Consider the following 63,376-nt stretch of genomic DNA (forward strand, 5'->3'; position numbering starts at 1 on the left):
GTCCCATTTGAGGAGAGTTGATTATAGTTGCTAGTTTAAAAATGGCAAATAATACAGCTGTTGTATCTTTCAGATGTGAATGAATGTGCCACGAAGCCATGCAACAACGGAGGGGTGTGTCGGGATCTGGATGGCGACTACACCTGCCAGTGTTCTTCGCCGTACGTTGGGAAACAGTGTCAGCAGCGTAAGTTCAGCATCATTTCAGTTCGCAGTTCTGTTATTAGGGCTGCTGCTCAAACAATATCTGGTTCTGCATTCTGCCTTTTCTTAATGCTGGGCATTAATCTTTATCCCAGGATGCACCTCTCTGCTGGGCATGGAGGGTGGCGCAATCGTGGAGTCTCAAATTTCAGCATCCTCCGTACACTACAGTATTCTTGGCCTTCAGCGTTGGGGCCCCGATCTGGCGCGACTCAATAACCAGGGCATCGTCAATGCGTGGACATCAGCCAGCCATGACAGGAACCCTTGGATTGAGGTCAGAATAAGTGGTCACTCTGAAGCAATGTTCCCTCTAAGCTGCGCGCTTGCGCAATCGCGCACTGCTTGCACTTGGGCACAAGAAAATCTATGCAGCGCACAAAATAAAATTCAACAGAAACGTATTAATTAATATCTAATTTTAGAACTGATATAATCTGGTTAAGTAGACCAGTAATATTGTTTTCTTTACCATTTCGTAACTCAATGAGCGACAGGTGTCCAGCCAATAATCCGATACAGTTCATTTACGTTACACAGCCAATCAGCATTGACAGTGTTTGCGTATGTGCCCCGCCTTTACTCGCCGTGCACGTTAGCTAGCTAACAGCAGTGCAGCGGATCTAAGAGATGCAAATGCTAATCCCTTATCATGGCGAAACGAACGGGCAGAGACACATCCACTCATCAAGCCAAAGTAAAAAAGAAATGCGGTTCTTTTAAGATGGAATGGCTGTCGGAGTATGTGCAAATAGAAGAACAAGCGGTGAAACTGAGTGACTCTTCCTATGGTTAAAGCAGGACTCTCACATATAACATAGTGCACATCTCATGAACAACAAGATTTTTGTCTTTTTCGTTTTATGTGCTGCTGTCATTTGATTCTTTTAATAAGCCACGTAACTTGCTATGATCCGAGGTTTTGAACAAGGGTGATACTGGTGCGTACCCATCTGATGTTGCGCACAGTGGTCCTCGGTGTGCTCGGGGAGCTTGTGTGTCTGCTCAGACACATGAAAAATTAGAGGGAACATTGCTCTGAAGGCAGCGGGCGGAACGACCTCAGCTGTAAACGGTACTTACTGACTGTGATTTTGGAAACGACAGATTAACCTGCAGAAGAAGATGCGACTGACGGGCATCATCACTCAGGGCGCCAGCCGCATGGGAACAGCTGAGTACATCAAGGCGTATAAGGTGGCGAGCAGCTTGGATGGGAATACATATGCTACCCTTAAAGTTCAAGGCCAATGGAGGGACAAGGTCAAAGAGGAGGCAGCTTTTGGAATCTTATGAAATAAAAAAAAAACTACATTTATATGTCAGCTTACTTTGTTTCCGTGCCACAGGTCTTTGTTGGTAACACAGATAACGACAGCACAAAGACAAACCTATTTGACCCTTCGATTGTGGCCCAATACATCCGGATCATTCCCGTCGTTTGCCGCAAAGCATGCACGCTGCGCATGGAGCTGGTGGGCTGTGAACTAAATGGTAAGCAAATTAAGGCAGCGAGTTGAGCATTTAGAAGGTTCGACTGAGTGGTGAAAAGCACGGGAAGTCACACAGCACTATTGCCTCACAGCAAGAAGGTTGTGGGTACGATCCCGAGTTAGTATACTCTTTGTGTGGGTTTTCTCTGGAGCATGCGGGTCAGGTTAATGCACAGCTGAATCTGCAGCGGCTCAGCGCTAACCCTCCACTAGGCCATGACATTTTGTAGTACAATTATATAATGACAAATATAGCATGTTCTACTCTATACTGATAGCATACAGCTAACTGTATGGGTGGAAAATGTCACTTCTTATCAGTTTCCTGCTGAAATATTGAAGGGAAACTGGAGGAATTGTTTGGTTTGCTTGTTTTCCATGTAGCTCTATGCACTTCTCTTCTTCTCCACTTTACTCTGAACGTATGTTAAAATGTTTTGTCGTCCATGCAGCATGATGGATCATTACCTTGACTGGATGACGGGTGAAGGTCATGTTCTTTCTGTGGGTGTGTTCACTTACCCCCACTCTTCCTCTTTCTCCTGCTTTGCCTCTCCCTCTCTCCGTCTGCTCAAAATTCACAGTTTATTCAAACACGGCAGGTTGCTCAGAGCCTCTGGGAATGAAGTCCCGGCTCATCTCAGACGCACAGATTTCAGCCTCCAGCTCTTTCCGCACGTGGGGCATTGACAGCTTCACGTGGCACCCTCAGTTTGCCCGTCTGGACAAACACGGGAAGACAAACGCTTGGTCTCCCGTGCACAACAACCGCTCCGAGTGGATCCAAGTGAGTCTAAACCTGGCACTAGGATATCGTGGATTTAAAAAAGGATTTTATTTGAACCTTTTCCTGTTGCCCAGGTTGATCTGGAGAAGACGAAGCGCATCAGCGGCATCATCACTCAGGGGGCCAAAGACTTCGGCGTGGTGCAGTTCGTGTCTGTTTTCAAAGTTATGTACAGTAATGATGGGGAGTCGTGGAATACGGTGAAGGAGGAGAACGTCGGCAACGATAAGGTCAGCTTTCTGGACATTCAGCTAAAATAAACGTCTTCTCCTGCTGGGTTTTTTTTTTTTCTCAGAACCTCAACATCCTGAGCACCAACCTCCTATAAGAGGACATGCTATATATGCTATATATTTTCTTTTCACACGCCCCTTTAAGATGATTTACCTGTGCTCATTTTGGCCAAAAGACATGTTTAGAATTCATCGACAGGAATGAACCGATACGTAATTTAAGGGCACATTAATCAGCCGGAGTTTATCCGTCACAGAAGGACTGATTAGTGGCAGAGGCTGAAAGTGTCTGTTAAGCATGAAATGCTGCGTGCCTCAGGCTGATGGGTTAATGTCAGTTTGGATCTGGGCCCCAAACACAAGTCAATCAAATTGACAGTCTTTGAAGATCAATCATGCTTGTGATATCTTCAGCAAGAAAACAGGGGGTCAGGCCCTGTGGGAAGAATATAGGAGTGGTTCTTTAGGGCCTCCACCCTTCTTATCACCTGCTTCATCTCCTGTGCTCTTGCTCCCAGGCAGGGGAGTCAAACTTAAATCAAAGCAGCTCAAATTAAAACAAAATATTCTCACCTACAGATGTAAATACCGGTAGGTTGCCCAACTTAAAAGCTAACTTAATCTTTAATTTGCAGCTTTTCCAGGGCAACATTGACAACAACAGCCACAAGAAGAATGTGTTTGAGCCCCCTTTCTACGCCCGATATGTGCGAGTGGTCCCCTGGGAGTGGCACGAGCGGATCACCCTGCGCATGGAGCTGCTGGGCTGCGACGACTGAGAACAACCAACATTTATTTGACACAGAAATGTTGTTTGACTCTGGCTGGACAACCTGGTGCCTGCTGGGACTGTAGCACCTTCTCAACAGACACTTTTCCAATGTTTTAATTTATAATAGAACATTTTGAAGTGACTTCTGACGATACGTTAGACTTAGGCTTAGTTAGACTTTTGGTAAAAGAAATGTTAGCGTAGCTTGAGCTCACCCTCGCTGTTATTTGCTTCATAGAGGATCTAACTTACACTTCTGGTCATGCTTAAAGCTAAATTTAACATTTACGTTTTTTTCTTTTAGCCTCTCCTTTGTAGTCAGGCATCAGTTACCCTTCCTGCTGTTTTTGTAGCTCCAACAGTTGCCAGCGGATAAACATCCTTACCAGCTTCATATTCCAGTACAAACCTACTGGGCCTGTGCAATATAGAGCTACTGTACTGGGTAGACCTAATAATCAAGTGTAGAAAAAGGCACTAAGATTTTTTTGTCAAGTTCTGTCTTTTTTTCGTGCATTCTCATATGAATTTAATGTCATTTTTACGGCAAATGTGAATCTATGTTGAAAGATGTGTAGAAATTTTCATTAACTTTTTTTATTCATTGTTGGTCTTCAGATGAGATCAAATATTAAAGATTTCAAGAAATCCCCGTGCGTGTGTGTGAAATCACTGGTTTTCTGTGCAATGTGGAATGAAGAAGCGCTCCTCTAATGCATCACTGTGAAGGTGGCACCCAGTGAAGATGAAGCAGAAATAATCCCATACAAACACGTCGTTATTATCAGTTCTTGTCCAAATTAACCCTAAAACAACCTGGTCTTCCTGTTGTCCTGCTGTTTAAAAGCCTAATTACACACTTTTAGTCACTCATCAATCCAGCTCCTGGTATGTTTGGCTCCTGGCAACAGCTTTGCAACACCATAAATTCTATCTGTGCTTTAAAACAACCAATCACTGCACGTGAAGAAGGGGAATATATATTTTATATATTTTGTCATAAAACGCCTTGAAAGTGGAATGCAAACATTGTTCATTTTACAGATTTTAAAGTGACGCGGGGGTTGACACTGAGGACCTATCTCTGGCCCCAACCCTCGCACACGCACATTCACACGCACCCACAGGTGAGTTTTCAGGCACCCACAGTTGTTCCACATCGGCGAAGCGCGTCACACACGTCGGACTCAAAGTTGCGCATTTTCGGTTTATGTTTTTCATAACAATTGTCGAGATTGAACTGAGATTGAACTGCTCAGTGGAAAACAGCTGCGAGGAGGCGCCGAATTCTTACAAAAAAAGTCTTTTGTTCCTCGTCACCAGACCTGAAAGAACAGCGGTGAGTAGTAATAAAATATATATACACTCACGCATATATATATATATATATATATATACACACACAGAGAGACACACACATATATACACACACATACACACATATATATACATATATATGTATTTTTTTTTAAAAGATTAAAACTGTGCAAGATGTCAAACAGCATTTGCTAAATTGTGTATTTGCCTGCCTGTAAAAGTCCTTTGAACTCCTTTTACATTCACCATTTTACTCTTTAAATGTATATGAATGTATACAGAAACGTAAAAAGTAAAAGAGTTTGTGGTTCTACACATATGAAATCAAGATTTTGAAATATGAATATCATATTTTTATGTACACAGTAAGATTTAGAACTCTTCTGCCCTCTAGTGGTACGATCCTGTTGCTTCTAAAGATGTGGAAATTTACATAATTAAATTATTGGATTTTCTACACAGATCTGAGAATTGTCAGAAAACCTGGACTTGTGGATACAAATAGGATGACATTCAGTAATTTCCATCAATCTCTGCTGTTGCTGGGAGCTCAGCTGGTTCTGTCAGGCTGGGTCCTGACCGCCCCGAACGAATTCTTCTATCACAATTACCAGAAAGGAAATGGCAATAAAGAAAGTATGATTTACAAAACAACTAATCTCCTGAAAGCTCTATTCATTAGAAGCATTGTTCACATATCTCACAGTTCATTTCAGTGGCTTGAAGCTTTATGTGGACTTCTCTGCCGGCTCATCATTGGTCATGTTCGGAGGGCACAACGCCACCATACCCTGCAGGTTTAGGTATGAGCCTAAGCTCAATACACCCAGAGAAGCCCGTGTCAAGTGGACCTGGCAGCCTGCAGGGGGCCGTGAGACGGAAGTGCTGGTGGCTGCTGGATCAAACACTCGAAGTTCTGAAAAATTCAGGTGGGTGAGAACGTGTGTTTTTGGTGGCTGCATGATTCACTTCTAAACTCACCTTGCTCCATGTTGTGTTTTGGTCAGGGGACGGGTGCATCTCAGACAGGATTTTCCAGGAGACGCTGCACTCGTTATAGCAGAGGTCACACTGAGTGACATGGGACGTTATCGCTGTGAGGTGGTGGACGGAGTGGAGGACAAGAGTGTATCTGTCGACCTGGAGTTGTATGGTGATTGGTTTGCACCATTATTGTGCTTTTTTATTGCAGGTTTTTTTTTACACATCCTGCTGTTAATAGGAGTGTAAGATCTCCATAAATCGGCAATTGCAGATACCAGTCAAACTTGAAGTAATTTTCCACCCAGGTGTGGTGTTTCCTTACCAGCACCCTCGTGGTCGTTACCGTTTGAACTTCCTGGGAGCCCAGCAAGCATGTGAGGAACAGGGTGCCACCCTGGCCACCCTCACACAGCTCTTCCAGTCTTGGAAGGAAGGCTTAAACTGGTGCAATGCAGGATGGCTAGCAGATGGGACCGTGCACTACCCCATCACCAAGCCCAGGGTGCCATGTGGGGGTCTCCGTCTCCCTCCAGGGGTCCGTAGCTACGGAAGACGTCATCTGCACCTCCATCGATATGATGTCTTCTGCTTCTCCCCTTCACTCAGAGGTGAGGCGGCCATAGGAGACACATGAAACCAGCAGTTAGTGTCTGTCTCATTAAATGGGGCAGTAAATACTTTACTGTGATCATTGGGGGCTTTTCAAAGGTTTTTATTTGTTTATGCAAATGACTCGTGCATGATCAATGTATGTACACATTAAAATAAATGTTTTCTCAGTAGGAAAAGTCTTCTTCCTTCAGCAATCTGAGGGGATGAACCTGACAGAGGCTCAGCAGGCGTGTCAGGAGAACAGCGCCGAGGTGGCCAGGGTGGGACAGCTCTACGCCGCCTGGAAGTTCACGGGCCTGGACCACTGTGAAGCAGGCTGGTTGGCTGACGGAAGCGTGCGGTATCCCATCACCACCCCGCGACCTAACTGTGGCCCCTCTGAACCAGGAGTACGTAGCTTTGGCTTCCCGCCTCCTCAGCTCAAGTATGGAGTCTACTGCTACAAGACAGATGAGGAAGTGCTGTAGTTCAGAGAGGAGAGGCTGATAAACTATCACCACTCCACATTTAATGTTTAATCATTTAGTATGTTGTTTTAAAATGTCATCTCTGTTTTCATAGTCTAAAGGGATGTGATGTGATGTACTTACTGTTGTGTAACAGCTGGACCATATAGGGGCGGGCCTTTGGATGGCGTACGTCGCTCTCATTGTGATGTTACTCCCCTCCGCGCTCTCTCTAGTTTTTCAGCGGTGCACATGTCTTGCAGTAGAGATATGCAAATGTTGTTGACTCTTTTTTTCTCCTTTTATTCAAGTTAATTAGTGACAGTTTTCATGTTGTGTATTTCGTTAAGAATGAGCGTTCACTAGTACGTGTTTGAGTTATTCTCATTAAACAGATCTTAAGAAGACCCCAGTGCAATTGCGGGTGTGTTTTTGGATCTTTTTTCGACCTACACACAACCATAAACTGTTACAGTTGGCTCTTCCATGACAAGGAGAGAACTCTGGTAGTAATGCAGTATGAACTTGTTTTTACATACATGTAAATTTAATTTAATGTTTCTATTAACATCTAGAGTTATATCTTGTTTCTGGAAGTCTTGAACACATCACATAAATTAGGCACAATCCACATTACCTTTTTCTTATTACAGAAACAATATGGTATTTGGAAAATGTACTTGATGGATAATCAATACAAAAATGTATCTTTGTTTTAGGTTTCAGCAGATTTTTTTGTATATACACGGGCAATTTTAGATGTCAGAAAGATCCTGAGTCAAATGGACACTTTGTACAAAGAGACTAACTCAAAACACACAAAATACTTAGATTTTTTACAATGTGACAATTTCCCCATTATTAGTTTACATTTTATCTGGACCTCAGCCAAAAAGTGTCCTGTGTGCCTGTTGGGACTTTTGAACATACTACATCATGTAATGACTTCAAATTACCGCTGCTGAGTTAAGTACGCAATAAAGATAGAGTGGTGCATTTTTGAAACTGTCCCTTGAGTTTAAATTCATTCTCCTTCCTCCGCTGATGTAGAAGGACAGAAAGAGCTGAAAAGAGGGCAAAAGCTGAATCAGCAGGATGAGAAGCCAGCTCTGAAGTCATGACATCCATGGCAGACGGCTGTGGACTAACATTCACTTCAGCTTCCCCTCCCTGAAGAAATAATTGCATCATTTGACAGAGCAATTCTGCAGCATTTTCTGCTCTTTAAAAGGTTTAAAATGGATGTAGGTATGGTCAGCACTATGATTACCATGAAATAGAATGTATTTCATTTTTAAGAATGGCCTCTTTGAGCAATGAGAAACTAGAAGAAGGATCATGTGACCGTTGAGACATTCCAAAGTGTAGCTTAATTTGGGCTTTCACAAAGGGTCCTGTGATAAAACCTTTGTTACGATGTTTTGACAACTGGCTCTAAATGGCACCATTGTTTAGACGCTGAGCAGAGCCTGAGGTGACGCACAAGGTCAAGATAAAAGCTCCACGGCTGCAGCACCTTGACACAGTCTCAAACAGACTGCAGGACGCTCTGTTTGACCAGTGTCTTTGAGATCTCCAATCAAATACCGGTACTCATATTCTTGTTTCTCTTTGATTTAAATCATCTTTATTTCACTCTCACTGGACAAACAGGAAAAAATCTACAAGTATTTCAAATTTGTAACTCTTTATCTACTGTAGCAGCAATCTTTTTTTAAGTGATGACTATTAGCCTTTAGATTATTTCAGATGTATCACATAGCTAGAATGTACTATTATATATTCCTTTCTCACTGTCATGCTGTTAGTTTGTGCAGGTGTTTGTGCAGGTGGCTCAATTTACCCACTTAGTTACATCAACTTACCTGTAAGGTGAGGGAAGTTGAGACGCACCACCTTTTTAGTTTTTTTTTTACGTTGACTTTTTGTCATAGACCCATACCCATTTTTCTATTGACACGAGACATCCTGGACTAAAGGTTGATATTTTATTTTTTATATTGTAACATTTGTCCTTGCCATGAAAATAGCATCGGTAAGAATCTGTTTTCTACTGCAACTTGGATTATTGTTTGCAAGTACAGTTCTGTTATACAGACAGGTAAAAGTGGTTTTAGTTATAAATGAAGTTACAGCAAATTCTGACAGTTTCAATTCTGTCTCTGTGTACATGTGAAAGAGTCAGCAGGATTCTGCAAAACAATGATTAAAGTATGAGTATGAATGACTGGATGGACAATGTGTCACAAACATTTACTGTTAAAAACAAAACATCAGTGCCATAAAGCACTACCAATAATTAAAACTATCCAGTGAAACATCTTCTTCTTCTGGTTTTATGGATGTTTGTAACTAACTTGTAGGTGCATTACCGCCACCTGCTGGACAGGAGTGTGGAGCAGAACGCCCTGAGATAAAACCTCCGCTACTGATCCCTTTTACATCTAAAAACAGTACTTTATTTCTTTCAAGCGTTTCTTTTAGTGTGACTGTGCCTGGTACCTCGGACACTGGAAGGACATGTTTCACCGTTTCAACCCACACTGGTCACAATTCCCCGCATCATATTTCTGTGTCATAAAAAGGGTGCTGTTTATTCCCGTGTGCCCAGATCTCATTCGTGACATGACGTTTTCCTCTTTTACTCATCTGACTTGACTATACGTTTAATCTGTGCCTTATTATGTTACATGCATTGTTATTTGCTCGCCTCCTTCGTTACTCCCACCTATTGGCCACGGATTGGAAGGGTAATAAACTATTACCCATTGAACTACTTTAAACTTGCCCGTTTGCCCAAAACCTTAACAAAAAAATAAATAAATCCAGTACAATGTTTAAAATCATCCGCTTTCTAATCAATATCCAGTGTGGTAAAAATGGCGTTTCAAACAGTCAACAATTAAACATTGAATGAAGCCAATTCAACGATATTTTCATAAATAAACATTTTTGGAAAAGTGGTTAATGTTGGACAGCAGAATTGTACATTATAATCCCATGTATGATAAGTACTGTACGGTTTTGCGGATGTGAGCCTCCTTTGTTTTTTTTACCCTGAAGGCTGTTATCAGCAGCAGACATTCATTTATTGAAGTCAAACACACCCAAAGACAAGGCGGAGTACAAATATTAGGGAAATAAAAGTCAGGACTCTCTTTGAACCAAAAAATTGAAAAACAGAGAAACGATTGACTACATGGTGTTGAGGTGTTGTATGCAAATAGCATCACTGGCCCATGGTGCATGTAATAGAAATATATCATTCATCATTCCATTTTCCCCAACCAACCAGAATGAATCCAGCTGTCTCTTCACCAATGCTCCAGGAAGCAGACCCTGAAATGAATTATATCCAAGATAATCTGTGAAAGTGTGTGCATGACATTATTTTGGTAGTTCACCATAAAGACATGTGGTATATTTCCTCTTTCTGACACTTTTGCTTAAGAAAGTCAAGAATCTAATTTCCCACCTGCTATCTTTAGAAATATTTAATTTATCTTTCAAATTTTTGAACATAACCCTAAGGCTTTTATTTAACTCTGGGCTTTAATCTAGGAAAAATGTTAGTTTTGAGTATCTATGAAAATCTCAATGTGTCTTGTGGACCTTACAGGTCTGCATGAATCCGCCCCGTTTGGATGAAGTTCTGCAGAAATTAGAATAAAACATTTTTGAAGATTTTTCACAACTTGAACTTGAATTTTTCACTTCGGTTGACTTTTTTAGTTTTGATATTTGGTTTCAAGAGTATTCTAAGGATTCATTCTATCAATGCATTCTGACTGAAACATGGATGTTACATAACTGTTATCATTCAGTCCTGTGACAACAACACCAGACCACATGGAAGAAACTCCCATTTCTGTTTGAATATTCTATCTCTATATCTTTATTTATTCCATTTTAAATTTCATATCATTTAGCAACCCAGAAGAATAAACTTAAAATGAAAACATTTTATATTTTAACAACAGTCTCACTTGAATTTGTGTTAACGGATTATTGAAACAAGTCAGCGTAAGTAAAAAAACTATACCAACCAGCAGATGGCAGTGAGGTTTCTGGATCTGCTGTAAGCAGGAAATTACACAAAACCAGACACTTTTATTAAATAAATACAATCCATGAAAAAGATTAGAACTTTTGTTCTAATTCGGTGTAAACGAACTCCTGTCATGCATTAAATGTGACATTTGTGGAAACAGAAAGATAAGTTGTAAAGAATGCATGATGATAGAAATGTGACATCTGTAAAATTTAGGTGGAACACAAGATCAGAATGAGGATAAGAAGAAAAGCACATGGTGAAAGGAGTATTAATGAAATGAAATCTTGTGAGCACACGGCTGGTCACCTGCAGGCTGTACTTACAAAAAAGAATTGTCCTGTTAAAGGTCAATGTAAAATTGATTGATGATGATGATGACCATGAATTATGCCATTTGTTGAAAGGAGTCACATTCTGATTTACCCTTGACCATGAAACAATATTTCCAAGAGCAGACACGCACATGTGAGGATTCCTGGAAAGTCACAAACGGCAGTATCAAGAAGAGAAAAATGCATAGTCGTTTTAGAAAATGTTTAATAATCATCTGAACAAAATGAAAAAAGTATAAAACAAGGATTGTTTCCAGTTTACTGTGACTTCTTAAGTAGGAAACACATCTACATAAATTACTGTATTACAGTAGCAGTATTACACACTATTCCCCCCCCCCCTTTTTTTTTTTTTTTGCACAGAATGGCATTTTAAATATTATGTAATACACAGTTTACCCTGTATTAGATCTTAAGGATTTTTGTGACTTTCTGAGAGAAAATGATAGGGGTAAAATTCAAATCATATTGCTGGAATGAAAGCAGCAATTGGATGAATAAAGCAGAATCTAGCAGACTGGAAGAGTGAAATAGGCTATTTAAAGGAATGGTGTACAACATTTTGCAACAGGTGTGAAAATAATTCAATATAAACACTCCAGAAAATGGACAGAGTGAGTTATGAATAAAACTATTCCAAGCCAACCCGCCCTGCACATGTTGCTGCTTCCTACTCATAGCTGAGGTTTTGGAGGGTTGCTTAGGTAATGTTTTGGTTTAACCTCAGGAAACTCTGTCACTTTTTAAGAGGTTTCTAGTCAAAATAGTGAGACGGATTTAGGGCTGTCACATTAAACAATGCAGCGACATCTTCACGAAGATGTGCTCTCTTTTCTGCTAACTCGCGGTCATAGATTAATGTGTTTTCTATGGATTAGTTAAAGTAGCTGCAGACAAAAGCAGAAATGTGCTGCAAAAAATAAAGTGGGCGGGGGGGATTCATGTTGTCTTAACATGTGAGTAGTAGACCCTAATCAAAGCAATAAAGAGGGTCTTTCTTCCTAAAGATTAGATAAGCTACCAGCGGTAGAAAAAAATATTAATAAACAGTGAATCACTCATTTTATGTTTTTTTTAAAATCTTATCTTCCCCGTGTTTTAACACTTTCAAACCATCAAAAGTTGACGATGTGAGGGGAAAGCGTAAATTTGAGATGTTACTTTACAGTATGATTTCTTTAGTATTTCTAGCAAATAAAGAGCCGGGTTGAATAAAGTAGTATACGTATAGTAACGGGTGTTATAACGTTTGATCATGGTTATACACATATAATCACGGTTTTGTTAGGTAATGTTATTAACTAATCACACATACTTTATGATCCCCGAATTGAACTACTTGTTTTTTTTCCATTAGTATAGTATAGCTTTCCGAAATTATAACAGTGCATAAAATGGCTGTAGTATGTGCTCGATGACGTTTATAGCGTCAAAACTAACATATTTTGGAGGGTGGGCGGGAGCTGCGGTTTTGGTCGCTCCTGATTGGTCAATCTGGCATGTGCGTGTCGCGCGAGGTGTTTAAATAGCCAATCGCGCCGCTGTCTCCAGTATGTGTAGAAGTTGCTCGAGGCTCCACTTCCTCTCTCGGTGGAAGACTGCGTCCAGGTGACAGCTCGTCTCTGCTCTTACTCACCGAACACAAGTGCCATGGAGGCGACAAGTAGTTGACGTTTCCTGCTGCAACCTTCTCTTTTGAAGCTTTATTCCCGTCCGATCACTGGGTTGCTGGTTTATTGACGTTTTGAAATTTCCAAACTTTATTTTTTTTACGATCTTCGACCATCTCCAAACATGAAGTACATCATCGGCATCGGCGGGTAAGTGGCTGCCGTATGAATGGGCGGAAGCTAAAACAGGCTAAGCTAAGTTAGCTGCTAGGCCCTGCACAGCTCGGCACACGTGGAGTGGCTGGCCGCAACATGCGCTCATTTAGTGCTTCGTATTTTTGGTCGAAAGCCCTCCGCTGGCGTTGAAAATATATCAAGAATCGCATTGACATAGTGTCAACGACTTTGCCTTGTTGTCAGCGAAAGCAATAATTATTACGGCGTAATAGACGTGGCTTTGCTGCTAATAAATATTCACTCAAGTCCCAACAAATTTTGCTATTATTATTATAATCATTAATATATATATTTGTTTCTGTTCATAAAACTGCAGTCAAGTAGATGCAATATATATGAAACTAGGAATGTTTATCCCTATAAATGCATAATTACGCATCTAATATGGTTGTTTTTTTTAATTAAACAAATGTAAATTATTCAGCTTGCTCTGATTTTTACTCTTCCGGGCGAGTGGTGTCATCCATAAGTCAGTCCTTTCATGCTTTGTTCCTTGCAGCGTTACCAATGGAGGGAAAACCACCCTCACCAACAGACTCATCAAGAACCTGCCCAACTGTTGTGTGGTTCACCAGGATGACTTCTTCAAGGTGAGTCACAACTTGTGCTTCATTAAACTCGGGAGACAGCTGACAAAAAGGGATTCCCTTCTAGTGCAGATCAGGAGGTTAACAGCAATGCTTGTTTTTACTAGATGCAGGAAATCTAGTGTGTTAAAACAAACAAGCGAGGAAAAAAGAGAGAGGGGGAAAAATGCTCTCAGAGCATGAATGGAATGTACACAGGTACATCTCATCAATGTATGTTTCAGCCACAAGATCAGATTGAAGTTGGTGAAGATGGCTTTAAGCAGTACGATGGTAAGCCTGGGTTTTTATGAAAGGGTTTGTGAGTATGTGTGCTTTATTTTGTTGTCTGTCTGTTCCTGCTGGAATGTAATCATTTGTATTCTGCATGCAGTACCGTTAAATCTAAACGCTAAACATGTTTATTTGCTCCCTCCGATTTTCTACATTTTTTTCTCCTTTCCATCCTCCTCCCTCCGGCGCTGCGCTTCAGTCATCACGGCTTTGGACATGGACGCCATGATGAGTACGATCTACGCATGGTTGGAGAACCCAGTGAAGTTTGAGAAGTCTCACGGCGTTAATAACACCCTGGAGATCATGCCAAAGTCTGACCATAAGGATGATGAGGAAACTCATATCCTTATTGTGGAAGGCTTCCTGCTTTACACCTACAGGTAAGATTGTGTGGTCTTTACATTTCACTGTAGCGTCAAAGAAGACAGCACCAAGTTAGTTTGTCTGTCCCCTGCAGGCCTTTGATCGACGTGTTGAATCAGCGCTACTTCATTTCCATCCCATATGAAGAATGCAAAAAGAGGAGGAGGTAATTTCCCTATTCGTACACAGTGTTTCCGCAGTAGTCTGCTGATTCAGCCTTAAATATATTTAAGTTCCGCTGTTGCGCCTCTTTGCAGCTCAAGAAACTACACAGTTCCAGACCCGCCCGGCCTGTTCGATGGCCACGTCTGGCCTATGTACCTGAAACACAAGGACATCATGGAGGAATCAGATGTAGATGTCTGTAAGTCAGCATCAATATTTGCATTCAAATGTCATATTTAATTCCTTCCCTAATTAAAACCCTTTTTGTGCTTTTATAGTGCAGCTAGATGGAACCAAGTCAAAGGAGCAGCTGTTCAACTTTGTCTATAGTGACGTCCTGAACAACATCCAGAAGTCTCTATAGGTACACCAAACACCGGAGCGCCTCATTGACAAATGTTCCTTTACAAATGCGAGTTTCTGAATTAGTTTCTTCTTTTCATTTCAGATGATTGAATTGGATCAGAGGAAGATATACTCAGCTTGCAAGCAGACAAATGCCTTGCCTTAAGTTTCTACCTGGCAGCTCATTTACCAAACTGCTATGATATTTATGAAAATTCTGGCATCCAATGCTGGCATGATTTTTATATCAACCATATTTATTGCTTTGTTACGGCCCACACTCCAAAGAGAATCAAAGGATGTGTTCAGAAAACAACTGCACTTAGATGCTTGTGTCAATAAATGATCTCCTCCATCCAGATCTTGCTTATGTGATTATTCACACGCTGCTGCCTCCTCCAGCATTTACACTGAGATGTGGGGAAAAAACCCTCAGAAATGTCCCAAAAGGTCCACATTGGGAGTATATTTAGCCCTCTACACACATAGCTGCCCAGACACCTGCTAAGTGAAGCAGCTTTCACTATCTTTCCTCTGAGGCAACAGTGTTGCTGATAAAAAGGTGCAACTTTATGACGACCTTTATAGTTGCAGTCAGGTGTAATTTTTCCCGCCGCCTGTTTGATAAAACTAGACCCTTGCGAAGCACACTCGGTTGAACACACCTGTTCTGAGCATTAATGCTTATTTTTTGTTAAATAAGCTGCAGAAACACATGGAAATGAGTAATCTCGTGACGCAGAGCTCGGTTGCTCAGCTTTCTGGCTCAGTGAACAAAAAGACTTTTCTGTGTGTGTACTTTTCTGTGTTCATCGGCCCACATTCACTTGAGCTGCCTTTACAAACAAACGGCGATATTTATTTTCAGAGGTGCACCATTCGGATGGTTTAAACGGCTCTCCCAAAGCTGAATTTCTGTCTTGTGGATGAAACAAAACACAAGTGTTGATGTGACGCTGCACGCAGGACAGATGGACGTCAGGGCGAGAGCACATGTTGGAACATATAAAGTGCAAACTGGCCCGTAATGCATGACTACCGACACGCATGCAGAACATCTGACTCATAAACTTTCACCCACTCTTTTTTTACCACACGCTCACAAAATACGTTGCAGTTTAAGGCTGAAGTTTAATGGCCTCCAGTTACTTTTTGACATAAATTTCCACTGAATTACAACAAACTTCCCGTGTACTCACGGTCGTTATTGTTTGGTTGATGTTTAATTTGACTGAGAACACCAGCAGAGCTGCGAAGAAGAGCGTTCAATAGGTAAAGACTCTGTTTTTTTGTCCACTTGTATCGACCTTACTGCCTTATTAAGCACCAGAAATCCACCAATATTTCAGCACTTTAGTAGGTTTTGGTGCTCAAAAACAGGTCATCTGTGCTGAGATCTGAATGAATATTTATGTGTTTCTACAGTAGACTGGGAACTTAAATGTCTGTGGATGTCACACATTAGCTATATATGTATTGCTTTTGCCACCTCACTAAAAATAAACTGGCATTTGCCTCCAGAATGCTGCGGGGGTTTTAAAAACGCAGACTCCCCAAATTGTGCTTAACAACAGCACTCGGCTAAATTACTCATATATCTTGGTTGCGTGTGTTTGACTGAGCCGTACCTCTACATCTGGGCAGGAATGTGACAGAGGAGTTGTGGACAGCATGGAATGTGAAAGATTCTTGATGAAAACATTTTCTTTCTTTGGGGATAGGCACGATAAGGTAAACTCAGTGACTTCAGATGATCGTGGATGGATAGATATGGATGGATATTTGGGGGCAACGTCTTCTGATATGACCTTTGCAGCAATCCTGCAGCTTTATTTTCACACATGACATGATGAGTGTGTGTGCACAGCTGTGTTTTCTTATTTACATCACTGTGCAGCACCTCGTCCAAGTGCATCCAAAAGCAGCTGCTTTGGTCGCTTCCAAGTCAACAAGTCCATAAATCCTCCGTTCAGACCTCTAAATTCATAGAGTTAAGGTCTGGTTTATCACATCTCCATCCCCACTAACCCTTGGGCAAGTGACTGTGATTTTGTGGCCACTTGTCTGGAACCAGTTTCCTTGTCTCGCTCGTGTGTCTTTTAATATATTTACTCCTGTTTTCTTTTTCTAACTAGCCAACCAAAACAAAAAAGGAGCCAGGGCACATTCTCTTAATCAAATCTTCATTTCCCTTCCCCACAGCTTCAAAGTTTCTATAGTTACACCCTTTATTGGAGTCTAAGAGCAGTCGTTTGCACTATAAACCCTTTTATGACATTTTCTTCCAACGTACGCGTGGGTCTTGCTTGAGAATCCTCAGGATGTGACAGCAATGAGTGGCGCCGCTAATGCCACACTTTTGACGTTGCCATGAGTGGAACCGCGCAGACACAACACCAACACGTACATTCCGTTCGTGAATGGTTTCAGGCACGTAAAAATCCACAGCTGTTGCTGCAACACAAGAAGCATCTGGATCATTTAAATGAGGAAAAGTATCATTTAAAAAAAACAAACAGTTTTGATTACATATTTAATACCGTTTAACAGTGATCTGCTCATAAGGTTTAACAAGCGAGTTCTGTTTTAATGACTTAGGAAACTGAATTTGTACCAATCTATATCCAATCAGTCAAATAGCTTTCTGTTGGAACTGACCTCCTGACCTTTACATCCTCAGGCTACCTTTGAGGTCATACAAAAATAAATAACTTAAAATCAGTTTTGTGTTCCACCAATGAACTTAACGTACATGTTTCCTGACAGCTGTGGTCAGTCATAACCAATATATACTAATAAAAACTATCCAAGCCCCGGAAACACCTACAGATGCTGTGGAAAAATCCATTTTGTCTGCCGTCCAGACACTGTTGTCTTCACCGACATTCCCACAGACGTAGCCATCACCGCGGCCATCACCTGTTTACAAAAACATCATCTAGTTTTGTCTCTCATCACATTTCTGATGTCCTCATGTTTGTTAGAGGGTGTACTGAGACAAATCTGATGTTTCAGAAGGACAGGGAGTTTCTTTCCCATGAAGCCGAACAATTGTTTTTGTTCTTTGAATCCTCTTGTAATCTCTTGGTGGCCAAATGATGGAGCGCAAAAAGGTTGGGAATCATCTTCAGTAGAACGTGTTCACTTAATCGCTCCTTTGCAGTACAAAATAAAAGCACTTGCACTCGTAATTTGCATGTCCACATTCCTGTGCAGAGCATAAAAACTGTACTTTTGAAGCCCACAGAGTTCACACCAGAGTTCAAGGAGGGCCAAATGTTTATCTGCTCTGTGGTAGCCAGCAGGGAAGTCCAGACACGCCAAAATAGTTCCAACTGCCTCAGGTGATGGCAGCCAGACAACCTAATAACACCTAAATACACAGTTCTCAAATAGATGCTAATGAGCTAGAAATGCTGTAAAATGAAAGTATATTTAAAGATGCCCAAGTGTGTACAATGTTGAAATTTAAAACTATTGTTTTGAGAATATGTGGTGGTTACTCTGTAAACTGTTATGTTCAGTTACTCTGCTGCTGAGTCACAGAAACCTAATTACAAATGTTCTCCATGTCCACTTATTCAGACATATAAAGCGTATGAAGTTACATAATACTGGATGGGAAGGAAAAATAAGGCCAGTCACTGGTCAAATTGCCACATAGATCTGTTGAGCAGACCCTCCAGTCCAGCCCTTCGTATGGATCTAATGTGCAGGAATAACACCGCAGGGGCCAAACAGCCAAACCTGACAGAAATAATAACATGATGCAACTGTCATCGGTGTGGGCCTGAGGGCCATATCCTGTTATGGTGCGTCTGGGAGCGGCCATGGCCGTGCCAGGCAGGAACAGACCGCAGCCTCCCACTCTTCACCCGTCTGAATCACTATTTACTCAGACAGGAAGGCCACATGCAAGACAGCTTCATCTGCAGGTCTCGCTCCGTGTCTGCCACTCACTTGTGGCTTTGGCACACAGGCTTTCTGTTTTTCCCTCAGGGCCAAGTTTCTAAAAGTGGACACAAACTAAAAAACCAAACGCTCGGAGGAACAGGCCCAGCCTCGGAAACTGCTGCTTCTCTGAGCTGTCTGGATGCCCCGGCGCCCTCTCCTCCTGGAGAGAAATGATATCATTCCACCCAAATGCTCATGAAGAGCAGATTCATTTGGTGAGAGATGACAGAACATAAATGCATGAATAATTTAAGTAATAAAACAAATAAATTATTTGAAGGACTTTTTAGAGTATCTGAAGTGACTTTAGTCACCTACATGATTTAAATAAATACCTGAATTTGAAGTTTTTTAAACTGTGCTAAAGAATCTAGTATTGAAGTATTTTTATGAATGGAAATATGTGCAAATAATTCAGACAGGGAATGTACTGACCCAGTTTTAGAGAAATCAACAAAACTAACAACAATTACTGTTGCAAAAGTTTTAAACATAGAACTCCTTCATTTAGATGTTCAGCAAAAGCCAGAATCAAGGCCCTCATCTGGCCCCACTGCCTCAGTGAGGACCCCTCCATGACCACACTGTGGTGCAGCTTCCTCCCTTTAGAGAGACTGGGTGGGAGTGGGCCAAGCCCTTTTGGTTTTCTGACTGTGTTTGTAGCTGTTGTTGAAGCTATAAAATTAGAATTTTATATGAATTTGATGGGGGTGGAGCTGGCACATGTTTGTGTTGGTAGAGCGAGGAATGTAACCCAGATTGTCAACAGATTCCTGATTCCTGGGCTGTGGATGTGACAATGGCCTGTGAAATGTGCTAGACAAGGCACAATCGAAGGCATCTGTCCAATGTTTACCAAGTCTGTGGTAATTTAAGGTCTAATGGGAGTTACGAGGAAACGAGGTCAAAGGTCAGAATATATATGTGCACCATGATGAACAATACAGCAGGGATCCAGGTGATCTGTCAGAGATTATGATGTAAAGAAACACGATCTAACCTGCATTTTCTCTCATATTTGTAAAATCTCCAATCACATGGATATAACATGTTCAATATTTGTCTTCTTTTTTCCTTTTGCATATTTGACACAATGACTTGTTGTCTGGAAGCACTAACCACATTTGCAGCATCACCTAATGAATGAAATAACGCGCACATGAGCTTCAGCTCTGACATTGAGGTGACCTGTAAACCTGGTCTCTGCTGACACCTGGTGGACAGAGACGTTTAACGACGGTCCAGACTCCAGTGTTTGTTGCAACACAGGAGAAGAGGAGACTTGATGAAGATGATGACGAGGATACGACGCCGACCGCTGACTGAGTGTTTCAAAAAATATTAAATCTCATCTTCTTTATCCCTTTCAGTGTTAGGAGGAGAGTGCACATACAGACAGGGCTCTATGTGAGCATTTGTGGGTTTGGAATCTTGCTTAAGGGTACCTCAGCAGTGCTCTGAAGCTTCTGGGACCTTGACCTACTACCACAACAAATTCCATGTTTTTTCCACACTGGAGCTTGAACTGAGAACCCTTTGCTTCGCAGCTTGGCCCCCAACAGACTGAGCTTGCACCACCCTACAAAAAGAATCACATTTCCATCTTTTATACCTGAGTTTTTAACTCACTCAGAATGACTAAAGCTCTTGAAATGAGCAAATTGAATATATGGACACATCCTCATATATATATATGAGGGGGTCGTCTAATCGTTAGGTCACATCTTAGTTATGCTGTTATAGGCCAAGGCTGCCGGGGTCCGGAAACATGATCACCTGACAGGCCTCTGTCACTCCACTGGGTTATGGTTTCCTCTCCTCTCCTCTCCTTTCCTCTCCTCATCAAGCAGACTAGTTATGCTGATTCTTGTGTAGTTTTTCTGCTTCCCCCCCCCCCCCCCCCCTTCTATTTATTTACAGGTATCGCCGCCCTCGGAGCTGCATAATGACCTCCGGCCCCGCTGAAGTGATTGTATATCATATTTTTTGTGTGTGTTTCTGTGCTCTGTGCCTCTTTTCTCCTCTCCTCTCCTCTCCCTCTCCTCTCCTCTCCTCTCCTCTCCTCTCCTCTCCTCTCCTCTCCTCTCCTCTCCTCTCCTCTCCTCTCCTCTCCTCTCCTCTCCCCCTCCTTTTCCTCTCCCTCTCCCTCTCCCTCTCCTCTCCTTTCCTCTCCTCTTTACCCTCCTCCTCCTTCGCCTTCTCCTCTCCTCTACCTCCCCTTCACTCTACTTCTCCTCTCCTCTACCCCTCTCCTCTCCTCTCCTCTCCTCTCCTCTCCTATCCTCTACCTATCCTCCCCCTTCTCCTCTCTCTTTACCCAGCCGGCCATCAGCAGGAGGGTCCCCCTACATGAGCCTGGTCCTGCTCAAGGTTTCTTCCTGTTAAAGGGGAGTTTTTCCTTGCCACTGTTGCTTGTCTGGGGTCAGGCCCTGGGATTCTGGAAAGCGCCTTGAAACAATTTTGATTGTATAAGACGCTATATAAATAAAGATTGATTGATTGATTGATTGATTGAAGGAGGAGATGGAGAGAATGTGGGGGATGAAGGCAACAGTGGTGATCGGGACACTAGGGGCAGTAACACCCAACCTGAGTAGATGGCTCCAACAGATACCAGGAACCACACCAGAGATCTCTGTCCAGAAGAGCGCAGTCCTAGGAACAGCTAAGATCCTGCGCAGAACCCTCAGACTCCCAGGCCTCTGGTAGAGGACCCGAGTCTGAAGGAAGGAGGCACCGCCCAGGAGGGCGAGGAAGAGATTTTTTTTTTTAATATATAAATCTATATATATGAGAAACCATTTGACACCATTTATTGAGTGTTTAGCATGACAACCTTAAAGAATCAACTTTGTACTGTAAAGCAACAAAGATCTTCAATCATATCTAACTTGCTGTTTATCTTCTGCTGTCCCTGCAACGCCCTGACCTAAATCTGCTTATGGTTCATTATGAAAGTTCATGTCTGAAGGTTTGTTCCAAAACGTGAATGTTTGAATCAGGTCACACGATTGTGTCATGAATCATTAAAGTTGGCATTTCACAGAAGCTTGCAAGAGCATACAGGCTACATAATCTGACTTTATGCAAACTACAATTAACATAAGAATGTTTCAAAAAGCACCGTGTCTCCCTCATCATGAATCCTTCGTAGACAATGTTAAAAATAAGTCATTTTACCGGTAAAGGTTTAATGGTGCTAGAAGCCTCTCAGTCGGACAATGTGACAAATTCACAGTTGCTGACGTAGGTAGAGTTGGAGACACGTGCACTCTCCACACTAACAGTCAGATCATAAATGTGATTTTCAAACCAAATGCCGTTTTTATTACATTCAACACTAGCAGGGCACGGAGCCCAGAAAGATATACACAGATTACACTTCAGTTCAAAAAGACAGCAGGTACATTGTTCCTCAGCTCTGTTGGCAATAAAATGATTTTATGTCTTCATTCATCAGGCACGTGCTCGACTGTTTGTTTTTTTTGTTTGAGGCTGACAATTAAAAGATAACAGTATTTTATGATTTAGTGCATCTTTAGTTCATCAATAATTGAGTCTTATTATAGGTCTGATCACTCTGTAGCCCAAGGTGAACAGGTAATTAAGTGTTTGTAAATAAAATGCTGTGTGGAAGTGGAAACAAAAGTTACCATTTACTTGTTTTTGTCTTGCCAATATAACGTTTTGTATGTTGTTGAAAATGTGACATTTAATGATGTTAACTGGTAGTAAACCAAGAGCAAAGTTCAAAAGTTCAATGGAACGTTGCTGGTCATATAAAAACAAGGTCAAACACAAAGCCAGCTGATGCAGACGGCAAAGCATTCATTAAAAAAAAACAATAGAGAGAAATCAAAGTTAATCATCTGTGGTGCAATCACTCTGTCCTTGTGATTGTAAAATATCGCAAAACAAATGAAAGCAGACAAAACTACTCAACAGATCAATGCAAAAGATCAATAATGATAAATAACTTCCAGGAATGTGCTCAGACCGGATTGTACTGATATGATCAAAGTTTGCTGCGTCATGGGCTGCATGTGCTCTGGCCTGGGAAAATGGCTGCATCTGCCCTTCGAATTCGAAACGGTATTCATACAAATAAAGGCAGGAGGCCCCAAACATTATCAAAAATTGACACGTCTGTAGCAATGTATGTAATAAACAGGCTAAAACATGCAAAACCACGTGTTTGTTCATTAGACCAGTGAATAAGGGGGGTGTGCTAGTTTCGTTTTGCAGGTTTGGCGATAAGCTGTCGTTCTCTCTCCAGCTCCTTCTCACGTTGCTGCTCCTTCTCCAGAAACTCCTTCTGCTTCTGATGCTGTAGTTTCAAGGCTCTTTTCTTGGGAAAACAGTCACAATAGTTTAAAAACGGAATTCAGTGACAAACTCCTGAGCTAATGATACATCAAAATGTCTGAGATACCTTTAGTTTAGTTGTTTTTTCATGGATGGTGATCATCTCTTTTCTTATGTTGACCAGTTTATTGTGGTACACCTTTGCTTCTGTGAACTATATGCAACACAACCAATTAGAAACCCTGCTAGTTGCTTCTATAATAAGTACAAATGGGAGTCCCACATACCAGTGAATTGAGGTCCAGTAAGGCATTAAACTCTCTGAATTTGGTGACTTCTTGGTCCAGAGTGTCTAACAAGATAAGCTGATTTTGTCTGGTTGAGTCAGAAACGTAAAATTAATACAGACTGAAACCGTCCGTGTCAAAATACATTTTATTTCCCTATGGGAGTTTAAGCATTCAAGAAGTGGCATTCAATCATGCACACCCGTTGAGCCAACACCCCTGTAAAATAAACATCTTCTTTTGACTGGCTCTGATCTACCTGTTGACCTTGCGTCCAAATAAAAAACAGACTTAAATGATTCAGTTTAATCATATAAATGAACACAATGACCACTTATTTTATTCAGACACAGAAGGTTAAAAAGCAAACCTTAATCAATACAACCCTGATAAAACAGTAATTATACTGTTAGGAAACTACTTAGTCACTGTATGATGGCTGTGCACCAGGCAGGACTCACGTGAGCTCATGGAGGGTTCCTTTGGACTGCTGTAGGTCAGGTAGATAGTGAGCAAGTAAGCCTTCAGTCAGTTTGGCCACGGTCTCCTTATCCACACACACATCCTCTGCACAAGTTGTTTCTTCCTGCTGCTGCACGTCCGGCTGGCTTAACTGCAAATCTGTCAAGCCATATTTGCTATATTCTATATTTATTTAGCCAAAGAGTACTTATTTAGCCAAAAGAGATTTATTTATTTTTTAAAAAAAGGTGGAACATACAAGCAAATGCAAGAAGCACATTTGTGCTCCTGACACAAAGCTGTTGCATCACTGAAACAGTTGTGATATTCAGTAGCATTAACTTTGAATACACAACCACACATGCACAGAATCGCTTATTCAGGAAATGTTGCAACATACTACTTGGAGTGGTTACATTCAAATTGAACTGAAGGGGCCTTTTGGATGGGGGGGTGTCTTCATACAAAAGATTAGGGTTAGGATTTATTGGTTTTGGTGGTGTGCTTTTGTAGTATGATGTTGATTTATTCCTATTTAGTTATGCATTTATTCTTTAAGAGCCGCTGGGCAAGTTTAGAACATATGTGAAGATGTAGCCGAGTAAACATCTTATTCTTAGCAGACATACCTTCAATGTGTGGCATTTCACTCTGGGACGAAGGTGGACATTCCATCCCCTCGACCTCCATGTGCACAACTTCCGTCTCACCCCAAACTGTGTTTCCCAAAACATTAAACGATGCAACAACCAAACGATGGAAATGGTCAGTCATTCACAAAAAAATGAAATAAAAAAAAAATTCACATTATACACAGACAAAAGATAAGTTCTTGATAGAATTAGCTGGGCAAACATTGAGGAAGTGTGTTGCTAACTTGATGTACCACTTGATTTGCATCTGACATATTAGCAGCTGCAGCTCCGCGTACTTTGTACGATTTGCTTCAGTCAAAGCGATCTTACCTGTTCGTAGTTTAAATGCCGACGTGAGTACTTGAAATATGTTTGATGAAAATGTCAAAGGAGGCAACAGTTAAAACGTTGAGATTTGTTGTTGCGTCTGAGGAAAACAGGTCATGTGATTCCTCGTGTGTAAGCACGTGACTGCGACCGGACCCAAGCGTCGCAGTACAACTTCCGGGGTGCAGTGAGGAGGGTTATGGGTCTAACCCCTTATTTTACCATGACAGCCCTGATGATAAAACGTTTAAAGTTTGGGACGCATTAGACAACTATTGAGAGGTATGTTGACATCATGTTCAAAACATTTGCCACGCTTAAAGTTTTTATTCTGTTGTCGCGTGCTGACATGTCGCGAAAGCTAACCTTTGCATGCTAGCACGAATCTGTCAGGAACTCAAACTTTATCAGGTCATGTGGGAGTGTTTTTGACCTGCGTTCATCGTATAAAGGCACGGACGGCCGGGTGACATTGTTAGGTGTGTTTGGGCTTAGTTTACATCGTTGTTCTCACACTTTTCCCTGTTACTGTCCTCCAGGTCCTGAATGAAAAAAAAAAATCCAACTTTCCAAACCAGCACTTCTTCAACAATGCGAACCATCATCTCAGGAGATTTTAAGCTTTAACTCCAGACTGAAAGTCAGTGGATATAACATTTCCCTCGCCGTTATTTAAGATGTCAGCTGCGAACCTTTTCAACAAAGTGCGGTCCACCTTCAGGAGGGATCCAGCCGGCCTGGACCTTAATGACACGACTCCAATTGATTTCTCCGACGAACTGGTGGAGGATGAACCTCCCAGATTTAACCACCTTAAGGTGGTTGTGTCTGGAGAGACATCAGGCTTTGCTGCCGGAGCATCGGCCAACGGGGTGGCGGTGAACACGCTGGTAGTGACCGATGATGATGATTCCCTGATCGAGTCTTCCAGTATGGGCAGCAGTTCTGGGTTAAATACGCACCCTTGCGACAACTGTACCAAGAAGAGGGAGATGATGAAAAACAAAAAGGTCATGAAGAAGCTTGTGATTGCAGCTGTGCTGTATTTGCTTTTCATGACGGCGGAAATTATAGGTAGGTACATGAAGAATGAGCATCTTGATGATATGTGTACGCTGGTACAACGACTGACCTAATCAGAAAACCTTAGGACCAATTTCCCCCGGAGACGGTGAGGGCTTCAAAACTGTTTGAACTGTGCATTTAAGTTTAAAAGGAATAGATAATAAAGCATCGGCATTCGGCAGGTTTTCCTGCAGTTTTACACCTCGAACAGGAAACAATAGTGCTCATTTAACCCAGTTGATCCCAGGATTAGATTAATATATTTGAATACAACCTACGCAGACGCTGCCAAAGTAAAGAGTGTTTTCAGCCTGGTTTAAATGACACCTTTAGGAACTCTGATGATGATGTGGTTTTATTATGTCTATCAATTTTCATTCCAGAAACGTTTTCTTCATCATCCATGTTTTGTTTTGCTTACAGGTGGTTATGTGTCAAACAGCTTGGCTATTATGACTGATGCTGTGCACATGCTAACGGATGTGGTGGGAATTTTGTTTTCTCTGTTGGCCCTTTGGCTCTCCAACAAACCACCGACCAAGAGATTCACTTTTGGACTGCATCGCCTCGGTAAGTCCCTGGTTTCAGGGGCCTTTACACACCCCCTCATTGACCCAGTTTTCCTTTACTGAAATGATAGTTAATGCATGTGTTATTTCACTCATATTTTCATTATTTAAACTGTAAATTTGCTGTTTGTGCCAGTAAAGATGTCTATAGAACCATAAACTGCTGCCTGATTATTAACTGCATTGATATTACTGAAAACTACAAAAACACATATCAGATGCTATTTTCCATATTTTACCTTAAGCCACACTTACAATTATGTTTAAAGTGAAACTGGAATAGCATGTTTGGAAATAAAGACTTGTACCATGTTATTTGTTTTGTTGAATTTGCCATGGGGACTTCCACGGGGAGAAAACCTAAAAGCCTGATAGAAAGAACTGAGTGGACACATTTTGTTATGACTCAGTTCAGCAGAAATAATGTTTTTTTGTCACAGACTAATCATTTTTAAATGTCGCTGATATTTTGGTGGTATATAGCTTTATATCAGGTCCTTCCATTAGCTATAAAGGTGCTTATCACTGCTTTGTAATCCTTTTGTTGTTCTAGAGGTGATATCTGCAGTCCTCAGTGTTGCACTCATCTACATTCTCACGGCCGTATTGGTCTACGAAGCTGTGCTACGGACAGTAAGCCAAGACTTTGACATAGATGGAGACGTCATGCTCATCACTGCAGCTGTAGGGGTGGCTGTCAACATCGTGTAAGTGAAAAGCAACTGTTAGAGGGCTACAGTTGAGAGCTTAAAGCCTCAGTGCTGACATCCATGTATGATGATACCAAACTGCTGTGGGACCGCAGTAGTCGTCGATTTGCCAAATTACTGTGTGACTTTGCTGGCAAAGCTTGGGTTAAAAGTGTTTTAAAGCAGGCGCTCCTGTGTTTAAGCTGTTCAGGCCTTGGACTGTAAAATCCTGTTTCCTCTAAAGAACACACACATGAGTCCTTTGTGAGGAGTTTCTCTTTGTTTTACCTCTTTAGCATGGGTTTCCTGTTAAACCAAGATGGCCATCTCCACTCACACGGCCACGGTCACTCTCATGCTCATGGCCATGGTCACTCTCACTCTCGTGGCCACGGCCACTCTCACGGTGCTTCGGGTTCACCAGAAACCACGCAGAAGCAACACGGCAGCCTGGCTGTGAGAGCTGCCTTCATCCATGCTCTGGGTGACCTTTTCCAGAGTGTCGGGGTGCTTATAGCTGCCTATGTGGTCCGTTTTAAGGTATCCTGCCATTTTAAGGATTATTAGACACACATTCATCCTAGTTTTATGAACCCTATATTTTATGAGGTTATTATATTGAAATTAGTACATTAATTAAATAGAATGGCTTCATTCAGATGTAATGTAAGCTTTTGATTTCACAGCCGGAGTTAAAGCTGGCGGATCCCATCTGCACCTACGTCTTTTCCATTCTGGTTCTCGTGACAACAGTCCGTATCATCCGTGACACAGTGGTTATTGTTCTCGAGGGTAAGTCCTTGGTATTCGGGTTCTGGATGTTTATACCGGCTGTTTAGACTCATTTAGATGAATAATTATGATACTGATGATACCTACAATTTCCCTCCATTCTGTCAGGTGTTCCCAGGCACCTGGACACTCTGCAAATCAAAGAGGATCTTCTGAAGCTGGACGACGTCCAAGCAGTGGTCGAGCTGAATGTCTGGGCGCTGACGACTGACAAGACTGCAGCCTTAGTGCATCTACAGCTTAGTAAGAAAATAACTTTAGATTCCTAAATAGAAAACTATTGGAAAATGTATTTGAGTGAAGTGGATGAAAATACACAATCTAAATGAAATAATTCAACAGAAATTATACATTATCATTATTATTATTTTCAGTGGTATTTCCCATTAATCCAAGTGGGACATGTGGCTGCTTTATTAATCATTTACAGACTGTTTTTGTCTGTTTGGAAAACAGCATTGTAAAATCTATCTTTACCGGCCTACAAGATAACAGCCATTTTCTAGAAATTAGTTAAGTATATTCCAAAATAGTTGTTTTATATGAAAGGTAATTAAATCTACCTCCTATATTTACGTATATCAGTATCTATATATGCTCTAATTATGACCAACCTTTTGTGACTTCTCTTTCTTCTGCACCCGTTGCGTGTCTGCTATCTGTGACACGTTGAACCTGTTTCTGGTATTCTACACTTTGTGATTGTGTCAGCGTTACATCAAAGCATTCCAGACAATGTTTTGCGTTAGAAAAGTACAGGCGTAATGAATCAACGTCTAAGGTTAATACTTATCTCACTAAAGAGAAAGATTCCATAACACACCTTTTCCCTGTTATATCTCCAAAGTATAAACCTTGATGATGATAATAGGCCACGTTTCTGATGGCCATTAATGTTGTGCGTTAATTGTCCCTTTAAAAGATAAACATTTATGGAGATTGCCGGTATAAAGGTGGTGTAACTGAAGTGTTATCTGCCGTTATTTTTGCGTTCATAGGGCCCTCTAGTGGCAACAAATGGGAGGACGTTCAATCCAAGGCTCGCCATCTCCTCATGCGCACTCACGGTCTGAGCCGGTGCACCGTACAGGTCCAGACGTACCGAGAGAGGCTGGAACACTCCTGTGATAACTGCCGTCAGTCTGTGGCCTGAAGACAGACTGGAAGTGACTGACTTGTGCAGTGCAGGAAGCAGATGGTGGTGGGAGAGGGCCCGGCTGAATGTGCAGGATGTTTGTGAAGTGTGGCGTGCTGACAGAAAGCTGCAGAGGCACATTTCTAATTAATGCAGCTCAATTCTGCTCCTGTGCTTCAAAGGTTTTGGGAGAGGAGTTAAAGGTATGTAAAATAAAAAAAAGACCTCTTAATTCACCATGAAAGCCTATTTCAGTCAGTAACTTTTTATGTTACGCTTTGATTTATTCAATGCACTTATTTTTTTGGACAGTTGTAATTTTCTTTTTTTTGTTGTTGCTTCTACATTTGATGTCTGTTAAAGTGTGTATTATCCTAATAAGGACTTCATTAAGTACAGTTTATAATGTGAGGAAGAATTGGAGGAGGAAGTGTTATTGTGATGCTTTAGATGTTACATAAACATCACCATTTTTCAGCCAAAGTCTCTGAAAGTATTACTGACCAACATGTGGACTAAAAACACTTTAAACACCTTTATTCTCTTCCGTGTCTTAATTATTTGACAACCATAAGTGTGATTGTGAGTGCGGTGGTGGCTGGAATGACACCAGCATGGTCAGAGCCAAACAACCTCAACATTTCATTGAAAACAAGCACACAAACCCATCAGGAATTATGTGTTAAAAATTACCTGTTGTAATTTTCTTTTCTTTCTTTATATGCTGACGTTAATCATCAAGAACAATCAGTTGCTGGATTGCTGTTTTTTTTTGTAATAAAATTTTCAATCACTCTGGATGTTTTTATTGTTATGGTTAAATCTATCTCCATAAATCTTATTAGTTGGTGACCTGGTTTGTTCCTATCTTTTTCCATTTAGGGACATTTTCCCACTTCAACGCTAGGCGGCGTCGTTTAACGAACATTTAACATTTTTCCGTTTGGAATAATTTGTTATTAATTGTTCAGTTCTAATTAATTGTGTCGCATTATGGGGGAATTATATCATGTTTTGAATGTGTGAATTTGAATATGAATAGAATATAAATAGATTTTAAATTAAATCTAAAATAAAGGCAGGTTTGATTTTTTTTAAGGGTTAAAAGCTGGAACAGTGTTTTATATTTGTGACATTATGAAAATGTATATTTTACACAAAACTGGACTGAATATTAACACGTCCAAAGTTTATCATTGGTTACATGCAAACAGGGAGCGTCTCGGTTTCCAGGCAACATCCGGCTCAACAGAAAGCCACTAAACCAAAAGTGAGAGAGTGTCTCTGCGGGTCGCAGTCAAGTCAAGAGTTTACTTTAGAACATCCACCTGATGCGCTGCGTCCTTGTCTAACCTCAGCAGGCATCGGTTCCAGTCCTGTTACGCTCTCAGGTACATTATTTAAAGTGAAAGCTGGTCAGGAGAGGTCACTTCCTGCACTAGTTAATCAACTGATGGCAGGCGGGGAATTCCATTTTTGTGCTTTACTCATATCCCAGTCACGTGGTCTCTGGTCTCAGACGGTCACGTACACACTTCACACACCTTCCTCCTTTGTCTAAATGTTTCTATGGTTAAACTCTGGGGTCGCACACACTTTGACTGGTGTGTGTCTCTGGCATCACATTAAATTTGAGTCAAAACTATTACAGTTAAATTTCTCGATCCAAGATACAGGAAAAACCAGATAGAAGTTAAGAGTAAATAAGTGAGAAACATAGAAGGAAGTAAAACCAACTGGCCTGCTGCGTGCAGACACACCCAACACTGTCATCTCGGTGTGGTTCAGTCTTTCACATTCATTATTAATGAAATCATTTATCTCCACAAGGGAAGCACAATGAAGCACAGAAGCACTCAGACACTGAGCGTCTGTTCACTCACCAGACCACACTCAGCTTTAATAATCATTAGTTTAACCCCAATCTAGTGTCTTAATAGCTGTAAACTGTGGAAATGGTTGAAAAGGCAGGCTGATGCGGCCATCACCCCGCTGCAGGTGTCTGCATGGCTCCCTGAGTGCTGATTCAGTGCTTTTAGATTCACCTTCTGCTCATCATGATAGAAGTTGAACTTCGGCATTAATGAAAGAAACAAGAAAAAGGGCCTAAAAAACACAATTTGCCCCTTTTTTAACCTGTGAGATGGCCTGACTTGACATGTGATGTTATCCTTTTAAACTTTTTATATTACAGCTTTTACTGTGGCTCACTTTATTGTTGTCGTTCTGGGAATCAGTCTTTTATAGCCTTTGTTACTTTCTCTTTAATGCTTTATATTCAAACCTTTTGTGCTTTTGTTGGCTCAGTTTTACTTTCCTTCCTGTTTTCTGAGCCTCATTTCTATCTTTACTTTTACTTTTACCCTCGTGCACCCCTGGATATCTTTTATGTCGATCATTTGCATATTGCATTACTGTACAGGCGGGTAGCTGATTCTGCACTCTTCATCGGGTTTAATGACATTTCCAACACACAGCAAAGCCTGAAAAACAGGTTAGCATCTGCTCTCCTTTCTGTCAACAAAGCCATCGTAATTTCCAGAATTTGAGAATATTAAACCTAAATCAAATGTTTATTTTTTTTAGGTAAACTACTTTTTTGTTTGAGATTGATTCAAAACTGAAATCACAAATGTTTGTTTTTCTTCTTACAGAAAGGTTTGAAAACAGTTGTTGTTCACACTAATTTATGGACAGAAACACATTTTCACACATTTCTAGTGTGTTCACATTTTTAAGAGGCTGCTGCTTGACACACACATGAATATACTTCACCGTGCTGTGAGACGGTGGTTTTCAAGTTGAGACCTTTGCAGATGGACGACCTTGAGATGGATATTTACAGTCCAGGGTGAAACCCCACCAGTGGAGCAGAAGCGTTTCCGCACACTGAGTGTTAAATCATTCTAGTTGGTGCAGAAAGGATTCTGTTAGACTGATGAGGGGCAGACAAGGAGACAGGCATCTCTCTAGCAGCTGACTGCCTTCCTTTCCTTCTATTCGGGCTTCATTTGGTGAGTTTCTTTACGAGCTCCAGCTCCTCCACTGGTTTCCACTGTTGATTAATAGTGAGGAGCTGCCAGAAATGGAAGGAAATTCACTTAAGTTCCTTGTTATTCAAATATGCAAGAATTACACATAATAAAACTGAAAGCAAGGAGGGAGATTGCCCGTTCCTCATACAAATATGATTACCCATAAAAACAGACTGATATGATCATATTTTCTTGTGCAGTGACTCAGCAAACAGCAGCTTGAAACTGAATCGCAGTCTTATATTGGTCGTACATTTAAAAACAACCAAAGGTGATAAACTATGATGATTTGTTAGTAAAGGCTTGTTACCTTCTGAGGTTTTGATGGGTCTACCTTCTCCCACGGTTCTGGGTTGTAGGACTTATTCAGGCTAAAAATGAATGTGAATGAGAGTTCTGCATCAGTAGAGGGCATTTGTACCTCAAAGTCTACCAGCTATAATACATCTGGTACAATTAATTGAACGTAATAAATAATGGACAAAATATTACAAATGACTCACATAACATCAGGTTTCGTAAATAGAAAATACAAAGCAGCGGTGGTGGCTCCTGTTGCAGCAAACGCCATGAAGCCTATCAGAGGGATCAGCTGCAACGCACATGTTTTTTAAGGACGTTGTTATAAACGCATTTTACATCCAGCTCATCTTATTCTATATATTAAAAAAACAAACAACAAAAAACAAACAAAAAACCTCACCTCCTTCTTCTTCCTCAGCATTTGGAAAAATCCAGCCATCTCTAATATTCAAAATATCAAACTGCTTGAAAAAAGCAAGAATGATATTGGATGAAGGCAGCGCGTCCGGGATGCAGCTGCGTGTGGCAGGTCTCACCTGTTGAGAGAGCAAAGTCCTTCGAATGTCTGGCCACAACATCCGGTTAGAAGACTTTATGTGAAATGGATGAAAGCGCAGACGAGGTACAAAGCACGTAGACAGAGATCACTTCCTGCAGTAAAATTCTGCCTCGGGTCGCAATTTCAGATCCACATTAATAAGGATCAATATCGTTTTGGGCGACATACAGCGCCCCCTTGGGGTCAGATATAGAACGTACACTTTTAACACACACACACACACACACACACACACACACACACACACACACACACACACACAAATGATTTCGTTGTTCGAGAACATAATACCACAAAAATAGTATAATTAACGTCACTTTACTGACTTTCTTTTAATAATATATTAAAACATATATGACCATGATAAATGTCTTGTTAATGGGACGTTTTAATATTAGACCTGGAAAAACCAAACGTGCATGCATGAAACCTCAAAATAAAATCATATTGGCGCTTTATGTTTTAGTTGTAGCGTTTAATTTGGCTATGTAGACCAGAAACATTTAGACTTTCTGAAATTGTCAAAAATGGGATATTTTTAAATAACAAGAAACGTTTGTGGATATTGCTGTAAATGTGCTAGCGTTAGGCAAAAGGCTAATTATCAACTGTAGTATTCCAGACCAATGCCATTAAATACTTAAAACAAAGTCATAAAGGCCAAAGTTCAAAACACCCACAAAAACAAAATAAACTTGCCCAGCAACTAGTAGAGGATTAAATTTGCTGATTAAAATGTAATTGGGTCACAAGAGAAAGGAACTAAAGTCCCAGTTTTTCACAATGGCAAAAAATATACTTAATTATGTTGTGTTGTGCAACATATGTGATTATGCAACGTACAACATAAATTGTAAAAATCCTCAATAGTTTTCTAAAGAAAAGTGATTTTGACTCAGTCATTTCATAAGTAGCTTGCATGCAGAAAAAGTCTGCATATCAACTGTCAAAATGGGATATAAACTGTAATTAACAGTTAAGATTACAGAGAAACACTAAATAAACGGTGCAGTCTTTGAAGTGGCAAAATATGATGGAATTAAAATGATCAGACAATTCCAAAGAAATTGTGACTGTCTCTGGCCTGTCAGCTCCCATTAACTCCCAACACAACCTGCAAGACAGTCAAGTGTCTCTTTTTCAAACTTGCCCTGTATTATGTACTTCCACAGGTATCGACTCTGATTTTTCCATAGTCATCTATGGTTTTAATGCAATGTAACAATATTATGTTGTTTTGAATAAAAGCAAAGCTAGATACAGGTTGACGCTTCTTAAGCGTTAATATTCAAATCTACTGCAGTAGTTCAAAAGGTAAATGGAAAAAAAACCCCAAAAAAGCAGTCTGTCCAAAAGTGCTTTATTATCTGGGTGTTTTCTGATAGCTGTTGATTTGCTGTTCAGTAAGAGAGGGCCTCATTCTGCTGAGGGCCTGAACGAAGTATCTGTGTTTAAGGGCTGAAGCCTCCAAGTTCTCCTCTTGAAGGGCCAACAGAGCAGCCTAAAAAATAAAACATGTTTAAAAGCCAGAGACTCTCTCTCGTAGAGAGCTACAGTGATATTGTGTACTCCATAACCAGGAGTATTTCTGCATTGTTGCTACCTCTTTGCAGAGATTTTGTAGGTCCGCTCCAGAGTAAAGCTCTGTTTTTTCCACCAGCTCTTCCAGACATACATCTGGGCCAAGGGGCATCGACTCTGTACACACCTTCAGGATGCACAGCCGAGCCTGCAACCACATCAATAATAAAGTTCAATAAAATACAACAAATAAAAATACAAGTAAAATAAAGCAAATGTGTATATGACATTAAAAAAAAACAGTATACTGTGAAGACATGTAGTTACCTGCTGGTCAGGTGGCGGGATGTAGATAATGTGGTCAAGCCGGCCTGGTCGGAGCAAGGCACTGTCTAAGCATTCAGGCCTGTTTGTGGCTGCTATCACCATCACATCTTTGTTGCAGACTTCTTGGTGGTCCATCTATTGACCACCACAAATACACTGACGTAATGAGACAATTACTAATGGGCAGATCTTTGAGAAGCGAGAGGATTGACCTTCTCCAGCGCGTGACCCTCCTCCACTCCCTCTGCCTGCAGCACCTTTGCTCCTCTCCTCTCTACGGTCTTCAAGCCAATTCCATCCATCTCATTCAGAAGCACTGACAGAAGGCGTGTGTGCGCGCTGTTAGTCCCATTAGCGCTGGACCGTGAGCTAATCAATGAGTCGATCTCATCAAGGAACAGGATGGACGGAGCGCAGGCCCGGGCCTGGTGAAACAGCTGTGGAGGGGTAATGGTTTTATGTCAGTGGATGAGACAGGCGGGTGGAGTTACAGTTTACAGGAGGGAAGACAGAACCTGCGCCAAGGCCTTCTCTGAGTCTCCGACATAGGGCGAGTAGAGGTCAGCACCACTGACAGAGAGGAAGGCACAGTGGGATGAGGAGGCCACAGCCCTAACGAGTGTTGTCTTTGCACAACCCGGGGGTCCATACAGCAGCACGCCACGAGGCCGGTGCAGGCCCATTCGAACAAACGCCTCAGGATATCTCATGGGCCACTCAACACTCTTTCATTTCAGTTAATGTAAAAATAAACAATAAATCCATTAGGACATTAGCCCGGGCCACAGAATTGCACACTCTCCAATTAAACCGCCGGTATTAAGTTACTCGTCACCTGTCGTAGTTTGAATTTGACTTCATCCAGGCCTCCTATCTGCTCCCAGGACACCGGTGAAAGTTCTGTCCTGCCCAGGCTGCCCCGCAAACAGGAAGGCAGCACCACCTTTAGTGCCTCCTGGAAGTGTTTCATACCTATGGTCTGCTCTCTTAAATACTGTGGAAAAACAAGGCAACAATTGATGAGTGGAGCTGCATGCAAATTGAGGTGGGCCTACACATTTCCTCAGAGGAAAAGATTGCATTGTGTTTTTAAGGATGTGTCAACCTTGTTGTCCTCCCTGATGGCGTTCATTGCAGCTTCCCGACAAAGAGCACTAAGATCTGCTCCTACGTATCCAGTCGTCTGCTGTGCAAGCTCTGCCATGTCCACACTGGGACAAACAGGCATCCCGGCACACAGAACAGTCAAGATGGCCTTTCTCTGCTGTACGGTTGGAGGGCCAATGATCACCTTAAGGAAGCAGGTTCATCTCAGTACCTACAACACTTTCAGATGGTCATGTGTATGTACTGGATTTTATGAAGCTACCTCTCTGTCGAATCTTCCAGGCCTGCGCAGTGCTGGGTCTAAGCTGTCCGGACGATTGGTGGCACCTACGACCAGGAAGCGATCTGACTGATCCACGCCGTCCATCAGCGTCAGGAGCTGAGCAACCAGTCGATTCTCTGGTGCTGAGGAGCTGGTTCTCTTCGGACACAGGGAGTCCAGCTCGTCCAAGAAGAGCACGCAGGGACCCTCTTCTGCAGCAAATCGAGCACGCTCAAACACAGCCCGCAGCTTCTCCTCACTCTCACCCGGCCGTGAGCCCACAACCTGGAGTAAGCAGTTACGCCGTCCATCAACAAGACTCGAATGGAAGAATCTGCCCAACAGTGACCCGACCTCTGTCCAGCAACAGGTGGAATGGTGGTCGGTGTGTGTTCAATGTCTTTAATGTATGGACACGTATTTTACCTTGACGACAAGAACTTGATTGTCATTCACCAGCTTCTGAACTATTTATGAATTTGCAAAATCATAAGTGACAGTATAAAATTGTAAATCACTAAAATAGACTGGTGTAACACACTTTCCGTATGACAAACAGCTTTAATTAAGCTGGTAGCTCTCTGACAGGCGAATTGATGTTTTTACCTCTGGCCCTCTGGTCACCACCAGGCTGGCTCCAACCTCACCCGTCACTTTGTGGATCAGCTGAGTCTTACCAACACCTGGGGGACCAACAAGGAGCACCCCCCTGGGACATGTCACACAAAGCGAGGTCAATGTGCCTGGATAGAGGAGAGGCAGCTGCAGTATTTCCTTTAGGGAGGCACTTACCTGAAACAGAGAAAGGAATAGATGAAATTTGCCCTGCTGGGAGCACTGATCATATAATTCCATTACACTAATTCACAAACCTCCTCCAGTCCCCCCAGTGGGACCATATTCTGGTTCTGCAGCTGGCTGTTGTAGTACCGGGCAGTCAGGATACCAACTATCTCTAAACCCGTTTTTGAGGTAATTAATCCACCACTGACAGAATCCGATTTGATGTCCTCAATAACAACATATTTAATATCTGTATCAAAATCCTCCAGGTTTACCACAAACGTTGTTTGCACATACAAACCCTTCAGCATGTCTTTGACGAGCTCGTGAATGAGGCGTGAAGGGGTGCGTTTTTTAAATTCAACGCTCCCGACGATCACAGTTGTCTTGACACATCTGAGGATGGAGCAGGTTACCGGCGTGATCTTGCTATGATCCATTTGAAGTTGTGTTGGAGGGTGGGACATCAGACTGGGGGATGAAACTTTAAGATCTGTCTGCAGGAAACCCTCGGCCAGGTCTGTCCGTGGCCAAGCTGTGCACAAGCAACTTCCACGGGGGAACGAGATCAGCAAAGGAGAGCCAAGACTCAAACCCAACGCTGACATCAACGCCGGGCCCATCCTGCATCTCTGAGATCCTTGATCTGATGGATCCACCGGCAGCAGTCTCACAGACATCCTGACAAGAGCCACTCAGGCAACAGGACAACGTTACTTGTTGGACACAGGCTAACTTCACTTACATTAAGCCAGGCTAAGTGCTGCTAGAGGTTCGTTTTCAGCTGTGAAAAATACCGTTTTAGCTCTGCTGCCACATCGTTGCATACCAAATTTACGTTTCAGTATGGGATAAATGGTACCCGTTTTTGAATAGCGACAGAAAAGAGGCTAATGTTTATAACGCCCATGTGGCTGTTAAAAGAATGAGTTGGCCAATAAAAGCCTTTTCCTGCGAATACAGCTTGCTTACTTGAAACATGAATATCCAATTATTGTTATACAAAAATGATATGAACTGATATTTATCGTATTCATTTACGTTGTTTATGTTTCCAAAGCCATCACGTGAACGATAGTGTTTTAACGACCGAGGTAAGCCAGGAAATGGTTATGATCGTCCAACCCTTAGTTGAAAAAGTTATTTCCTCCCTTGACGTCATGTACGTACATAAAAGAAAGTAAAGCAAACGAAAAACTTGTTCTTCCACCTAAATTATATGTTGCCAATATTGCATAGGTTTAATCATATGTTTTGTAGCCGCACAAAAATGTTGAACAACAAGTTTTCCGTATCAACTAAAAATGATGATTTGTAAGTCATGTTAATCCATCTCGTCTATATCCACGTCGCCTGTCTGAGTCCCAATTAGTGGCTGCGGACAGTTGATCTGCTTCAGCGGTGGTTATGGCTTCTGGTCACATGACACACTTGCTATTTATACATAAAGTGTTCAGCAGTGATATCCACACTGCGGAAGGTCGTCGGTCTGTTCCTGGGAGCAGGCGACTGGATTTTGGGTAGGACGTCTCACAGGTGACCCTGCTGCTGACCGAACTTGAACCTGCTCTTTCTGGAAACCTGGAAGGCAAGTCTGGGGAATAAAGACGAATGCACAATAAAAACTAATTTTGCAAGATATGATTGAGTTCGACAGAGAGGTGGAAGCTGAAGGACACACGTTAACCGAGTTATTTTAATGGAACGATTTAAGGAAATATAGGATCAGAAGTAAATAAGTCTGAGTGAATAATGCTATTCATGCATTGTGTCTGCTTACAGATTATTTTGTAAAGACGCCACATTTTTCAACACTTCTCTCTGTCCTTTTCCTTGTGCTCCTGCTCACGTTGACATGGGCCAGACCTGGCACAGTTTCTCCCCCTGCAGCCGTCATAATTCCAGATCTGGCCACAAGTCTTGTGTGTGTGTGTGTGTGTGTGTGTGTGTGTGTGTGTGTGTGTGTGTGTGTGTGTGTGTGTGTGTGTGTGTGTGTGTGTGTGTGTGTGTGTGTGTGGGGGGGGAGATCATTCAGAGCAAAACTCTCACTGCTGTCTGAAGGCCTTGCAGCAGGCACAACCTGAGTGTGCCTGTTGGGACCCAGCAGGACATTACTTGGAAGAGGATTATCATGTGCTTTGGTGTTTGACGGCGTAACAAGGATTACTTACGTGCTATTGTTTTGTGTTTATGTTGAAGAGCTCGAGAGTCTTGGGGCAGACATTCTGTGGCCATGTCGATCCTCCTGCGCTGCCTCTGCAGCACTTCTGACATTTTGTTCCAGCGAAGGATCCAGCAAAAGATACACGAAAGGAGGCATTTTAGGACTTTCTCCGCATTATGGGACCAACAAATATCCAAAGGTAGGATATATATATAAGTTTTTTGTTTTGGGTTATGACCTTTTTGCTAGTCTGGGTTTTCTTTTTGTTTCTGTTTGTGGACAATGATCACGGACAAGTTGTCAACTATTTGGCAGCAGTTTAAAGAGCCGTTTATAAAATGGTGATAGCTATAGTTGCCCACACTGTCAGGGCTCGTTAAGCTGTTGGAGCTGCTAACATGTGAGAGGTCAGTTAAAGGTGACATATACATTTTCAACGGCAGTCGGAATTTTATGGACACGTTTGTTTGTAGACCCCCATAGCTGCGAGTGTGGCATGCTTTAGAATGTTCGAAAAGTTTTCTTAGGGAGTGTGAGTCTTTATGTTGGATCTCGGTGTGTCTCTGTGGAGCACAGGCCTGTAGAGCTGAGCACTGGCTCAGAGCCAATCACCTGCCTCCATGGTGGCGAGGTCACTGCACCTTGTATGGAGAGGAAGTGTAACCAAATACTGGGCTGAGCTGCATGGTCTCAGCTGCCCACACATTACACCCACTCTGTTCTTGTTTGTTTTTTTTTCAGTTTTTTGTATTAAACTTTCATCTGTCCATTAAAAGTATTAAACTTTTTGTGAAATGCAGAAGAAACCCTTCGTTTTCTGTGTTCAGGTGTGCTCTATAAGGACCTAGTGGTCGGTGTTCCAAAGGAGACTCTACAGAATGAGCGCCGTGTGGCCCTGTCTCCTGCTGGCGTGGAGGCGCTGGTCAAGCAGGGCTTCCGGGTACAGGTGGAGAGCGGAGCTGGAGAGGAGTCAAAGTTCTCTGATCAGCAGTACAAAAACGCCGGAGCCACAATTACTGACGTCAAGGGAGCCTTTGGCTCAGACCTGGTCCTCAAGGTTGGTACGCATCTCGTCTAACGAGTTTGATTTTCTTCTGAAACATCTGTCGTCCTTGAAGGTTCGAGCTCCAAGTCTGAGTGAAGTGGACTTCCTGAAGCCTAAATCCACCCTGGTGAGCTTTGTCTACCCAGCGCAGAACTCGCAGCTGATGCAGAAGTTGTCAGAGAGGCAGAGCACTGTGCTGGCCATGGACCAGGTGCCCAGAGTGACCATTGCACAGGGTTATGATGCCCTTAGCTCCATGGCTAACATTGCTGGGTACAGAAAATGTAAATATGTTGAAAAACAGGGGGTGAAATAAGTTTTGATGAACTGAATTTTTGCACTATAGGTACAAGGCTGTGGTTCTGGCAGCTAACAACTTTGGCAGATTTTTCACTGGTCAAATTACTGCAGCAGGAAAAGTCCCACCAGCAAAGGTAACCAACCTGCTGTTGCATGTTATTCACTTTTGAATAATGGTGAAGCCTCCTTCTTGCACAACACTTCATAGAGATATTAATGGTTGTACCTAGGTGCTGGTTATCGGAGGTGGAGTGGCAGGTTTGGCAGCAGCAGGGGCAGCCAAGTCAATGGGAGCCATAGTCAGGGGTTTTGACACCAGGTATCAAATAAAGCAGGGAAGATCATCTTCCACCCTGTAATGATAATGCTCTGTGTTAATTCAATCGTAACTTGGCTCTTCTGACCGACAGACCAGCAGCTCTGGAGCAGTTCAAGTCATTTGGGGCAGAGCCATTAGAAGTTGACATCAAAGAGTCTGGAGACGGGGTCGGAGGTTACGCCAAAGAGATGTCGAAGGAGTTCATTGAGGCTGAGATGGAACTTTTTGCCAAGCAGTGCAAAGAAGTAGACATCATCATCAGCACTGCACTGATTCCAGGTCAGTGACATGTCTGAAAAAGTATTTTATCATAGGGAGTGGGTATTTAAACATAACCTAGAAAAACTCCACCATAAAGATACAGCGGAAGCACAATTATACTTGTGGTAGAATAAAGCTTGAAGCAGGATTCATTTTGGTCGTTTTCTGCCCTCTAGCGGTGCTAGACGGATAAGGATTCGATAGTTTATTGTGAACATCTGATATATCTCCACTTTGCCTGGATTTTCTGCTTCCAGGGAAGAAGGCTCCTACTCTGATCAAGAGGGAGTTTGTAGAGTCCATGAAGGAAGGTTCTGTGGTTGTGGACCTGGCTGCAGAGGCAGGGGGCAATATTGAGACCACCAAGCCGGGGGAACTGCATGTTCACAAGGTGAGATTTCTACTTGGCCAGCTGATGTATTTGTTTAAACAAAAGATTAATGAATTCTAGAAAAACCTGATGTCACACATCCTTTTTCTAATACTTAGGGGGTGACGCACGTTGGTTACACAGACCTGCCCAGCCGCATGGCCACCCAGGCCAGCACCTTGTATTCAAATAACATCCTGAAACTGCTGAAGGCCATTAGCCCCAGCAAGGAATACTTCCACTACGAGGCCAAAGATGAATTTGACTATGGAACAATTGACCACGTCATCCGCGGGACTGTGGTGATGAAGGTGCCTTATTTAGTTTGTTGTCCTGTCTCTCACTTTGTGAGCTGTAATGATATAATTCTGCAGGAAATGAGTGAATCTAACATGAGCCAGCTGAGATTGGCTCAAGAATTTTGTCATTCTGAATCTGCTTTTCCAGTAATTATGAAGTCGAGACACTTTTAATGGGAGGAAAAGCATGCAACCTCAACAGGACACAATGGTTTACCCTTCCCCTTTTTTTTCCCAAAAATGAAGCATTATTTGGACAATTTATTTCAAAAGAAGCAGTAATAGCCTGGTGATTGCTATTGGGCTGCTCAGCCCCATCTCTGATGCGGTCTGCATCTTTAGTCTTCCACTGTGGGAGATCTCAGCTGAACGGAATTGGGGGTGTTTGAAGTTTCAAAGGCTTGATGTGTGTTTCCCATCTGTCTTCTCACATTTGCTTTCTGTGGTTTCTGATGTGTCCAGGAAGGCAAAAACATGTTCCCTTCCCCGCTCCCCAAAACGGCCCCCCCAGCCCCAGTGAAACAGAAAACAGTCGCGGAGATGGCGGCAGAGAAAGCTGCTGAGGTCTCTCCATTTAATCGTACCATGACCTCTGCTAGCGTCTACACTGCAGGTCAGGCAAAATCTCCAGTTATTTGAAAACAGAGGAACATTATAAAGTGTTCAGGTTCTCCTTAGATTTGCGGGAAAACTAAGTGAAACCAAGTAAAGGGCAGATTAATCAAGAAATTTATGGGTGATGATTCAGAGTGCTGGCATGACCACATCTTGATGGTGTACCTGGCTGGAGACGGATGGTTCTCTGAAAAGAAACTATGAATCACCGTGCTTGCATAACCTGTTGTAAAAATACACAGACGTGTTTGGTTCCACAAAGTATTCCATTTCTTCATCGGAGACTAACAAACAATGTGCACAGCTTTTCCTTCATAGGAAAGATTCACGCCGCTCTGTCTCCGCAGGAGTTTCCACCTGTCTGGCTCTGGGCATTATCTCTCCCAACGCAGCGTTCGCTCAGATGGTCACAACCTTTGGCCTTGCTGGGATTGTGGGATATCACACCGTGTGGGGTGTGACCCCCGCTCTGCACTCTCCCCTCATGTCTGTCACAAACGCCATCTCAGGTCAGGCCTCCGATGTTTAATACCCCCCACCACCATTTCTGTGACGGTGCTTTTTAATCTTGGTGTTTTCTCCATCAGGTCTGACTGCAGTTGGAGGTCTGGCCCTGATGGGTGGGGGTCTAACACCCTCCAGCCTCCCTGAGGGCCTCGCTCTCACCGCCGCCTTCGTTTCCTCCATTAATATCGCAGGTTTCAGTTTCATCGTTTACCGCTAGAATTGCCGAACCACATTGAACACTTTTTTTTTATTTTTTTTATTTTAAAGCTTATGAATGCATTGTTTTTGTACACAGGTGGTTTCCTGATCACCCAGAGGATGTTGGACATGTTCAAGCGTCCCACTGACCCCCCTGAGTACAACTACCTGTATGCACTGCCTGGGGCTGCATTTGTAGGTGGATACGGAGCCTCGGTTGCTGCAGGATACAATATTGAGCAGGTGAGATGATGCAAAATCAACACCAAGAAGCTTGTTATTAGGATTAATGACGCAGGAGGACGCTTTAGTCTCATGGTGATATCAGTGATGCCACTAGGCGGCACTAGACCTTCATACTTACCCAAATGGTTGATCATGTGGAGATTCTTAATTACTGTTGTAGAATTACGATGTGTTTTAAATGGTTTTGTAATATATAAATGAATACAAAGAAGTCTGTACTGTCATTTCTCACCTCAGATGATGTACTTGGGCTCAGGCCTGTGCTGTGTCGGGGCCCTGGCAGGCCTGTCTGCGCAGGGTACCAGCCGCTTAGGGAATTCCCTTGGCATGATGGGGGTGGCTGGGGGCATTGCTGCCACTCTGGGTGCCCTCAAACCCTCACCAGAGCTTCTGTCCCAGATGTCTCTGGCCATGGCTACAGGGGGAACCCTGGGTAAGTGATTACTTGCTCAGCATCCAAATCTTGTGATTACATGCAGGGCTGAAAATGCACATTTTCCTTTTTATAAAAGGACAATACCAGTCACAGGACTCTCTTTCACTTTGTGAAACCTCTTTTGAATAACTTTGCACTGTATAATGGCCAGGAGAACCAAAAACGTATGACATATTGCTGCTTTCATCCTCCACTTAAAAAGAAATGAAAATTAATAAAGCTCCTCACATGCGTACTTTTGAAGTTCCCAAGCTTGTTTTGAACTTACAAGACCACCATGAAGGAGTTACATGCTAACGCTGCACGCTCTGCCCCCGGTCTTTGAGCAGTGTGAATTCTTTGCTAATTTGTAACATAACATCGATCATCTTGTCGACATATAAAGTCAAGCGGATGTCGTCATCACATATGAATGTTGTACATGTTAATTGTAATATAAGAGATCAGGATGACAAATGAGTAAAACACAAACCGACAGCAGAGCACCAGGGTTTTAGTGTTGATTTAGCCGTTGCATGATTTCAAGAAAACACACTTTAATTCAAACTTGTCATTTGGTGAGCTCAGCTCGGAAGTTGTTTGTTAGGAGTAATATTACTGAAAATGACGCATTATGTTAACATATTTGCACTTAAACTGTGTTTGGCACCAATGCTTTTCTCCAGCCAGATGTGGTGAGGTAACTCACGATGTTCTGCTGGAGTCTTTCATGCTTACCCCAGGCTGGTCTCCCTTTTGCTTTTAATACCTCAATCTCCTGCAGGTCTCACCATTGCTAAGCGTATTGAAATCTCCGACTTGCCACAGCTGGTGGCAGCCTTCCACAGTCTTGTGGGTCTGGCGGCCGTCCTCACCTGTGTCGCTGAGTACATGATCGAGTTCCCCCATCTTGACACCCACCCAGCCGCCGGTGTGCTGAAGACTGTGGCCTATCTGGGCACCTACATCGGAGGCGTCACTTTCAGCGGCTCACTGGTAGCCTATGGCAAGCTGCAAGGTAAATGGTTTTTGTTTGTTGTGTGAGTTTATGCCAGAGCACATGAGGATCCTCCATCAAATCCAGGACTGGACTTGGAAATTCTGCAGGCACATGTCAGCACTCATTATTTTTCACTAGTGTGAGTGTTTGAGAAGGGAACGATAGAACATTTCTTGTAATTTGTTATGGGTATAGCTGATTTGTGGGTGGGAAAGTACCCCCATCCAGCTGATTGCAGGCCTCCTACGTTCCAGAGTGTACACCATTGCTGAACAGCTACATTTCTGTTATGGTTTTAGAGTGTTTCCATTTAGCCTCGTAAAGGAATGGCAAAAAAATGACTCTTTATTTTGACTGTAGGTGTCTTGAACTCTGCCCCGCTGTTGTTGCCGGGAAGACATGCAATGAACGCTGGTCTGATGGCTGCATCAATGGGAGGCCTGGTGCCCTTTATGCTCAGTTCCAGCTACACTACTGGGATGGGGTGTCTCGTGGGTGTATCTGGCCTTTCAACTGTCATGGTGAGAAGATTTACTCAGCTGGGAGCAATTTTAACCGTGATGTTTATGTAAGTTATAAAATAACTTAGAAATCTCTTTACAGGAGAGGGAAGTGGCTTTATCAATTTGTTGTAAAGCTGAATTTGAATGTCATTACTAACACCAAGTGGTTGGTTTTGATGGACATTTTTGGCTTTAGTGTGTGTGTGTGTGTGTTTTATTTGTTTGTTTTTATTTTTTGTTAAGGATGCTGAACTGTGATTTTTAACATTTCTCCCACCTCCACTTAGGGTGTAACCCTGACGGCAGCCATCGGCGGCGCTGACATGCCTGTGGTCATTACTGTGCTGAACAGCTACTCTGGGTGGGCTCTGTGTGCTGAGGGCTTCTTGCTGGAAAACAACCTGTTGACAATTGTTGGAGCACTGATTGGCTCTTCTGGTGCCATCCTCTCCTACATCATGTGTGTGGTGAGTACACATAAACAGGGGGAATCCTGTAAACTGAAAATCTTTGAACATTCATGCCAGATTACAGCCTTTAATATTGCTTTTCTCCATTTTCAAGGCCATGAACCGCTCGCTGCCCAATGTGATCCTGGGTGGTTACGGCACCACCTCCACGGCGGGCGGTAAGCCCATGGAGATCGTCGGCACTCACACCGAGGTCAATGTTGACCAGACCATCGACATAATCAAGGAAGCCAACAGCATCATCATCACACCAGGTTGGTTTGCTCACAAATGCTTTACAAATGCATCATTTTGGTGGGATGCTAAAAGTGACATTTGGCCTAAGGTCAAACCTATTTTTCCCCAACAATAGGTCTACCGTTGTGACAATTTAGACGCCCTAAAGAGAACTTGAGTGTGAAAGGTCTTAGAAATAAGCCTTTTGCTTTCAGTGGAGCAAGAGACAAGGCAGATTTGTCATCATTCACTAAAGTGGATCAGAATGTTCTCAGCTGATTAACTTCAGCAGACTGAACCAACACATCTGGTAACATGTAAATCAAACATCTAATTGGATGGAAAAAAGATTTAGTCAAATTTGTCTCTGCTGGGTGGTTGTTATTTGGTTAGAGAAGAGGAACCACTCATGGTTTGATTTGCTTTGGAATGGTTTCAATGCAAGAATAGCTGTGATGCTGATTGTTTCACCACCTGGAAATGTGCCCCCTTGGGACTTTACATCATACAGCATAGCACTCTGACAATAATGACAGACAGTAGTACAGTCTGTGCTGTCACAGCCAAGCCTGCGCCATCCAACTTCCTGTGTGGCCCGACACGCGGGCTTCATTACAGAAACACTGAAAAGCCTCAGGAGTTATTAAATCCAGACTCGGGACTTCTCAACACGCTGTCAACAACACAGCAGTGAGGGAACTGAACACTCGAGCTGTCTAGGAAATGAAACCATACAGGTTATTGGTGATTGGACTAAAGGTGTGTAGGGGGGTTGAAGTTTCTAAGGTCTATGACCACTGGGGCAAAGAATTTAGAATTGGTTGCACTCACATCGGGGAAAGGAGATTTTTTTTTCCACATAGAAGATCCAAATACATCCCACGTGTAAAAGATTTCCTCAGGAAAAAATGTCTCTTGGATCAGCGATTTACTGCCAAGAGTAGTTTTGTTTGAAAGACAGAAGAAAAGGACAAATCAAAAATGGTTGAAGTGTTCTTTAATCCCTGATGACTCTGAGCTTTTATTTAAAATTTGTCAAACATGTGCCGATCTACAAAAGCATCATAAGAATATTTGTAGATTTACTAAGGATAAGCAAAAAACAGATAAAATCCTTAAAGGGAGTAATTTTGAGTTATTAATATCAGAAATTTAATTTTCACATGCTTTTAAACCTTGGTATGACTTTGATTTTGTGAGTAATGGCAGATGTCCTCCTCCCATGTGTTTCTATGCCATTAATTAGTTGATACTCTGTATGTTCTCTTGTATTTAGGCTGGGGTCTTTGTGCAGCTAAAGCACAATACCCCATCGCAGACATGGTGAAGATGCTGAGTGAACAGGGGAAAACTGTCAGGTAACTGTCTCTTATACTCTGCCTGTGCTTATATTAACAATTAAAGGAACTCTTGAATTTTACAAATTCATTTAAATGTGCTGTAGTTAGCAGGTTAATTTAATATGAATCCAAACATTTCTATGGTCCCCTTTAAAGTCTAATTATAATACATATAGTGTCATTGAGTTGGTGGCTTCTAATGTAAACCAATTTGATGACCACTGATATAATTCTTCCATCGCTGATAGGTTTGGAATCCACCCGGTTGCTGGTCGTATGCCGGGCCAACTGAATGTTCTCTTGGCTGAAGCTGGCGTTCCTTATGACGTCGTCCTGGAGATGGATGAGATCAATGAAGACTTCCCTGGTAAACTTTGTTCACAAAACATTGTGGGGCAACACACCCACAATGTGGAACACATGGTTCTGTCTGTGAGGAGAAGGAATTATGGAACCTAATATGAGCAGTTGGAACGTTTACTGAGGATCTGAGCTGTACATTTATATTTATTTTTTTAAATCATCCACTTTGCATGTAACTGTCTGACCCACAGAAACGGATTTAACCCTGGTCATTGGTGCCAATGACACGGTAAATTCCGCAGCACAAGAAGATCCCAACTCCATAATTGCTGGAATGCCAGTGCTGGAGGTGTGGAAGTCCAAACAGGTCAGATGGTTGAACTAATACTCGCAATACTGCTGTGCAAACAACCATGAGCTCACCACATCTTTGTTTTGTTTCTTTTAAATTATTTAATCCAGGTGATTGTGATGAAGCGTACCTTGGGTGTGGGCTATGCTGCAGTGGATAACCCCATTTTCTACAAGCCCAACACATCTATGCTGCTGGGAGATGCCAAGAAAACATGCGACAGCTTACAAGCAAAGATCAGGGAGGCTTTCTACTGAGAACCCTTGTTGGCATCGTGGACAATTGAAGTTAATTAGGTTATCATGAATTTCCAGTCTTTCATGATGTGCAACAGATGCAAAACTATTAAAAAATATGCACACTTTTTTCTTGTATGGAAAACAAGACTCTAATCACTCAAACCTGTACTCATTTGTAAATAAAAGTATTTAAATTTATCAAATACAGGAGTGACTTGTTTATTTAAATCAGGTCTTTCAGGATAAGGAGGCATCTGGATAAAAACTTTGGATTAGAAGCAAATTCTTATAAAGTGCTTTGTCAATATTGAGTTTAATGTTATACAGACACGAGCCATTTGCTGGCAGTTCAGCAAACATGTCTGATGTCACCTCATAAATCTTTTCTGCGTAGCTCTGTGATCTGTGGAAAATCTGGCAAGATCAAATCGGGAAAGATGAATGTGCTTGTGAAGATCTAAAGGCTGAGCCACCCACACCTGTTGCATAGGTGTGCTTGAACTTGATTCGATCACATGGTGAACTGACTATTTCATTTCAAATACCAGCAGCTGTCAAACATTTCTGCTTTTGATTTGCCGATTAAAAAGTTATAGCCATTAAACTTTTTCACTTGAGTTTGCATTAGTGAGACTAATTAGTGAGACAAACTGTCAAACTTAAATGGTTTGACAGTAAAATACAACCAGACTTTAAATACTGTAATACATAACATTTCCTTGTTTTAGTTTCATCACAGTCACATTTCATGTATTTTCTAAGGGCTCGTGTTTGTCTGAATGAGATTTATCTTTATTTCAAAATTCATTTTTTGAAGTAATCTTAATTATATTAACCTATAAAATGAAATTCCAAAAAAAGCCAAATATTTCTGATTAAACAATAAGTCTATTTTCTGGATCCATCTATCTGTAGTTGATCTTGAAACACTGGTGATGCTGGAGCCTATCACAGTGGTCACTGGGTGAGAGGCAGGAATACACCCTAGCAAGGCCACCTGTTGCCACCTTTCTTACAATTTTTCAAAATTAGACAGTACAAATAACACCAACACCACTTGACAACCGCTGCTTATTGACTATCAGAAGAGTATTGGCTGCGTATTAGCTTGTCGTGTCCCAGTCTGACTCCAAACCATGGACTCAAGTTTGTGTAGCTCACGTTTTTCTCTCAGTCTTAGCTTTGTTAACAACCGAGTGCAGGAAGGAGTAAAAGAACAGAAGATTATCATATTCTCCATCATACTCTTGACCAAGGCAATACTTGTGGTAATCTCTAAGGAAATAATAAATAGCCTCAATAGTAGCCAGGTAGGAGTCCGGTTTTCCCTTCTGATGGCGCCAAAAACAAGTTTTTCTCATCTTCAGCTCTACTTGCAGCAAATCTAGAAGAAAAACAGAAATCCAAAAGCATGTCAGAAAGCAGTGTGGTCTTAATACAACGCATGATGTATGTTTGTCTGAAAGAGATTTGAAAAATAAACAAGTACAAAGTTTCTGATTACCTTGCAAACGCTCATCTGTGCTAATCTTGTTGGTCTGGTTCCATGTACTGTCAATAAAGACCACCCTCTGTAGGAGGCGCTGCCTTGGCTCACTGCCCTTTGTCGTATCTGAGGAGCCTGTCTGGAAAGACTCCTCTGTACACGTGGAGCCTCCAAGGTCGTCACATTTCAGTCGCTTTTTCATAGGTTCGTAAGAAGTGTGATGCAACCTACTGTTACTCTGGTCATGCAAACACTGTATCATGTCTTGAACAGACACAGCCTGTGGTCCAGGGAATACCATTACAACCTGGAAATAACAGGGAGACATACATTCAGACGGGCACCAACAGGACAAGGTCAGAACAGAATAAAATGTTTTGCAAACTAACTTTGTCCTTTTCAAAGTCAGGAATGCAGGGGTAAGTGTATATAGTGACATCATTGGGGGCAAGGATCTTGGCATGAATTGCAGTGCTTTTCCCATCAGTTTCATTTGGATGCTTGATGATGTCTATCTTTACAGGAAGCTGAGTGCAACATTAAACACAAAAGCAACACATTTATTCTCCCTTTTTGCAAAATCAACATACCACCAACAAAGTTGAAATTTAACAATCATTAATCATTTCATACAAACCTTGATTAAAGGAATTTCTTCCCGAGTGACACCCACTAATGAGCAGCATGTGTAGCAGAAGAACTTTCTTGACCCTCCACATTTAGAGCACTTCAACCTGCCTCTCTGTTGTGCTTCCTCCAAGACTGCATGTGAAGCCAATTTCAGACTTTGGAGAGGTTGCTCAGTGACCTCACAAATGTCTGATGCCTCAGTAGAGGCCGATGTTTTATCACAGCATCCTGAATCGAGGTTCCGCTCCTGATTCTGGCATTCCATTGTTGCGGTAACGTCCGACAGACTCTTCTTCGTGGCTGAATACAAGTTACAGAACAAGAAATTAAAATAATGAGACAACAACCAAAACAGTTTTAACGTATGTTATTGTGAAATGCGCGCAAGTTTTTCTTAATAGTTATCAGCGTTGCAGTCTTTTTCTTCACATTAAAACTAGTACATTTAACCTGTCTTGTAGAACTTACTGATAACAGCAGAAATTAATTCCAGAACATCATCTGTCCTTTTCAAGCATTGAACACACTGATACCTTAACAAATTTGGTTACATTATTTTACGATCAGAGAAGCTGCAAATAAAGAGCTAATGGTGTAAAGCTAATCAGATATTAGTAACAACGCCCCCGAGTTCACCAGAATCTGGTGTAAATACAAGCAGACATACTTGCCAGGTTCAGTAAGCTACAAGTATATGTGATAAATATTGATATTTCCAATGACAGCAGACACGTAACACAAATCCCAAGAAAAATCACTTTTTTAGCAGTAATCAGTCCACACTTTAATATGAATTGATCCACAGAAACAAACACGCTGCCTTCTGTTGTCCCAATAACTTCCGGCCACGTGAATATCTTCTTCTACGCCGGAAACACACTAGCACACGGAGGAAATGGTACTGTTGGCCCCGCCCCGCTGTAGAATTCTGTCAGCAGTCAGTCGCCCAATATAATGATTTCAAACATAAAAATATCCCCAGCAAAGGTTATGTGACAGTCCGCGTTTGTCCGAGTGTCTATCTGTTAGTAAAATAACTGGAGAAGTGTGATATAGATTCCAGCGAATCAGAAGTCGGCTAAATATACACTGTTTGCAAGAGTACCGGTACATTGACTAAAATTATTATAAGGCATTCTTACATGAGTTTACTGTAATCTCCCAAGGATTTGCTCTTCAGATTCAAGTTAATAGAACTTGAAGGGTATATATATATATATATATATATATATATATATATATATTTTTTTTTTTTTCATTATGTTGTCGCTTCTAAATTGCTATTTGTTTCCTGCCGGGAACAAGCTGCCTGCATTATTAAAGCAGCAACCATAGCAACGCACCATCCCTGACACGATAAAACATTCAAGTGGTGGACAGAACCTGGATCTCAGGTCAACCATCATCTTCTCGATGGAATTATTTAATTTGTTTGCTTAATTCCAACATGTTATAAAGCATCAATAATATCAAATGATTCAAGTAATGATTCAAGGAAGGTATTACAAAAACACCAATTCCAAAATAATTCTCCTAAATATTTAAATTGGCATTCAAACATGATTACGATAATACATTTGTAAGAAAATTTGGTCTCATTGGCAAAAAGCATTTTTTCCAAAAGCATTCTTTTAATTTCTCAACATAACCATCCATGCTGTCAACTTTGGAAATGCTTATTGTTAAAATTTATTTTCATTCCTGGAACTGTAAATCATGTCAATTCAAATTTTCCGAGAGTCCAGACCAGAAATTGTGCAATTGCAAAGAATTATTATGCACACTCCATCTTAATCATGAACCATTACCACGATGTCTTTGTGCTACAGTAACTATACATGTACTGCAAATTACGTCAAATTGACACATTTTTTATTGTAATTGTTTATTGTAATTTAAGTTTTGTATTTAAAAGGGCTGCATCTGCTGGTGACTAATTTGTTAACACTTAAATATGTTTTTTATATTGCGCCATTGGACATCATTTGATTTTAGTTACAAGGTTCTCTTGTTATTGGGATCAAAACATCTGTAATCCTTAAGTGTGTTGCCGTTTTATGCAAAAAGGAATATATGGACCCAGATGTGACAAAAGGCTTATTAATTTTCCATAGTTTGGTAAATCGGTATTTCAATAGTGTCTATCCTCATTCACAGATGTCTTATTTGCTTAATTTTATCAGTTGATAAATTAACCTTCATCAAAATGCTTATCAAAAATATAAATATAGAATCTGCTTTGATGACTGATTTACACAGTTTGCTTTGGCCAGCTGCTCTGATCATTCAATCTTTTCTCTTAAAGCCAACTGACTCATAAGTATTTGTTCTCAAAAAAGGAACTTTATTTATGTGGCATTTCAAATATTTAGAACCAGAAACAAAAAGCATATGAACATTAGAGAGGATGCATCTGTATCTGTGTGCACACAGCGTGAGTCACATTCTGATTGTTATTGCTCTCTAGTCAGCCTTTTCCAGTAAGGATATAAAAATATCATGTCGGGAGTGGTTAGTAGCCGGCTTGTGTCAAAATAAAGTGTATGAAGTTGGGTTTTTGAAGTGTTTTATTGACCGGTACTTCTTTAGTCTGGCATATTACAAACTGTTTGTTTGATTTCCACTGGGTGGGTCGACCAAAGCACCATATCTCAAATGTGGATTTAAGTGGATCTAAGTCTAGGTACAATTCTAGCTATTAATGTGCTTTTAGCAGTTGTGTAATTAGGGATCTGAGAGTTTGTGTAATGCAGTACCAGGGGATGCAACTTCAAGCTGCTCCATATTCTGACTGCTTCAGAGCAACCCAGTGGTCTGGGGATTCCACATTGGGTTTTACCTTCAAAGAATTCCCCCAAATTGCGTAATTCCATATTTGTAGAAAGTTCATGGCCCAGAATTGTATTGGGTGAGTATGTTCCCCAACCCAATGCAATTTCCCCTTCCCCTTATGACCCAGGTTCACCTTTCCACATTGTAGAAGAATCACCAGACTGGCTACCCTGTTCATCCTCACTTTCCTTATGTTTTCCATCTTGTCACTGTGTGTTACCCCCTGTTCTAACTCCAGCGTTCCTCACAGTGAGTCATGCTGCAACATCCCTGTAGATGTTGTCATTGACCGTTAAATGGGTGTTCATAGTTGTCTGTTTTCATGCTTTAACACAAATTAAAGCGCAACAGCTCGTTGTCACATTTTTTCTGTCTAAGCAGGCTCCATCTCTCTTTTTGGCTTTACTTTTGAAGACAAATTTGGCATCTGAATTGTTTACTTCAGCACACAATAATGTCTACATTAAATTTACAGCATATGGGGGGATGCTGTATCTAATAGGCTTAAACTGTGATAATGATTTGTAATGACTCTCAGTGTCACCCTTTTGTCTGGGAAAGCAGCTTGAAGGCTGTGACAGTTTTCTCCCATTCCCCTTGGCTCCGTCTTCCCCTCGTCCTGCTGGGAATACACAACCTTGAGTCTGCAACGTGTTTACATTTTGAGCATGTTGCAAATTATCTGCTAAAGCTAACTTTGCGTGACTTGGCAGAAGCCTTCACCTTGCTCAGATGTTGTTTTGGTCAGTCGTATTTCAAGGGTTGGCTCTGTCAATTTGACTGCCTTTATCTGACAGGGTTCTCCAAGCCAGATGTGAACCCAGGCTAAAGGTAATGCCTGCGAGTGTGTGTGTGTGTGTGTGTGTGTGTGTGTGTGTGTGTGTGTGCGTGCGTGCGTGCGTGTGTGTGTCCCTGCACGCATATGCATTGTGAAAACAAATGATGTGTGCACTTTGCCAGCATGTCTGTAGTGTGTTTTTTTACTGACAGCATCCAATACAGTATAAGTTTGGATAATTAATGCAACATGTCAAAGAATCATAAATTAAAAGATTGACTTGGGGTTGTATTAACACATCTCCACTTACTTTTACCAGATTGAATAATTTTATTCGCATCGCCAGGATTATTAATTCTATCCAAATGTTTCTTTCCCATGTGTATTCAATTTTCTTCAGGGCAGCTTCAGCAGATCTAAATGTCTTCTTATGGATTCTAAAACTAAATTGTACCAAACCGTGACACCAACAGCATTGTAGCTCAAATAATAGATTTTTATAGGAGACCAAAGCATTTGTCAACATTTTTGATGGCAGAATTTAAAATGTGACTGATTGTTTAAGGCCATCACTTTCAGAAACAGCTAAAAATTGGATTATTACAACTGTGTTTTATCCTCAGATATAATATATTGAGTTATTTAGGGTGTGCTGCCTTTCTTAATTGGCAGAATGTTTTCATCTCTGTCCAGAGCTATGTAGAATAGGGGCAGTTCATATGCATGATTAATTCCAGGTTTCTGGATAACACAAGTTAACATTAACTCTAAACAATAACTTTCAATACTGCCAGATTGCAATTTACAGGGTGTCTGATGTGAATTAATGACTTTTTGGCATAGAGAGCAGCTGCTGATGAAAGGTAGAGCATGTAGGATGTCAGCACCTTTTGCGTTTCAGCATTTTATTAACCATTATTAAGTATTATAATTGCAGTAATGGAGTAAATGATCTTTGTTCTGCTGGTTTGGGGCATTTTTTAAATGGCCATGTCAATTATAAGGAACCTGATAATTGCACCTAAAATTAAAGTTTGCTCTGTAGTACTCTTTCAAACATGATTACATAATTATCTCCTGAAATGTATATGTAAGCCTAGCCTGAGAGACAGATGCATACTTGGTGACGTGTGAACAGATGTTTTACCAAAAGTGTTCTCCAGATATCCACAATCTTATTCCCGTGTTGCTCTTTGTTTAGTTTTATTTTTGCACGGCCACGTATGGGATAACATGAATGCTGTAGTTAGACTGTAGTGTGAAGGACTCTGTTTTGTGTTATGGTTTTTTCTCCCCGGCTGGAGTCAATGCTCGTTCATTTCTGGCACTTTCACTGTAAAATTTTTCTTTTTAAAAAAAGCACACCTTATTCTGATTTTAAGATGGCTGCACACCAATGAAAAGATGAATAGTGTATTAAATTTCTATGTTTTAAATTAAATTACAGATAGCCTTTCAGTTTCCCATCAACAGAACAATGTTTCCTGAGGAAAGGGGTCAGTATATAATATTGGGGGGAAATGTGGGGGGAAAAATGTAGTTTACAGTTTAAAAACATTATCAGGGTGTAAAGTACAAAGTGATTACCCCTAGTCTGATTAATACTTTATAAAATATTTACATGTCAACACAGTTAATAGCCATATAAATGTGTATACAGTCTTTTAGTAAGAGTTTCCACATGTTGTTCACTTTATATTTAATCTAAATATCTTTTCAGCAGCAGCAGAGTACTTCAGCATTTCAACGTCACACCTCGATAGTGAGAATCATCACAAACCTACAATGACATTTAACCAAACATTTCAAATACACCAGGACATACAAAATCATACAGATCCCATTCCGATTTGACTTGAATTCCTATGCTGTTCTCCAGCTTTTCCTTTGCATCAGGCACTTGTATGATCAAAAAACACAAGTCCAGCTTGCTTCAGCAAATCTCGGACAAGCCAAATCTCCCCTCTGGACCAGTCTTCCCTGGATCATACAGCTCTCCTCATCAGCTGTACGTCTTTGGAGAGGGGTAAAAGTTTGGAGTGAGTATTACAGCTTACTGTTATAAGAAACCCTTTTGTTGTTTTACAATAAAATGAAATCAAACTTAGACATTAGAGGTTTTAAAGCTTGTTTACCAGACGAATATTCTGATATTTCCGACCAGGATTTCGCTTAACTTAAAAAAACTCTTTCTCAACATTGCAGAACGAATGGAGCTTGTGTGGTGTTGGTAATGAGTTTACATATATTTGTGAGGTTTCTTTAACTCAACAGCCCTTTGCTCCCTCAGTCCACCTGCCGCTCCTCATCCCTGCACTTCATGGGGATGAAATGCGACGCCACGTGCTCCCTCCTGGTCTTCTTGCCCCGCAGTGGTCTGCCCCTCTGAGACAAGGCTATGAACATCTCCTTGCCATTTTTAGTCCATTTTGCAGAGGAGTATGCGTTGAAATAGTTTTCTAGGAAGACCTCCTTGAAGTTGCAATTTTCGTTGTAGATTCTCTGTGAGAGAGAACAATCAAGGTCACTAGAGAGAGCGCATGTTACACACTCTGCACACATATTCATTACAACAGTACCAACACGGAGCAGTGGAGATAGTACCTTGCCTTGCAGCTGTCCGGCCTTGCTCATACAGATATAATATTGACTCTTCACACCTTTTATTGCCAGTATGCCGCCTTCAGACACCGTCCTGATCTCCAGAATGCCTGTCAGATGTTTATACAGTTACAATCATGACAGAATGAAAACATTGCTGTAACCATGGTGATAGACTTATTCAAAATGCACATCATACCAGAGATTTAACTCACTTCTGATCATCTGTGTGCATGTGTGTGAGTGAGTGTGCGCGCATGTGTGTGTGGATGAAAGAAAAAATCGGGCTTTTTGACAGTGGCATGATTTACAGTCAGTGTTTATGAAAGCTTCAAACAACCCGCGATGTTCAGCTTTATTAGAAAACTCATACGAACTTCCGGCAGTTAATCAGTCTATGGTCTCCCTGGCTTTATTTATGTCTCATTAACTGGCCTGGGTGGCCATTACACAAGCCACAACCTATGCCATAGCACATATGGGAGACAGATTAGGGCGTTTTCTCCTGGGATTGAGAAAACTGCCTCCTTTGCACGCTACGGTTTAGACCTGCCCTTCAAATCACTGAACACTCACAGCTTAATTCTTTGCCTTGTGATGCTGCAGTTAATTTATTTTGTAATTTGTGAAGAAAGGGTGGAGCACATTCCCAGCTCGGGGAATTGTTTTAAAGAATTACATATAATTATTACCAGTGCTATAATTAGAGGTCTTCCTGCCATTTAAACATAATGTCAGCATTATTCAGTAGAAACTATTTAGTGCAGACAAAAATCTGCTGTTAGTGAATTGGTCTATCAGAACTAACAAGGTTCAGGTCACATTGAGGTAACTTTTCACTTCAGGACAATGTAGAGATGCTTTTGATTTAAAGTCAGTAAAAAGGAAAGAACTCTGTTAAAGAGGGACACCATCCATGCTGCATTTCAGCATTTGATCATAAACAGATGGTCCAATCTTGGAATGTTGTTTTTCTGCTTGGACTTAATATCTGTCTTAATACCGTTGTCCTTTGACTGGGTGTTCGTGTTAATTATTCCTGTATGTAATCGTTCGTCTCCTGTTCTATATCAGTTATCAAAACTCTGGGACCTATTGAATTGGTTACAATGTTGAATTCTTAAAGCCTTCTCTCAAAGATCAGCTTCGAATATAGACGCAACAGATCATCTTTGACTGAGCTGCCTGTCAGAGAAATTTTATTTTGGATGTGAAGAAGCATCGTGGGTCCCTTAGTCAGAAAATGTATTTCCAAAATATTACATCTTACACTTAAAGTTGTTTGGTCTGCTGTAGAAAGATGGGATTCATTTGCACTGACATGCACATATTGTTAAGATTTGGGCTGGAAAGACGGACAGCCTGTCAGACTTTCCTCACTGGCTTGAACTCATTTGAGACCATTTTCTGGTCAGACCCCAAACTAAGTAAAATAACTTGTGGGTAATCCCCAGCTCTGCTTTTGTTTACCTGACTGATTCCAGCCTTTGATGGCAGACAGTTTTCCTCCTTCCGTGTTAAGGAATTTGAATATTTCATTCTAGGTACAGTGAGCCACATCACTTTGAAATTTTCATTTGTGTAAAACACATTATAGTCATTTAATCTTATTCTTCTTTTGTAATGTTCTTTACACATTTATTTATGTTTGACACAGTACAATGGGCAATTATTTTCTGTGGTTTCAGGGTGCAATTGCCGCAAACTGTGTGTCAGTTTTTGTCTTTCATAATTCTAATTGTTGCCTCGGAAGTCAACATTCCAGACCCGGGAACGCTTTCAGATAAATTGAAGCGATAACTATTTAAAACATCCTCATTGTGACAAACATTCCTGGCAGTATCAACAGTAAACTTCAAAGCACTGACGTGACTTGTTCCACGAAACAGCTACAGCTCGTATTTAACCATTAAGAATCACACATTTTTCCAACATCTAGTTGATTGTGTTCCACGCTGCAATTCTTATGCTGCAAATGGAAAAGTATTTGTAGCATAAGAATAAGGAGACGTTTGTTCCTGTCTTCATTGTATTCCACTGTCCCACTGGGATTCTAAATTTCTTTTTTAAGAGGGACTGGGAGCATAGTCATTCAGATTGTGAGCGTTTAAAGTAACCAACTAACTCTGAAAGTAGGCAATTGCTCCTGCCAATAAAAGAAGGAGCTTTTTTCCCCACCCAGCTCTTAACTGGGGACCATTTGGGGGTAAACAGGTCTATAGAGATAATTGGCTTGATTGTTGTCATATGGCATGTTGTTAGTTAATGGAGACAGTCTTCATTAAGCACTAAAAACTGCACTATCGTTCTCAAATCAACACCGTTAAAATGTATTTGTGTAACCTTCCCCACTGAGCCAAACGCTGCTGGCGACAGATGCAGCTGTTTACTTCTCAATGCTTTAATGGGTGTGTCATTATGCATACTGTATTATTTGTTTTTAATTTCCCTGAGAGCATGCACAAGTCACTGAAAGATGCAGGTCACGACAGGCAAACATGATAATAAGGTTCAGCAACCCTTCTGTAATGTAAATTCCAGGACTTGGTTCGCCAAAGATATTTAAAAAATGTCCACACATTCAAACCTGTCTCTCTATATTTACACCTGAATCAGGAAATGACGATTCCTTTTAGTTTTGAATCCCAATATTGCAACAGAAGTTAGTTCTGCCTGCCTTTTTATTTTCCAGTGAGTTGTAGGAAGTGATGTATATGTGGGGGAAATGTTAGGTATCTGCTGGTGTGAGCCCCTGGTCTTAGGGGCCTGGCACCCATCACCTGTCTCCTTTAACAGCTTTTACTTCAACACACTCCAGCCTATGTTTAGATAATGTTGGGGTTTAACAAGTCAAAACTCCGCCTGCATTATTTTAACTCTGTCACCTTGGCTGCACTCACAGAGACACATGACCCATTAACATTGCAATTACAATATGAACTCCGTACAATACACCTCCCACAATCTATCACCTGACAAGCCTACAGTTCTGTGCTAAATTACTATAGGAATCTTGTCAATATACTCAGGTCAGTCTTTTTCTCATTACTGTTAAAGGTAGAATAGATCCAATGAGCTGATTTTGTCCTTTTTAGACTTACTGTGGCAGTTGGTGGGATCTTGAGTCCCATTGATGTTGCCGTTGTCTCCGATGGTTAGGAACCATTGTGTGCGGCTGAACAGCTGTCTTATGCGCACATCTCCTCCCTCCATGTAGTCATAGTTCCTGGTGTGCCGATCGTGTCTGGAGCAGTTCATGATAGCGGCAAGTTGTTCTGGAGTGCAGTCACTATAGACCACCCGCAGACAGCCGAACAGGAAAATTGCATGCAGGTACAATCCTGAGAACAGCTTTTGAAGGTTCCATGTCAGCCTCCATTTGTGCATTATCATACAATGCAGTGGGAATCAATGAACATCATACTGAAAATGGAAGATCTGTGCACTATTCCTCGGCCCAGTCGAACCACTGACCCGCTGGCTTGTGACCTCCAGGTCCCTTTTCCTCCAGCACGGATCCCTAGTGGGACGTTGATCAGTTAGGGGGGATTTGTTGGCAAACCAGTTGATATTGGCTGAAGGTGGAGAGTAATTTGAAGAAGGTAGATAGAATTCTGAGAAAATGCCTCTCTTTACTCCTGAGGGGTGGTTTGCTTTGTCTGTTCCATTGTCTTTTGACCATAGTCCAAAAAGGGATGTTATAATCCAGTTGAGGAAAGATTATTCAGGGTGCCACTGGAGTCTGATAAAATGGGCAGAAAGGGTTTATGTTCAAAGATTTATTTTCAATCATGTTAAAAATGTAAAAGAGGTTGTGTTTCAGCATAAATATAATCTCAAAAATATCTTAAAATAGACTAAAAATACATAATTTAATGACTCACGTGTGCTCTGTGTGATGGTGAGGTGTTCTGCCTCTCAGCTTGCGTTTTGATTCTAAAATTCTTCAGCTGAAGAGTTGAATTCTCAGTTGTAGCACATTTCCAGCAATGCTGCAGAGCTGTATGCGACCAGGGACCTTCTGTCAGCTCCCATGGATGTCTCCTTGGTTCTGGCTGGCTCACTGTGTGCATCTTCCAGTGTTGCTGTGCACTCTGCTTAGATAAATGCCTCCTGCTGACCTCACTTGAGAGCAGTTAGAGCCCAACCAGTCAGCTGTCCCTGGCTAAGATGAAATTGAGAAACACCCTCTCCATTTTTCATGATGTCACTCAGCATTTGGACATAAGGGGGCGCTATAAACTCTAACAACTCTAAGCTTTTAAATGCTGCACACTCCTAAGTACTTACAAAGCATTTGGGTGTATTTTAATCCTTTCACAGCCTACTACCACCTTTCTGTCTCTTGTCTTTGAAATACCGCACCCTTAAATGCTTAATGTATTCGTTTAAATCCTAATAATGGCTCACATTCACTTAAACAACAGTTAAAGTACTCCCTTTAACGACAGCTTTGAAACAATTCTCCCTTTAATTTTGAATGTCACAATTAATTAGTGGTCTTGCATCACTGTTATGGATTTATTGACAAAAGGAAAACTTCAAACAGCGCCTTGGTTGTCATCCTTATTGAGTAATAGTAGGAAGCAATAATTTATGGTTGACAGGTATCCATCCAAGGGGAAAAAAACAGAAGACATAACTGCTCAGATGTAGTCATTTCTGTGTCAAAGGTCGTGCACTCTTTCACTTTTTGCATTTGTATTTAAAGTCACAATTTATTGCCTGGCATGCCTGGCCTTTCCTTAGACTCACCACTTCAAAAGTTATTATGGGCCATAATGATGAGCTCCCCCAGGGAGGTTAGGGCTACAGGCCCCCAGAGAGTGGGACTTCTGAATGTAGCAGGTCTCCTTCTCATTTCTAAACCGTGGGTCATAAAGAACTGAACTATTAGGTGTCACTCTGGTCTGTTTCTTTGCACAAGTAGCCCTGGAAAACAGAGTAGAACACATCATGTCACACAGACATCGTGTTGTCGATAAAATAATAATCCCATCATAAATTGTCACCCCCTAATGAAGAGGTTTGTGCGGCCTTGTGACCTATTTTGTCAGGGTCAGGTAGCACCTAAGGCACCCCGAGACATTGAGCATGCCAGAAAAGGGGCCAGACAAGGAGATTCCCAGACCCTTATGAATTGACCTCAATCAACAGCCTTGCCTGGAATCTGGAAACAAGGGCCTCCTCCTCCAGAGAGACCGGCAACAGGAGCTCATTGATGAGACCTTAATGCCAGGGTCCACGGGGTCTGGTCAGACTCAAAACAATAAAGGGTCACAAAGGAAAAATCCTAAAAACATCAGAGTGGGACCTCCATCTTGGGCAGAAGACAAGTAACTAGAAATATTCACCAGAATGAAACATTACCGTCATTTTAGATTAGATTAGATTAAACTTTATTGTCATTACACATGTCACAAGTACAAGGCAACAAAATGCAGTTAGCATCTAACCAGAAGTGCTTAAGTAGGGAATAAAGCTGTGATGGGTATATACAATATATACACACAATCATATATGTTTATGATATCAATCTATATGTTTTCCAAAGGAAATCATGGCTCTGGAGATGTCCTCTTCTGTACACCAAGCTGGATTTCTGGTTATGGCTTTAAGAGGCTTTTGAAGTGACCATTTTACAGACATCATCAGAGATCTTGTCTGCTATCTCCTGTCCACCGTGAATGATTTGCTAAACGTTATGTGAATGGTGGTAAATAATTTAACAATGGAAACCTTGCATTACATTTGGCCTACTTCTCTTATGGCAACAAGCGCAAGTTGGGTGCCGATGGGAGCAAGGGCAAGATGTCACACGTGTTCCTGTCTTAATTGATCAAATCGTGTGGTAAAAAAAGGACGTCTCTTCAGTTTACAAGCGTAACGGTCTGCAGCAGATGCACCATTTGAACAGTTGTTTGCAGCAGCTTAGATGTTTGGCTTCACTTGCTGAACTTTTTTACAAGGCCCCTAAGTCAAGAGGTTAAGGACTGCGCCATTGACTTTACTCAATTAGGAAACCATTAGACACCTTCCCCATCTGTGTTAATGCTTTACTTCATTTTTGTCAAGTGTTTTGCTTTAATCGTGTGGTAGGTGCATACATGCATTCAAGACCAGCCTTGAAGCTGACTTTATTTTTATGTAGTTGCATTTGCAGTATGATGAAAATCAGATTTTGAGCAGAATTGGGAAAGTACATTCCTTTTGCCTTCATCTAATTACATTTATCTGTTGCACATTTCCAGTCACAAACCATTTTATTCAATGTTCATTCTGATCATGACACCTGATACATTTATGCATTTTAGGCACGTAAAATAAACATGACAAAGGAATGTATGAATGTGCTTAAGAAACCAGAGAAAAAGTTGTTTTTTTTTATCACCAGTTTTACAGACTGAGCGTGCAGTGCACTCCCAGTCAGGAACTTCAGTCGATTGAATCCTTCATTATATTGTTAGCTGAAATGTGATAAAGTCAGAATTCTAGCCAGTAAAACAAGAAAATCTGAGAAACTGTGTGTGCGTGTGTGTGTGTGTGTGTAAGTGTGTGTGTGCGTGCGTGTGTGTGTGTGTGTGTGTGTGCGCGCAGAACTTTACAGCCTGAATGGCTCCCTGATGCCCTGCAAGGATCAAAGGTCCAGACTGTGATCATTGTAACATGCAATCAAGCATGCACACCACACACTAGAGTCTTTTTCCAACAGCAAACACAACCACCATTTCCTGTCACACAGCAGTGTTTTGTTCGCAGCGCAGGAATATTTGCTACCGTGTCGGTTGTCCTGGTTGGAGCAGCAGGAGATAGATGCAGTGTCTTGTTGCCATTCCATTGCTTATTTATCACGTTGGTGATAAATATTGTGTGTGATATTGGGAAGTTCTGCCACCCTTGTCATGAGAGGTCGGAGCGTTCAGCCTGTTGACTCCAGTCTGGCCTGTGCATGA

General features: G+C 41.5%; 10 protein-coding genes across 19 annotated transcripts in view; 5 read left to right on the top strand and 5 right to left on the bottom strand.

The window, feature by feature from the left end:
- The window catches only part of LOC101079303 (EGF-like repeat and discoidin I-like domain-containing protein 3), a 7,874-nt gene extending 3,735 nt beyond the window's left edge, over nt 1–4,139 (top strand). For 2 of the 4 annotated variants that reach the window (XM_011609991.2, XM_011609992.2), the window contains exons 4-10: nt 74–187; nt 300–481; nt 1,312–1,467; nt 1,554–1,698; nt 2,300–2,484; nt 2,559–2,714; nt 3,353–4,139. In XM_011609991.2, the coding sequence (XP_011608293.1) occupies nt 74–187; nt 300–481; nt 1,312–1,467; nt 1,554–1,698; nt 2,300–2,484; nt 2,559–2,714; nt 3,353–3,496 (1,082 nt within the window). In that variant the 3' untranslated portion in view covers nt 3,497–4,139. Of the gene's footprint in view, nt 1–73; nt 188–299; nt 482–1,311; nt 1,468–1,553; nt 1,699–2,281; nt 2,485–2,558; nt 2,715–3,352 lie in introns of all 4 variants that reach the window. The other 2 variants (XM_011609989.2, XM_011609990.2) reach the window with 1 other exon arrangement.
- Nucleotides 4,140–4,591: 452 nt separating this feature from the next.
- LOC101079527 (hyaluronan and proteoglycan link protein 3-like) lies at nt 4,592–7,129 on the top strand. 2 transcript variants are annotated; one of them, XM_029846104.1, is made up of 6 exons: nt 4,592–4,828; nt 5,269–5,442; nt 5,513–5,735; nt 5,814–5,959; nt 6,096–6,398; nt 6,571–7,129. In XM_029846104.1, the coding sequence occupies exons 2-6, from the start codon at nt 5,313–5,315 to the stop codon at nt 6,867–6,869; spliced, it is 1,101 nt and encodes a 366-aa protein (XP_029701964.1). In that variant the 5' UTR covers nt 4,592–4,828; nt 5,269–5,312; the 3' UTR covers nt 6,870–7,129. The 2 variants fall into 2 exon arrangements, with proteins under 2 accessions (XP_029701964.1, XP_003969874.2); XM_003969825.2 differs by having other exon boundaries at nt 6,574–7,129.
- A 5,656-nt stretch (nt 7,130–12,785) lies between these two features.
- mibp2 (muscle-specific beta 1 integrin binding protein 2) lies at nt 12,786–15,178 on the top strand. Of its 2 annotated transcripts, XM_011609993.2 has the most exons (8): nt 12,786–13,054; nt 13,581–13,671; nt 13,893–13,941; nt 14,141–14,324; nt 14,402–14,473; nt 14,565–14,671; nt 14,751–14,836; nt 14,921–15,178. In XM_011609993.2, exons 1-7 carry the CDS (start codon nt 13,029–13,031, stop codon nt 14,834–14,836), a joined length of 615 nt encoding a protein of 204 aa, XP_011608295.1. In that variant the 5' UTR covers nt 12,786–13,028; the 3' UTR covers nt 14,921–15,178. The 2 variants fall into 2 exon arrangements, with proteins under 2 accessions (XP_011608295.1, XP_029701966.1); XM_029846106.1 differs by lacking the exon at nt 13,893–13,941.
- A 6,892-nt stretch (nt 15,179–22,070) lies between these two features.
- Nucleotides 22,071–24,937, bottom strand: bloc1s6 (biogenesis of lysosomal organelles complex-1, subunit 6, pallidin). The gene is made up of 6 exons (XM_011609994.2): nt 24,791–24,937; nt 24,455–24,541; nt 23,825–23,984; nt 23,364–23,451; nt 23,204–23,290; nt 22,071–23,119 (listed from the first exon to the last, which is right to left on the bottom strand). Exons 2-6 carry the CDS (start codon nt 24,513–24,515, stop codon nt 23,000–23,002), a joined length of 516 nt encoding a protein of 171 aa, XP_011608296.1. The 5' UTR covers nt 24,516–24,541; nt 24,791–24,937; the 3' UTR covers nt 22,071–22,999.
- slc30a4 (solute carrier family 30 member 4) lies at nt 24,932–29,259 on the top strand. The gene is made up of 8 exons (XM_003969827.3): nt 24,932–25,069; nt 25,327–25,861; nt 26,276–26,422; nt 26,975–27,128; nt 27,407–27,650; nt 27,797–27,902; nt 28,011–28,145; nt 28,901–29,259. Exons 2-8 carry the CDS (start codon nt 25,465–25,467, stop codon nt 29,053–29,055), a joined length of 1,338 nt encoding a protein of 445 aa, XP_003969876.1. The 5' UTR covers nt 24,932–25,069; nt 25,327–25,464; the 3' UTR covers nt 29,056–29,259.
- A 946-nt stretch (nt 29,260–30,205) lies between these two features.
- c13h15orf48 (chromosome 13 C15orf48 homolog) lies at nt 30,206–33,028 on the bottom strand. Its single transcript, XM_003969828.3, has 4 exons — nt 32,776–33,028; nt 32,576–32,664; nt 32,383–32,443; nt 30,206–32,113 (listed from the first exon to the last, which is right to left on the bottom strand). The coding sequence occupies exons 1-4, from the start codon at nt 32,812–32,814 to the stop codon at nt 32,045–32,047; spliced, it is 258 nt and encodes an 85-aa protein (XP_003969877.1). The 5' UTR covers nt 32,815–33,028; the 3' UTR covers nt 30,206–32,044.
- A 1,249-nt stretch (nt 33,029–34,277) lies between these two features.
- afg2b (AFG2 AAA ATPase homolog B) lies at nt 34,278–38,041 on the bottom strand. The gene is made up of 10 exons (XM_011609995.2): nt 37,024–38,041; nt 36,758–36,943; nt 36,152–36,436; nt 35,888–36,073; nt 35,618–35,776; nt 35,298–35,507; nt 34,995–35,219; nt 34,783–34,917; nt 34,538–34,663; nt 34,278–34,435 (listed from the first exon to the last, which is right to left on the bottom strand). The coding sequence occupies exons 1-10, from the start codon at nt 37,612–37,614 to the stop codon at nt 34,298–34,300; spliced, it is 2,241 nt and encodes a 746-aa protein (XP_011608297.2). The 5' UTR covers nt 37,615–38,041; the 3' UTR covers nt 34,278–34,297.
- LOC101061426 (NAD(P) transhydrogenase, mitochondrial-like) lies at nt 37,682–48,294 on the top strand. Of its 2 annotated transcripts, none has more exons than XM_029846283.1 (22): nt 37,682–37,706; nt 39,134–39,297; nt 39,926–40,155; nt 40,217–40,416; nt 40,490–40,577; nt 40,674–40,762; nt 40,854–41,041; nt 41,281–41,414; nt 41,513–41,704; nt 42,155–42,305; nt 42,655–42,816; nt 42,895–43,005; nt 43,110–43,255; nt 43,496–43,691; nt 44,458–44,691; nt 45,034–45,194; nt 45,464–45,643; nt 45,741–45,900; nt 47,139–47,220; nt 47,451–47,569; nt 47,757–47,872; nt 47,968–48,114. In XM_029846283.1, the coding sequence occupies exons 2-22, from the start codon at nt 39,168–39,170 to the stop codon at nt 48,112–48,114; spliced, it is 3,216 nt and encodes a 1,071-aa protein (XP_029702143.1). In that variant the 5' UTR covers nt 37,682–37,706; nt 39,134–39,167. The 2 variants fall into 2 exon arrangements, with proteins under 2 accessions (XP_029702143.1, XP_003969879.1); XM_003969830.3 differs by lacking the exon at nt 37,682–37,706 and adding an exon at nt 38,227–38,522 and having other exon boundaries at nt 47,968–48,294.
- A 78-nt stretch (nt 48,295–48,372) lies between these two features.
- On the bottom strand, nt 48,373–51,121 carry dtwd1 (DTW domain containing 1). 4 transcript variants are annotated; one of them, XM_011609998.2, is made up of 5 exons: nt 50,996–51,121; nt 50,220–50,512; nt 49,972–50,109; nt 49,601–49,889; nt 48,373–49,480 (listed from the first exon to the last, which is right to left on the bottom strand). In XM_011609998.2, exons 2-5 carry the CDS (start codon nt 50,475–50,477, stop codon nt 49,254–49,256), a joined length of 912 nt encoding a protein of 303 aa, XP_011608300.1. In that variant the 5' UTR covers nt 50,478–50,512; nt 50,996–51,121; the 3' UTR covers nt 48,373–49,253. The 4 variants fall into 4 exon arrangements, with proteins under 4 accessions (XP_011608300.1, XP_011608298.1, XP_003969880.1 ...); XM_011609996.2 differs by having other exon boundaries at nt 50,884–51,084; XM_003969831.3 differs by having other exon boundaries at nt 50,880–51,083.
- A 3,923-nt stretch (nt 51,122–55,044) lies between these two features.
- Nucleotides 55,045–60,553, bottom strand: fgf7 (fibroblast growth factor 7). The gene is made up of 4 exons (XM_003969832.3): nt 60,308–60,553; nt 59,525–60,165; nt 56,427–56,533; nt 55,045–56,324 (listed from the first exon to the last, which is right to left on the bottom strand). The coding sequence occupies exons 2-4, from the start codon at nt 59,814–59,816 to the stop codon at nt 56,109–56,111; spliced, it is 615 nt and encodes a 204-aa protein (XP_003969881.2). The 5' UTR covers nt 59,817–60,165; nt 60,308–60,553; the 3' UTR covers nt 55,045–56,108.
- Nucleotides 60,554–63,376: the final 2,823 nt, after the last annotated feature.

The sequence above is a fragment of the Takifugu rubripes genome, chromosome 13 (assembly GCF_901000725.2).
Source record: "Takifugu rubripes chromosome 13, fTakRub1.2, whole genome shotgun sequence".
Lineage (NCBI taxonomy): Eukaryota > Metazoa > Chordata > Actinopteri > Tetraodontiformes > Tetraodontidae > Takifugu > Takifugu rubripes.

Bases quoted from the DNA above. Each gene is read 5' to 3' on its own strand.
- LOC101079527 (XM_029846104.1), top strand. From the start codon at position 5,313: ATGACATTCAGTAATTTCCATCAATCTCTGCTGTTGCTGGGAGCTCAG. The intron at 5,443-5,512 runs GTATGATTTACA...CATATCTCACAG, and splicing joins AGGAAATGGCAATAAAGAAA to TTCATTTCAGTGGCTTGAAG. The intron at 6,399-6,570 runs GTGAGGCGGCCA...ATGTTTTCTCAG, and splicing joins CTTCTCCCCTTCACTCAGAG to TAGGAAAAGTCTTCTTCCTT.
- mibp2 (XM_011609993.2), top strand. From the start codon at position 13,029: ATGAAGTACATCATCGGCATCGGCGG. The intron at 14,325-14,401 runs GTAAGATTGTGT...TGTCCCCTGCAG, and splicing joins TTCCTGCTTTACACCTACAG to GCCTTTGATCGACGTGTTGA. The intron at 14,474-14,564 runs GTAATTTCCCTA...GCCTCTTTGCAG, and splicing joins GAATGCAAAAAGAGGAGGAG to CTCAAGAAACTACACAGTTC.
- bloc1s6 (XM_011609994.2), bottom strand. From the start codon at position 24,515: ATGGAGGTCGAGGGGATGGAATGTCCACCTTCGTCCCAGAGTGAAATG. The intron at 23,985-24,454 runs GTATGTCTGCTA...ATGGCTTGACAG, and splicing joins TGAAATGCCACACATTGAAG to ATTTGCAGTTAAGCCAGCCG. The intron at 23,452-23,824 runs GTGAGTCCTGCC...TGACTCAACCAG, and splicing joins GGAACCCTCCATGAGCTCAC to ACAAAATCAGCTTATCTTGT.
- slc30a4 (XM_003969827.3), top strand. From the start codon at position 25,465: ATGTCAGCTGCGAACCTTTTCAACAAAGTGCGGTCCACCTTCAGGAGG. The intron at 25,862-26,275 runs GTAGGTACATGA...TTTTGCTTACAG, and splicing joins CATGACGGCGGAAATTATAG to GTGGTTATGTGTCAAACAGC. The intron at 26,423-26,974 runs GTAAGTCCCTGG...TTGTTGTTCTAG, and splicing joins TTTTGGACTGCATCGCCTCG to AGGTGATATCTGCAGTCCTC.
- c13h15orf48 (XM_003969828.3), bottom strand. From the start codon at position 32,814: ATGGCTGGATTTTTCCAAATGCTGAGGAAGAAGAAGGAG. The intron at 32,444-32,575 runs GTGAGTCATTTG...ATTCATTTTTAG, and splicing joins TTTACGAAACCTGATGTTAT to CCTGAATAAGTCCTACAACC. The intron at 32,114-32,382 runs GTAACAAGCCTT...CATTTCTGGCAG, and splicing joins ACCCATCAAAACCTCAGAAG to CTCCTCACTATTAATCAACA.
- afg2b (XM_011609995.2), bottom strand. From the start codon at position 37,614: ATGTCTGTGAGACTGCTGCCGGTGGATCCATCAGATCAAGGATCTCAG. The intron at 36,437-36,757 runs GTAAAAACATCA...TGCTTACTCCAG, and splicing joins TGGTGACCAGAGGGCCAGAG to GTTGTGGGCTCACGGCCGGG. The intron at 34,436-34,537 runs GTAGCAACAATG...TTTATTTTTTAG, and splicing joins TACAAAATCTCTGCAAAGAG to GCTGCTCTGTTGGCCCTTCA.
- LOC101061426 (XM_029846283.1), top strand. From the start codon at position 39,168: ATGTCGATCCTCCTGCGCTGCCTCTGCAGCACTTCTGACATTTTGTTC. The intron at 39,298-39,925 runs GTAGGATATATA...TTCTGTGTTCAG, and splicing joins GGACCAACAAATATCCAAAG to GTGTGCTCTATAAGGACCTA. The intron at 47,221-47,450 runs GTAACTGTCTCT...CATCGCTGATAG, and splicing joins GAACAGGGGAAAACTGTCAG to GTTTGGAATCCACCCGGTTG.
- dtwd1 (XM_011609998.2), bottom strand. From the start codon at position 50,477: ATGGAATGCCAGAATCAGGAGCGGAACCTCGATTCAGGATGCTGTGAT. The intron at 50,110-50,219 runs GTTTGTATGAAA...TGTTGCACTCAG, and splicing joins AAGAAATTCCTTTAATCAAG to CTTCCTGTAAAGATAGACAT. The intron at 49,890-49,971 runs GTTAGTTTGCAA...TGTTATTTCCAG, and splicing joins CTGACTTTGAAAAGGACAAA to GTTGTAATGGTATTCCCTGG.
- fgf7 (XM_003969832.3), bottom strand. From the start codon at position 59,816: ATGATAATGCACAAATGGAGGCTGACATGGAACCTTCAAAAGCTGTTC. The intron at 56,534-59,524 runs GTAAGTCTAAAA...AACATCTGACAG, and splicing joins AGATCCCACCAACTGCCACA to GCATTCTGGAGATCAGGACG. The intron at 56,325-56,426 runs GTACTATCTCCA...TCTCTCTCACAG, and splicing joins CCGGACAGCTGCAAGGCAAG to AGAATCTACAACGAAAATTG.